Source organism: Corythoichthys intestinalis, chromosome 6 (assembly GCF_030265065.1).
Source record: "Corythoichthys intestinalis isolate RoL2023-P3 chromosome 6, ASM3026506v1, whole genome shotgun sequence".
Lineage (NCBI taxonomy): Eukaryota > Metazoa > Chordata > Actinopteri > Syngnathiformes > Syngnathidae > Corythoichthys > Corythoichthys intestinalis.
The window spans coordinates 34,129,903-34,201,991 of record NC_080400.1 but is presented as its reverse complement, the minus strand read 5'-3'; positions in this window follow the sequence as shown (position 1 = coordinate 34,201,991).

The following is a 72,089-nucleotide window of genomic DNA, read 5'->3' as shown; positions in this document are numbered from 1 at the left end:
GGCTCAGTCCTTGCTATACAACTAGCTAAACTCCCAAATGAAGATGCAGAAGATGTTGGTATAATTTGCTGACTTTATTCAACCATCACTTGAAGAGTGAAACTAAAAATAGAAATGAAAAAAATCAATTTTGCCCTCAATAACAAACAGGTTAGCATCAACGTAAATCAGCGATGATTAGCTGCTAATACAGTAATAACACAAACGGTTAGCATGCATTCGCTAGCATTAGCACAAAGTTCAAATCGTTACACAACTGGATTTAAGTGTTGGATCGCGAGTGGAAACACACAACAACAACACAAAAGATGATACATACAGACGTCGCCTCTGTAGATATTTTACAAACATTAACAAAGTAGGCTCGTAGCAGTGTTTCCCTCTCTCACTAACTCGCTCACTCACTTGGATGTAGCTGCACTTCTTCTTCGCCTGCAAGCGCGCTCTTCTTCACGTGAGCGCGTTCTTCTTCACGTGAGGAAGGGCTCAAGTGGGGGCGCAAGGGCGCCCCCACTTGAGCATGAAAGCACCATAAAAACTAAAAAGCATGCATTTCAATATAATGGTAAATAATACACTTTAACACATATTGCCAAAGGCAGAACAACAAACTATATGCCAGTATATACCAATATTTTTTATTTCTATTAGAAAAAAAAAATCAGTAAAATGGTACACATTCTTGTGTATTTGCCACTTTTTGCCACAGTTAACATTAAGGCTTTGGGCCTCTTTTGCTTTTGTGAGTTTGTAAGGTTGTTACTTCTGATTAAACAAACTCAATCAAAACGTTTGTTCTTCTTTTTCCCCAAATTATAATCGATAAGAGAATCGAATCGTTAAGCAATATCGATAATGGAATCAGAATCGTAATAATTGTATCAATTCCCATCCCTAAAATAAGTCACAAATGTGTAACCAGAATCACAAATGTGTACTTTGTGTGAATTGTCATTACAGTGCCTCTGGTTTATATGATTTTACATCTGGGTTTTGCTCCAGTCCTGCTGCAGCAGAGTTCCTAGAATTCCAAAATATGCGAAATAAACAAAAAAAAAAAATAAATAAATAAATTGTTGGCCCTAAAGCTATAATGTAGGAAAATTTGGCTTTTTGTACACAACTACAGAAATAAGTTTTCCATGAAATTCTTACTTTTTTTTAGGCTGGGTCCGTAATGTAGTAAAAATCATATACTTCATGTTGGTATTGACGGGGCGCGGGGGCAATTAATAGGGAGCCTCTCTCTGTCAAAGCTGACCGAGTGGAAACAGACAGGGCTTTTTACGTTGAAAATTCGTATGTATAAATGCTTAAAACCCTATTTTTTTATAGAAACGGACGTAAAATAGTCTCAATTCTTGGTTAAAAGCAACAACAAAAAATAATTAAAAAAAAACATGCAGGTAGAATTTATTTTAAGTAAATGTCGAATGTGCTGCTCGTCATCAAGACACACTGTGGCGCCACCCTACCACAACAAAGAGGTTTTTACGTTTAAATTCTTGTGAATAAATTCTTTAATCCCTCAATTCTTAATAGATATGGATGTAAAACAGTCTCGATTCTTGGTTAAAAGTAAAAAAATTAAAATAAAAAAAAAAAACGTGCAGGTAGCATTTATTTTATGTAAATATGTCGAAGGACGATGATAGTCCATGGCAGTTAATTTGTTCCATTGATTTTTTCACGTTTCAAAATGCATGCATGGTACGAAAAATATAATAATTACCTTGAATCCTCGAACAAATCACTCCTGAGACAGTCCTTCCTGTTGGTATGCGGTACAACTTTCTTACTTTTTCAACTAAATCCGGCGTTACATGTCCTGCGTGGGTGTGTTTGTGAATAGCTCCTCTTGATGTGGGCGGCCCCCTGCTTGGAGGGAGGTTGCCAATAATTCCATTATGAATTATATGGTAAAAATGTAAACAAAATATATAATACATATACTAAATGAAAATTGTAATCTTTAAAGTGCGTGCAACAGGGTAAAAAAAGTCTTAAATAGCATTATTATGTGAATGAGAATCATATTTTTAGACGATTCGACTATATACAACAATTTGGCAAAGCACAGAAGACGAGAAATTAGTCTTTTAATCCCCCGTTTAGCCACGCCTACCATTATAGGGCGATAGCGTCCCCAACAGATGGATGACATGGGCAGAGTCATGGTTTAGTCTGATTTAGAATTCAACTCAGTGAGGGGGAATTATTCAGAACGAGAAAAATGCTCTCTCGGTTGTCGGCCGAGTGGCATTTTCGGTGGACGATCAGCCACAAAATGCAAGCCACCTCCGTATTAAAACATGTGCCATGATCCCAGTATTTGACATATTACAAAATACAATGTTTATTCACTTTTTCTGAGTCCAATGGTCCCACAGTAGTAGGGCTTGTTTTGGCCAATATTCGCTATCAACGGGAACCTTTTGAGACCCGAAAAGGCGCACACGCCTCTTCCTCATAAAGTAAGATTTCTCTGCAGCCATTTGGCTAGCGTGAAGCGAAAAATAAACAAATTAATCCGCCAAATCAGCTGAATCCGCAGTTCATCTGCATGCTATAAAGCAATGCTGTATTGTGAGATGCTGACCCGGTTGACGTCACATTCGTCCTTAACCCAAGACTGAAGCCGAAAGTCAGTCATTTTCATGTCGCTGGATTCAAAAACTGAATAGATAAAACGATGCTTCCACACACATCCAAGCGGTCCATTTCATTCAGGAGCATAAAACACTGCGTGAAATATGAAATAAACATGCTTTTTGGTGTCATTCGCACTTTAAACACTGTACAGACACACACACATTCTTACTCTAAACCAATTTCATAATTTGAGAACCCCGCTTATAATGATCATTTCCACGCTTGATGGATGAACAGGTACCCAAAAGACCCAAATATTTTTATACAAAGATGTTAAAAAGTATTTTGTTCTCAATATGTCCCCTTTTAAGATTCTAATGTGAGGAGGATCTCTGTTTCGGTAGGACAAACAACATGGTTACAAAGGGCGGAGAGGGTGATAACGTGACACAGTTTGTTGCTTCCTGTTTTCCCATTTGTTTGTTCTATTTTCATGGCCTGGACATGGTTTTACAAATTTGGCTGGAATTATACAATTAATGTATAACTCAGGTAGCATCAGTTAGTCATAGAACTTTTTTTTTCAATCTATGCACATGTGCAAATTACACCACCGTAACCTGAGGATCGCTTGTATTTACACTAAATGAAATGCATAATTGCAAACGTTATTAACTTAATGAGTATTTATTTTAAAAGAACACAATAATTGGAAATTGGTGCTGGATTTGATTGAGAGGTGATAAAAGATATTCTCAGGAAAAGGGAAAAAAATAGCACTAACATCCACAGGCCTTTATCCATAACATGACATGCCTCTCCTTTGTGTGCTTTTTTTTTTTGGTCTGTCTAACCCTCATCCTCTGTTGCAGTTCAATCGCTCATTCCCCGACGGGTGCTGGGAGTAAATCACCACAGCTGGATCACAGGCATCAATCTCAGCCAGCCCCAGGATAGGCCACTTGTGAGCCTGCTGGGAGGCATTGCCACTCCCCACCAAATGAGGACTTAGGGTGGGGGTACAGTTGGTTGAGTGCAGTGGGAGAGGAGGTGGGTGGCTGTGGTGAAGAGAGTTAATATTGGGAAGGAGTAGAACTGACAGTGTGGAAAAGTGAGCTAGTGAAAAAGAACGGCACCTATACAGTCTTAACAGGCATTATTTCAAGTTATAAAAGACTTTAGAGCTTTTCAATTAAGTGAATTAACCTAAACATATTGTATTAAAAAGTCTGATTCAATTTTATGGCCTTGACATTTTTTAAAAAAGATAAAGTGAGAGTATTTGTGAGGGATGCAGCAATGAATGCAACAAAGGGTGGAAATCTAATGAAGAAGAGAGTCAGATCCAACAATTTCATCGCAGCAATGTGTAATGTCCCCAAAAATGTATGCCTTTCTTCTGTTAATTTCCTATACATTGTTAGCCAAATTGCATTATTGCCCAAGTCATAGTTTGCCGAAATAATTTGGCCCAAATTGTAGTAACTTTACTAACATTGCAGAATCATCCTGTCTTATTGTATCTGTCCCCAAACAGGCACACAATACATACCTGTGTATTTTACTTTTGCAGTATCAATAAAAAGAAATATATATATTTTTTAAAAACCCTGATGAAAATTTTGTTTTTTTCTTGCTTTCCGAAAATGTTCAAATATGACTTTGGCTGTTATGCACTTACACTAATGGAATGTATTTAATTTTTTACTTTGTGGTTTACAATTTGGTTTTCAAGATCAAATGTTTGCAGTATTGTGGTCTTTGAACCATGACATTCTGTAATTACACTTACCACATGTGATGTGGTATTGATTATCTGTATGTTTATACTTACAGTAGGACAAATAAGTATTTAGTCAACCACCAATTGTGCAAGTTCTCCAACTTGAAAAGATTAGAGAGGCCTGTAATTGTCAACATGGGTAAACCTCAACCATGAGAGACAGAATGTGGGGAAAAAAATGAGAAAATCACATTGTTTGATTTTTAAAGAATTTACTTCCAAATTAGTGTGGAAAACAAGTTTTTGGTCACCTACAAACAAGCAAGATTTCTGGCTGTCAAAGAGGTGTCACTTCTTCTCCTCGAGGCTCCACTCATTACCTGTATTAATGGCACCTATTTTAACTCATTATCGGTATAAAAGAAACCTGTCCACAACCTCAGTCAGTCACACTCCAAACTCCACTATGGCCAAGACCAAAGAGCTGTCAAAGGACATCTGAGACAAAATTGTAGACCTGCACCAGGCTAGGAAGACTGAATCTGGAATAGGTAAAACACTTGGTGTAAAGAGATCAACTGTGGGAGCAATTATTAGAAAATGGAAGACATACAAAACCATTGATAATCTCCCTCGATCTGGGGCTCCATGCAAGATCTCACCCGTGGCGTCAAAATGATAACAAGAACCGTGAGCAAAAATCCCAGAACCACACGGGGGGACCTACTGAATGACCTACAGAGAGCTGGGACCACAGTAACAAAGGCTACTATCAGTAACGCAATGCGGGGCCAGGGACTCAAATCCTGCACTGCATGACTTGCCCCCCTGCTGAAGAAAGTACACGTCCAGGCCCGTCTGCGGTTCACTAGAGAGCATTTGGATGATCCAGAAGAGGATTGGGAGAATGTGTTATGGTCAGATGAAACTAAAATAGACCTTTTTGGTAGAAACACAGGTTTTCGTGTTTGGAGGAGAAAAGAATACTGAATTGCATCCAAAGACCACCATACCCACTGTGAAGCATCATGCTTTGGGGCTGTTTTTCTGCAAAAGGAACCAGGACGACTGATCTGTGTAAAGGAAAGAATGAATGGGGCCATGTATCGAGAGATTTTGAGTGAAAATCTCCTTCCATCAGCAAGGGCATTGAAGATGAGACGTGGCTGGGTCTTTCAGCATCACAATGATCCCAAACACACAGCCAGGGCAACAAAGGAGTGGCTTCGCAAGAAGCTTTTCAAGGTCCTGGAGTGGCCTAGCCAGTCTCCAGATCTCAGCTCCATAGAAAATCTGTGGAGGGAGTTGAAAGTCCGTGTTGCCCAACGACAGCCCCAAAACATCACTGCTCTAGAGAAGATCTGCATGGAGGAATGGGCCAAAATACCAGCAACAGTGTGTAAAAAGTTTGTGAAGAGTTACAGAAAATGTTTGGCCTCCGTTATTGCCAACAAAGGGTACATAATAAAGTATTGAGATGAACTTTTGGTATTGACTAAATACTTATTTTCCACCATGATTTGCAAATAAATTCTTTTAAAAAATCAAACAATGTGATTGTCTTTTTTTCTACATTCTGTCTCTCATGGTTGAGGTTTCCCAATGTTGACAATTGCAGGCCTCTCTAATATTTCTAATATTTTCAAGTGGGAGAATTTGCAGTTAGTGGTTGACTAAATACTTATTTGCCCCGCTGTATATACAGTATCCTTCGTCTTGTGCTAGCTTTCTGTTACTTTCCCGGTGTTCGGGTCATTTTTGACCCGTGTTTTAAATCTGCCATAGAATACCATCAAAAAAACAAATATTTATGATCCAATGTGTTTCTTCTCTCTTGGTTACGTTGTTAGGATTCTTCATCTATCAAACAATGTATAAAATATTTTTTTCGTACCCACTGAGGGCTTTTCTTTTGACAGCATAATTGTTTTCAACATAAAAAAAAATGCTCCCCCAAAATCCCATGACAATTACATAAATGATTAAAAGGTTGTCATGCTACCAGACTATTCCTGAGGGAAAATATAAGACATCGGTTCATACAGGGTGACCCAAAAAAAAGTTTACACTGCCATAATACAACTTAAATGCCATGTTTATTCAGTTTAGAATTAGTATTTAATCACAAATTATACATTATTGTAAAGAACATGTATAGTACACTCTATTTTTCAATGTGTCCTCCCTTAAGTGTCACAACAGCCTCTAGGCGCCTGCGAAACGCTTGACAGGTCTTCTTTATGTAGGATGCTGTCATCTTTTCCCAAGATCTAACAATGGACCTCTCCAAGGCTGCCACAGAAGTTTGTGGCTTCTTACAGGCAATGTCCTCCACAGTTGCCCATATGCTATAATCCAGGGGATTGAGATCTGGACTCTGGGGTGGCCACATATCACCTTGTCAATCAACTTTTTGGTCTGCACAGATCGGGTTTTCCAGACCCAGGTTTTCGTGAGGCTGTTCCAGTATCTTTCAGTTTCTTTTTAACTTTGTAGACTGCACATCTGGATATTCTCAGATTTGCTGCAATCTCAGTAGGTGTCAGACCGGCACGCAGCAATTCAGGTACAGCTAAAGTTTTCTTCATTTTCAGCAGAAGCACAGGAATTGTAGAGACGAGAGATTACCAGCTGCATTGAGTGACCTTAATGCAGTACTTCTCAAATGGTGGGGCGCGCCCCCCCAGGGGGGCGCAGAGTGATGCCAGGGGGGGCGCGAGTGACCTCGGGGAACATGCTTTTTTTTTTTTTTTTTTTGCCGTACTAGAATAAAGTGTACTTGCACATCCACTCCGTGGGTGGCAGTGGCGCTCTCATTTTCAAAGTGCGTGCAGTATTTTTGAAGTAAGCAAGAGCACACGGAAGAGACTCATGCAGAGCTGGACTCACGCAGCGACCCACTGTCTTCTTCGGTTCTCACGTGTCCGGCCGAGAAGTGCCGTTTTCGGCTTGGGATCGTCACGACCACCGCCCTCACCTACGGTTCTCCCTCGGCCGCCGAGAATGCGCTTTTTTCGGGCCGTTTGCCTTTGACTTTTAATATAGTGGGAAATGAGGAAAGACCACTGTTTACTGAGTCTAAAAATGATTATAGCGGAGAAGCCAAATCAGTTAAGACGCCACTTAAAGACATTAGACCTCAATCTCATTGATAAGCCGCTTTTCAGCGAAAATGTGCCGAATATTGCCAATTGTCACAATCGTCCCGCTTTGTCAGTGTTATATCAGTAAACCAGTGAGCACTGTGGTGAATCAGCGAAAATAAAAACTTTCCTTCTGTCCAAAGACCCCCCCCCCCCCCACCCCCCTTCTATTCAGTTTTGGTTTTTTTCGGTCAAATTTTTTGGCATGTTGTCCTGAAGAGTAAATGTTTCTAATCAATTTGATTTTGTTATTATTTACTGATTTTATTACATTTTATTTTTCAGTATCAAATGGTCAAAAATGTACCTTGAGTGTATTTTTACAGTTTGGATGTGACTTTTTTTTTTTTTTTTTTTAAACTTCAGACAAATTGATGCGCGTTAAGTCTTTTCTGTTACAAGCAACACAATGTTAAAAAAGTTATACTTTATTATAAGTTGATCTATGTTACTTTTCTTTAATAGAAAAAAAAGGACACAATGTTAGGCTGAGGCGTACTTATAATAGTAATATTTATAGATATATAGAATTATACTATTTACAGTGGCGGCAGAGAGTTGGGGGGGGCGCGAAACATTTACGTCTTCCTTGGGGGGGCGTAACAGAAAATAATTGAGAAGCACTGCCTTAATGAATCACTTAAGCGTGACAACCTATTTAGATATGTTTCAATGGCTTTTAAACAAGCAGTCAACTGAGTGTAAACTTCTTTTTGGGTCACCCTGTAGTTAATGTTCAATGTTTATAGTTGTATATATTTTAATTATAATATTATTAAATATAGGAACATACAGTATATGATGTTATGGTCAATTTCGACCCGTATATTTTTATTTAGAAATAAAAGGGTGGGGGGGTGGGGTCTGGTAATTTCTCTGTGGGAGTTTTGGCTGATGTTGCGGTAGGGCTGGCAGATATCGCTGTGGACCTGGAAGGATTGCTTGTTGAGCTCTTCAGCTGTATGACCAAGGCAGCGGTGGCTGAGACTCGGATTACCTGTTCCTTTTTTTCAATGTATGGTTTGACAAGTAAATTTCCTTACTCATTGAGAAATATTATCTGCTTGTTTTTTGTATGTTTTTTTTTGTTGTTGTTGTTGAATTCCACTCTTGGTGAATGTGGGTACACAACACAAATGCATCGTATGCAGGACACATCGTGGATGTTGTAAAAAAAAAAAAAAAAAAACAGACATTGGCCATCTCTATTTCCTAGACTGGTGTAGGTGGCAGTCAGTTTCTCAAGGTTGTCTACTCCTTCTTTATCTTTATTGTAGTCAGGTTAGATTTAGGTTTTTTCCACTTCTTGATGACACAGCTGCACCTCTATGATGAGTGCTCATTAGTATGGCATTCCAGTGTTTTTTGGAACAGTATGGAGCAGCAAAAGCGGTGACTGTAAAAACAAACTTTGATGATAGTGGAGCTCTGACCATTTACCTGCAACAATTCAGTAGGGAGCTCAGGTTTATTTATTTTACTGAGCCCACCTTTGTTTGTTTCCTTCTGAGCAGTAATTATGCAAGGTCATAACAAAAAAATATGTCAAAAGAGATGTTTTCACGAAGTAATATGAAGAACAACGTATTTTCCGTGTTTTTTATTATTATTGTTATTATTATTATTTATTTATTTATTTTTTTTGGAGAATGCTTCTAGTAGATTTGACAGTGTATCCGCCAGTTTCTGCGTCACAGGCTGCCCATATTTTTATGCCATATTTTCCTGTCTTCCAGGGTATGTATTGCCAGAAGGGGCATCCTCTTTGGAAAGGGAGAAAATGTTCATCCACCTTCACCCCTCCTCATGAGTGACTTCCTTTTCAGATGATATGTGTGTCTTCCAATGGATACTCCACAATGTACTTCTCCTCAGAACTCTGTTCTTCGGTATCCCACTGCTGCTCTGAGTCCCCAGCTTCATCATCAGCAAAGATGTGATCATAAACTTGGCTTGCAGTAAAAGTTTGCCTCATTGTCACGCTATGTAATCTGAAATGCTTACTCTGTCAATCACAAACTACAAACTGACCTTGCCTGACATGTATAGGTAAGTATAAAAAAAGCTCTAGTGCAGGGGTTAGATGTTTCTTGTGGACTGTTGGCTCAAATGTAGCATATACCTATTATATATATATATATATATTTTTTTTTAGTCTTATATTTTAACCAGGTGAAAACTGACCCTAACACCACAAATGTCACCCAAGCATTTTAAAAAGGGAAAAAAATGAATTCCAAAATTTAAAAAATGTAATTGATGTTCCTGATTTAGTCATTGAGTCTCAATGAGATACAAAAAATATGAAATGCTCATAATTTTTCAAAACTGCAAACGGATCGGTATTGACCGCAACACCAGACAAAGGTTAAACAGTATGTTTATACATATACAATGAACCATTTTTCACGATAGGAGCATCGTCACGAAAGAAAATCAGATTCATCATGGGAGAAAATTTTCACCCTACAAAGTGCTAGAAAAGCCTCTCTCTCGCTTGAATTGTCCGACACACCACACAGAACAGGCAGAGAAAAAAAAAACTCCTGGGGGGAGACGATGGCTCCTTTGCTGGGCTGCGGGAGGAGGATGAGCTGCGTTGAACTTCCCCCCCGGCCCCCCGCCTCACCCCTGCCCTCCCACCCTGGGCTGGCTGGGTGGGGACCGTGGCCCTGGGTTGGCGCCCACGTGGTGTCCCCGCTCATCTGTGTGGCTGTCGCGCTCTTGGTCGGGCCTGCGTGCGGCAGGGTGTGATAGGGCGCGCTCGGGTAGCGGGTCCCGGTGCCGGGAGGGGCGTCGTAGGGTCGGTCACCAACGGGCTTACACTCACAAGGGATTCACACGATTACTGGGTTCCAGATCACAGAGCTGATTTGTGTACATTCTACCCCTTTCAACCACTTCGCTTATAGACTCTCCCACCCCTGTCCCCCTCTTTCCCTGGTCAACAGGCCCCCCACATGGTTTCAACCTGAAATACATCTAGCTGATGATAGCACAACACATTAGTAGTTAGTGTAGACATTCAATGTATTTCTTGTTGTTGTTTGTTTGTGTTTCTTTTTTTTTTTCTTTTCTTGTGTTTCTTTTCTTCTGTTCCCCCATAACCCCTTCCTGTCCGCTGCCTTGTCAAAATAATGAATAAATAACATTTTTAAAAAATAGGGAAAAAAAACTCAAACTGGAACAAATCAATGATCATGCTATGGTTGTGCTGCTTTTGGAATCAAAATTGTCGATCTTTTTAATTGTCTAAATTTGTCTGATAATTCAAGAATATGAACGACGGCAGGGGGAGGAAACCGAAAAAGGGTGAGCAGTAAAAAATGCCAGTGCCGATCAAGGCAAAGTGCTTTGTGTCCATTAAATCATGTGACTTATTAAGTACGACATATAGTACGACATGCTATATTTGCCATCTCCATTTAATAACATCATTGAGGAAAGATCGCCTCACTTCTTCAAACTTCTGCTTGATACTTCCCATTCATTTAGTCAATATCCTCGTCCTTCATGGATTTTCTGCTGGGAGTGTCTATCTTGTAAACAACAGTGAGGACCTAGAAAGTTGCAATTAGAGAAATGAGCTGAGCGCTACAACTACAGTAGTAGGTGCATGAAGAGGAAAGCAGCAATGAGGACTAAACAGAGGCTGGGGACCTAATTAGAGGAGGAGCAGCAGTAGCTCAGTCTGTAAGGACAACATATGAAACAATTGGGAGAATACACAGGCTGGAAAGAAGCTGATTGGCTAAAACAGGAGGTGCGACATGAGCAGCAGCGAAAAAAAAAAAATATATATATATATATATACATACAGTACATATAATATTTAATAGTGAACAAACACAGTAAGAGTAAACTTGAGTCTTGGCAGTAAGAATAGGCATGTTAATCAGATTTACTTTAAACATATCCATTGTGTTGACAACGTTGCAAATTCTTTCAGTCACAGTGATATAAAAATCTCTACTAAAATCTAGATGTGGAGTGAGCGCTATGGACAACATTTTCCTTTACCACTATTGCCAGCTCTTTTACAAGGGTTGGGGGAGAGTCTTGACCAGCTGTACAATGAAAACTATTATTATTATTTTGTTGTTGCAATAGCAATGCAATGTAAATCTGAAGGTTATAAACACCTCCCATTTCAATAAATAGAGATAGACCGAAATATTGGCCCTCTGATATGAAATGGTCTATTTAAAACTAGGGATAGGGACTAGAGATTGCGCCATTTTTCAGAGGATCGGAATCAGATGAAAAGGATCAGGTTTTAAATTAAAAGTATATATATTTATATTTTTTTGCTTCGTGCTCTTAAAGCCCAACTCTCCCTGTGTGCTGCCTGGTCAGCAGTGCAGTGCAGTGCAAGTTTTGCTTGTTAAAGTTGCTCGGTGGGACAGTAACATGTTTAAAACTTTTTTTTTTTTTTTTTTTTGGAAAACCTTTTTCACGGAGAACTATTTATTCAACCTTTTATTAAACTTTAGAAGAGATGCTGCTGAGTCTAGGAAATTTAGGCTCTTCTGGAGCTTTTTTTATTTTTTATTTGTTTCAATAAACATGTTTTGGCATTTCAATGAAGTTCGGTGTTTGCATTGTTAATTTTTTTACGCCAATTTTTACACTTTTACTGCAAATGAATATTGGCTCCAAAAAATTGGTTAGCGGCCCCTCTAACTACTAATAATCGGTAATCGGTCTATCTCTGGGATGTGTGAAAGTGTTTGTCATGGTAGCTTTAATCCTCATATTTTGTTTTATTTTCGTTGTTGTTATTTTATAGTATTTAACGCATTTCATGGCATTGTCTACAATATATGTCAATTATCTTTAAAATGAGAGGACTGGCTGTGAATGCTCATCTTTCATTGAATGATTGCTGCCATCCCTTCCATTCAAAATTGATTTGACATCTTGTGTTGTCAATGACAGCTAATGAGTTAAATGAGTTCAACAAAATATAGTAAAGATGATGGCAATCACTTAAATTCTGAAGTAGAAGGAATTAAATGGACAGATTACACCAACACATCATGGGCCACTCACTTCCAGTACCCAAATAGTGAAGGATCACCCAATTCTTCTCATGAGCAGTGTCAGATGTAAAAATGTTATAATGTTAAATGTTACTTGACAGGTGGTAAAAAAAAAAATTTAAAAAAAAAACAAAAAAAAACTAAAGGTAATTATGGCATTAAAAGTAAGTTTTGCCTGTTCTTGCTAATTAGTATTTTATCGAAAGAAAGATTTGCTCAGACATACTGTAGGTGTCACTAAAACAAAACAAAACAAAAAAATATTAGTGTTAAAACATATATGAGTTACAGTATATCACGTCAAGGTCACCCGGATCAAATAATGTACCATGCATTAACAGATTTAAAAAAAAAAAAAAATGAATTACACAAGCACAAACTAGGAAAACTACTAGTAGACATGGCCAAAAGTGAAGTACACATATCCCTTAGGTGGCCTGAAAAGAGGTTCTTTAGTTATGGGTCCATTGATAGCCACACATAAAACTCTCACTAACACCCCTCCGCTCCTACCCATTAATGGACTCCTTAAAGATAAAGTGGAAGCTGCTTAGCTGCTCTTTAATCTGCTCGTCCCGCCCAGAGTTTATGGTGTGAGGAAGATCAAATAAACAGATGGTAATCTCACTAAATTAGAGCACAAGCAAGTCTTCCAAAGACTAAAATTGTAAAAGGCTATATACATGTTTTAAAACTTGGTTTTAATTTTACTTTCTTTTTTTAATAACCTTGATGTATTTTAATGTCCTTTTTGTATGCTAAATTGAGGTAAATTGTATAGCTAGAGTGTAGCAATAAACTATTTCTCATCCCCTCCCAGCTGAGAGAAAGGTTGCGTTCCAATCACGGTTTGAGTTGCCCTCGCTCACTTGCTATGACGTCACACTGACGCCACTTGGAGGGTGGAGGGAAAGTGGGCGAAGGGGGAGCGAAAGACGTAAATGGAACACACCTGCCCTCGTTCACTCACAGGCAAGAAAATCATGGAACAACCACAAGGTGTTGGAGTAGCGCTATTTCAAATCAGTAGCGCCTTTAGAAACTTAAAACCTTGGGGTGGCACACCAAAAAATAAAAGCCATAATTTCAAGATTTTACTATGTTGTAGTAATAAACAGGTCAGTAGAAAATTGTCAGAAAGACTTCAAGACACACCTTCTGATATACTTTTGTTGATGGTGTTATATTGTTTATTGTATACTATTATATTATGTTAATGTACATCGTCCATAATAGTCCAGTCAAAATTTTGAGTTCCGCAGCTACTACAATCTGACATTATACTGGCGAGTGGGGTGACTAGTGGGGTAGGCAACACATTCATTGGGGGGAGCCGTGGCCAGGCCTCGCCACCCCCTGGTGGCACTATTATTCCACATCGCATAAAATATACTGTGACTTATGTCAATAAGCCGGAGAAGTATTCCGCGCTTGACGGCAGTACGTTGGTACCTGGGTATTACCAGAATTATTAGTTTTGGATCAAATTTTACTTGGGCATTTCATTATTTATTTATCTATTTGTCTATACCTTACAATCTGTAAACAGATTTGTGGTACAAATACATTTAACCTATTTGAAGTTTAAGTTCAGTCCCTTCCAACGCCATTTGATTGACTGACTATTCCTTTCGTTAAAAGCAAAATAGAAATAGAAACATCAATGACAAAAATTGTCATTGTTTTTTCCATTTTTACTGACATAAGTGAAAGTCAATAAAAAAGTAACTTTAGTCTTTATTCATTTATTTCTCTTTAGGTTTATTTATTAATTTTATTATTTTATTTTGGCACTCCTGTTATTCCATACGTCCTGCCATAACTGCCACATACAGTCTTTTTTTAATTTTATTTATTTATTAACAACAATCAATCAAATCAATCAATCAAATTTATTTATATAGCCCTTTACAAAACCCGAAAGGTCCCCAAAGTGCTTTACAACAAAGACAAACATGGCACATAGTAAATAAAAGGCAGGAAAGTATTATACAATGACATTAGGAAGAAAAGAAAAGAAAAAAGAAACGAAACAACGCATCACGATTAGTCAGACAGCAAACAAAACAATAAAACAGATAAAATCCGAAAACATTAAAAACCCTAAAGAAATAAAACCAGGCTAAACTAATCTTGGGGAAAGGCGAGTCTAAAAAGGTGTGTCTTTAAACGAGATTTAAAACAATGATAAATTTTACAATTCCAAAGGCAGTTTGGTATCACATTCAAACACCGTGCTGGCTCCTCCATTCATTTTCTTCTTCTTTGGTGGTAAATAGACAGCAGCCAAAGGTATTTGAGCTTCATTATCACCACCGCATGGACATATTTCCGTGTACCACTGCAATGCATTGTGGGATACAGGGAGCTCCGGAGTGACCATCATTTTTCACTCAATCACTGAGCCCTCTGAGGGTCCATCTCACCAAGTTCACTTCGCTGTTTTGGGAATTGGAACGGCCCTTAAGATGGCGGCGGGGATTCCCCCGGGGGGCGGTGGCTAGGGCAAGTGAGCGAGGGCTAATTTAAACCGCAATTGAAACGCAGCCAAAGTGTCCATTATTTACTAATTACTTACTAAAAACAAACAAACAATAATAATAAGTCATCTCGTTTCTTTAGCAAGAGTGGCAATGCACTTAAGGTTAGGTGTTTAAAATCTAGAACACTCTCTCTGGCCTACCCCCTACAAATTGATGAGTCTAAAAATGATGGCACTGCCCAGGGAGTTACGTAATAAAATCAAGGTTATCTACATCACTTAGCAAGTAGCACCACACTAAACAGTTCAATACCGGGGGCATGTGTCATTTGAGACACGTTTGACCCAGCAGTCTCTGGCACACACAATAAGGACTGATAGATTTGGTGTGGACAAAGTTTTGGGCCAAGGACACCACCTGTGCCCGGGACCCAGAAGTGTCTGCCAGCCCTTCCAAAGCACCCAAACCGACAGGCAAGAAGAGAAATCAGGAATCCCCCTGCTACCAATGAACCATGATTTCTGGGTGCCAGTACAATTTACTGTTGAGTATGCTTTGGACATAATTTATTTGTGAGCATAACTAGAACTACCAAGTGTGGATCAGTTGATACAAATCACTTTTGTATTCAGAGAAGGGTCATCTGACTCTAATCAGCATGTCTTTTGTGTGCACTGAGGTCCTCATTAGTCATTCCCATTCACACTCGCAAAACCACGGGGTTGGATTGCTCCAAAGAGCATCTTGAGTGTTTGCAGGGCAGGGCTGCCTATTTGCGGAGGACCGTCTGACATTACAGCATTGAGAAAGAACAGCTGTCTCAATCTCAGAATATTTAGTTGCACTGTTTCTTGTATGTATGGAGCTATAATTGTCATATCGCTGATGATGGATGGCTGATGATGCACAACAAAAGTCATTTTTTTGCACAAAAAAGCTTTTTATTCAATAAAGAAACACATGTGAAAAAGACAACAAAAGAAACTATATACAGTACAAGGGATGGTGTAATAAAAAAACTAAACATTTTTTATGTGGTGACATATGACACTTCGACCTATTGCCGGGGCTATGTGTTGGAGGTTGTTTCTGAAGCAATTTTTCCTTCTGCGCCTTCTTTGTGCCCACATGAGAGTGAGCCAATTCCTTTGCAAGCCCCACCAAGAAGTCCACCCATCTCTCAGTAGGCAGGGGACACCCTGAACTGGTTGCCAGCCAATCGCAGGGCACAAGGAGACATACAACCATTCACGCACACACTCATACCTACGGACAATTTAGAGTGTTAATCGGCCTACCATGCATAGGTGTGGGAGGAAACCGGAGTTCCCGGAGGAAACCCACGCAGGCACGGGGAGAACATGCAAACTCCAAGGATTGAAGCCTTGATCTCAGAACTGTGAGGCAGACGTGCTAACCACTCAGCCACCGTGCCGCCAAATGCAAATATTCAAGACGCTAATTGCAGCTATCCAGAGTGAAACCCCCCCTTCACACCTAGGACGCGACTCAACAAGAGTGTGTAAGGGGGATTGTCTGCTTGATTGCTTGTTTGAGTGGTCTATTGTTTGACAAAGCCTAGTAGTCAGTTTGATATCGGGGTCATTTGACGCCCGCCTTTATGGTCTTTCTGTATCACCCCCCCCCCAAAAAAAATTGGACTTCCTTAAAGGGCAACTGAAGAGCTTTTCGGATTTCGTTCTTGAGTGTTTTTCTCGTTTGAATTGTATTAAATGCATCATTCGCTGTCTCAAAAAGTCACATAAAAAAAAATAATAATAATTGACCGCATAGTTTTTTAGTTATGGCCATAGCAACACCTTAGGAACGAGGGACACGCCGCCCTGCCGACCGCTACCTGATGACGTAACTTCCAGGGAGCCTCGCCACCACACTGAACACGGAAATATAGCACCACACTATTCTCGCCATATATTTTCTGGGTTTTACTCGCGAGATTCGTCAAGCCATCTCGATGTGTAGCGATGAATTGCTCACAGGAAGACTCCAGACTCTATGAGTGGTCCAAAAAACGTCTCCTGCAAAGGTTTGGACTGTTTTTGTGAGCATGCATACATGTCCCCAATCGGCTCATTCTTTTCATCATTTCAGCGACGACAGCTTTGAAAACCTACATCAATGCAACCTTGGTTTTACGAAGACGTAAGTAGACCCTTACTAGCTTTTCTGATTCTAAAATTTGATGCACTTTGTTTGTTTCTGTTGATAAACGAGGGGAAATCCTACTGCCTGTTTGTTGAAGTGCGACATGCTGTTGGCCTGTCATAAGTAGATAGGTTTGCTGACAGGTCGTATACTCATGTGATTTTATTATGTTGCTATACAACCATGTAATTGCATTCTCTCAAATAGAAAAATCACGATGCTGGACATAGGCTTACGACTCTCCCGTTCGTGAAGTGTCAAGCTGTCAAATGGCGGCATTGCGACGTCTGCTGTGTCAAGTAAATCGGCGTCATCTGACGCCTCAGGTTCAAACATGTAGGGATTATTTGTAGATCATCTTTCCTTGTTGCTCTTATGCTAGCTGTTGATAGTCTTCTGTTGCCTACGTCACACTTCCGGATTTGGGAAGGGACCTTTAACGGAGTGCAAAAAAATAAAAAAACACAAATGATCCTTGCAATTACGAGTTAATAATGACATGGTTGTTTTAACGAACTCGTCCAAAGTTTATATTAGTAAAATTACACCAAAATCCGAAAAGCTCTTCAGCTGCCCTTTAATGTATCATTTCGAAGCTCTGTATTTACATTGATGAGCTACTTATACTTAATGGTGATTGAGGTTGAACTTTATATTCTGAACATCCACTACACAGTTATGTGTTGCTTTGTAGAAAATGTGTGATTCTGCTTATGCATTCACGTTGCATTAAATCATTGCTAATTTTAAAAAATTACACAGCTTAAATGGCCTTCTGACTGTTTATTTGAACATCTTGTGAGTTACTGCCATTATGCATGCCTGTTCTTAAGTGTGTTATACAGGTGGCTGATAAGGCCAGAACGGGTGGTGGGATTTGCTTAATTAGACAAGATAAACAACAAGTTATCCTGATAAAACCATAAAGGCATCGGACCCCAGATATTATCCAACTACATTGGCCATATTTTTTATTCTATTTCCCAAGTGACATAAATATCTTACCATTAAAATGGACAGATTGCAGCCTGCCATTTGGGAAGTCTTTCACATCTACTGTGTGCAAATGAACAAGGTCTGTGACCAAATAATTTTCTTGTAGTAGTGCAGCTAAGTTGATTTCCTGGTGTAAATTGTTTTGAGTTGATTCGTGTTTATTTGGGTGTTGTTTTAACACTAGCAATGTTTATATTGCTCTTGAAGGGATGTGAATTAAATTAGTGTACACAAACACCCCTGGCAGAATTTAATATATACCTTACAGAAGTATTGAGCCACACCCATTTTAAGTGGATGTGTCAGAAAACAACTGCTAAGGCCTCTGCTCCCTGAGCCCCTCTTCCTCTACTCCCAGTGTGTGTAGGTAAGTCAACATTCTGATTACAGGATTGGACAGATGAGTGAACCTGGGACTTGGTGGAGACAACCATCATCCACAGCATACTTAAACTAGTCCTTGGCCTTGCTTTATCACCAGTTAAATGACTCATCTCTACAAGTTTTTGAGTCCAGCCATATCATTTAACAACAAAAACTCTTCCCTCACTCACCCCCCATCTCCCCTTGGTTGGGTGGATGGCTTTACCAGAGGCCTGGGAGCTTGAGGCTGTTCCTAGGACTGCACTCTTTTGGACTGAGATTTTTTTATGTTTATCCAGGAACTATATCTGCAGGAGCCACTTCTCCATTGTGGGAGGTACGGCCCCCACTGCTCCTATGACCATGGGCCCCACTGTTGCGTTCATCTTCCAGGCTCTCGCCAGCTCTTCCTTGAGCTCTTGGTATTTTTCTAGTTTCTGTTTTTTCTTTTTCCTGATACTGTCATCGTTGGGGATGGCTACATCGATCACAATGGCTGTTCTCTGCTGCTTAGCCATGATCATGATGTCCAGTTGTTTGGCCACGACCATCTTATCAGTCTGTACCCGGAAGTTCCACAGGATCTTAGCCCTCTCATTTTCAACCACATTGGGAGACATTTCCCATTGCGATCTAGGGGTCTCCAGTCTACACTCTGCACAGATGTTGCTGTACACGATACAAGCTACTTGGTCATGGCGTCCCATGTATTCTTTTTAACTTTGCAGCTTTACACTTGTAAGGATGGATTAAACATCCAGTTCCCCCGAATAACCTAAAATAAAAGGGCGACACAGAGGAAGAGTGGTTAGCATGTCCACTCACAGTTTTATATACTTTAAATTTCTATATACATGTATACTTTAATGAACTATATCATTTGTTATCATTGACTTAATATTATTTATGAAATAAAATTGATGAGAAATGAGATAAAAATGATTGAACTCACCAAAACGCTTGTCTTATAAAGCATTGATAGAGTTAATATGTGCATTTTACAGGGGTTTTCACCAATCAACCTCAGCGTATCACATTTTGGGTTAAAATGTCAAAGTTATGTTTTGCTTGAGGATGATGATTTCACCCGGATCCTCCGTGTCCTCACGCCCGAAAATGATGAGCCACGGGCTGCTGCGAGAGGAACGCAAACTGCCTGGAGCCTCCATGATGGAAATTCTTGTAGTGTTCCAAAATGTTCACGTTCTTTCGTTCCACATGTTCATTCACAGTTTATCTGCGCATTGAAGCTCAAGAAATGACCACAAATTCCACAATCTGCAGAGGAGTGCCACACTTTTTTTTTCTTTTTTAGCAAAACCAAATGTAACCCCTGTAGAGTCAACAGGAATTTTTCCAATTGGGCACGTGCGCTTAGGTTCATCTCTTGAAGGAAAATTTTGGTGTAACAAGAAGAAATTTAGCACACAATAAATAACTGGAGCCACGAAAGGGTTAAAATTCAAAATTATAATTAAAAGAGAAAACTATGTACAAATATTTAAAATATATTCACAATGAATGCCTGTTAGAGCCGGCTCTCTAATGTATAACAGTTCAGATTGGTGGCAGAAAAAGATAATAAATTAAAGTGTCCCTTCAAAATAAGTGGAGCGTGTCCCAATTTATATGAAAATAAAAGTGCACTGTTCAATTTTTTATCCTATCCACTGCGGAAGCAGTTCGCAATCCTACCACACTGGAGAGGTAGGAAGTGAAGATTGCGCTCCTTGGGAAAAGGAAGCAGTCAGGTCCGTCAATAAAGGGTTAGCTCACCATCCCCCTCTTCAGGGAGAATCCAGAATCCAAATCCAGTGTAATTGAAAGGTCATCAAAAAACCTAGCCAAGATGCATTCAAAGAGCTTCACAAACTCCATGCTCAAGGAACTCCGGTTCCACTCCCTTCTCAAGGACGAGTAAACTGCACTTTTTCCTCACCCACACCGTCTCCAACTCAGCCCACGCTGATAAGGAAGTGCTACAAAAGTTTAACTTGCTTTTTGGAGGGATATTAACAGAAAAATGTCGAATAAATTCTCTCAGTGGCTCTTGTATGCAGCACCTCTCTGCTCAATTGAAAAAAGGGGGTTGGTCTCATCGCGTTGCTGGTGATTTTCCACTGGCCCTGTGCTACAGCAGAGGGGTGGAGACCTGTTTCATCTATAATTCACCTTTTGTGAATTAGATCATTTATAAACTAAAATAATTGAAATGCAAATATAAAATTAAAAATATTAAATTCCATCAAGTTATTCAATTGAAAATATTTACTCAATTATCCATTGGGTTACACAAATATCTATAGATCTTGAATGTTTAAATGGATTTGCACTAGGGCTGCAGCTATCGAATATTTTAGTAATCGAGTAATCGACTGAAAATCGATTAATCAAGTAATCGGATAAAACTTTTTTTTTTTTTTTTAAGGTAAAGAGCAATTATAAATATACATGAGACAAAAAAAGATATTTAATACAATATTGAACCATTTTCAGTCAATCAATGTCTTTATTTCCGATGTACATTGTTGAAAACAGCCAACAATTGCATCTCAGATGTGACTAGAATAAAAAAATCACCGCTTTCACTCAAAAAACTTAAAATCTTATAAAACAAAAAAAAACGTTTCTTAGCTAAAAATGTAATTACGCTTCATAACACACATCACTTGAAAGCAATGTTTCTTTCTATGTGTTTCAATTCAATTTTTCAATTTCCAAGCTAATTTTAAATTCTAGTTAAGTTTTAAATTGGTCTAAACTGTAAGTACTGATAGGATTTTGAGTTTTTGCAGTGTTCAAAATAAATGTATAATACCTGCTGTATTGGAACACATTTGGGACCAGTGCTACTTGGTGTTTTATTCAGCAATGACTACTGAGCTAAAACTGACAGTTAGCTTTTATATGTTTTAATTTTACACCCTCATCACTCTTCAGCGCTGTGTTTTTACAGATTAAATAAAGCCTGTATGTAAGACACGATAGCCACACATCGACAGTGGTCATAATCAATAGAAACCTAGCCCTCCGAAAAGCTAACGTTACGTGAGCGAGTGACAGCAATGTTATATTTATTAGCGCTGAGAAGTCTACTGCTTAAAGATGGCGGCTGTTTACTAACGCTGCCCAGACGCGGCCGAGTCTGTCATGTCTAGTTCTAAATGCATGCGATATCTGTGAGACACATCAGACACTACCTGCTACCACACTAGCATCATGCGGGCGTAATTTTTAGCAACGTCGGCGTAGTTTATAGCGGCTGTTGGCTGCAGTAAGGTTTTTCTTTTTTTTTTCTTTTTTTTTTTTTTTTTATTGCTTCTTCCTCTATGCATGTACGTCAGCGCGTTGTCCCTCGTTAAAAGTAGACCGGGCAAAACGTGATGCTTAGAGCTGGCAAAATTAAACGATTCTTCGAGGTGAATAATATTACTCGGATGTTTTTAAACTCGAGTTACTCGAGTTGCTCGAGTATTCGTTTCAGCTCTAATTTGTGCCTTCAAATTCAAATGTTTATTCCTTCCGTTTGTACATTTACAGACAAATGTCAAAGTTTGATTTGCTATTATAGATGATCTATAATTTGACATTATTGATCAAGGCAGCATCAGTAATGATGCTAATGACACAAATTCTGGAATTAAGGATGTTTTTTCTCAAGCGATGGAGCTTGGTGAAAAATATGACTATATGCTGAGTAAATGTCTTATTCAGGCACTAGACAAAGATTATGAAACTGAAACACACATTTATTTCTATTATATTGCTGTGATGAGAAAACTGTAGAAAATAAATTTTCCATGGTGAAAAGATTGTGAAAGAAAAAACAGTGAAAAGAAATTATTTCATATTGTACATGTAACAAAGTGACCTGGTCATAAAGTTAACACTGCCTACTTTCACTTGAAATCTGTACTTTCATTTTCCCTTTAGATTGGGATAAAATGATTTAATTTTTTTATGTCAATTGTTGCAATAAAGCAGAAACTTTACATTGCAAACAACCTTTAATTCAAAACAATAGATATGCTTTTGATGGGGTAATATCAGATATCACATCAAGTGCTCTTGGTGCAGTTTACCCTTCTCGGCCTCCCTTTCCATCCACGTATATCAGGACCACAGTGAATGTGCTCACTAGGCCGTGAAATGAAAATCATCAATGACTCACTCTAGGCATCAAGGAACAGTCCTTTGCGACCCATTCATCGGCATATTGAAAACCATAAAATATGACAATGCAGCTATTTCATTCAGAGGGGCTTGGGTTTGCCATAATTGCATTAAAAGCAATTGTGCTTTGTTCACTCAGTCCTTTCTCTACTCAACACTCCACCCCACTCCACACACATTGACATACACACACAAACCCCTAAGGTGTGCATTTCAGACGGTGATGCATTACTTCATATGATGCTCTTAATGAGAAAGCCTGGGTCTCAGCTGAGGTGACATAGTGACCCAAATTAACAGAAGTTGTGAGAGTTTATGGTGGGGCCTGTGTGTCTGTGAGAGGAAACAATGCAAGACTCAACAATTTCTTCCACAATTTCTATGACTATATTCCATTAAACTGGAGCAACAGTTTTATAGACACCATTCTCCCATTATATGCTAGAAATGCTGTCAACTTGGATTAAAAAAAAACACTAAGGGGAAAACGGTGGCATTTAAAAAAAAGATTTTAAAAAATCCATCCAATGTAATGTTCTCTAGCCAATGTGCACAATTAAATTATAATCACTTCTAATGTCGTATAATTAAGACATTTGATAATATTCTTTACAGTCTTCATCATACATTTTTTTCACATATTAACAACGTTAATAAAGAAATGTCTTCTTCAAACCATGTACTCAAAACACAATGCATTCTGGGTATAATCAAGTCAACATTGGCTTTAGTATATAGCGCAAAACAAAAACAAAAAAACAAAAAAATGAAACAGATGTTAAGATGTTAGGGTACTTGTAGGAAACCTAGAAGCAGAAGTTCTTTATTCATAAAAAGAAAACAATTTTACACAAGTATTATAGCAGGCTGTGATTACCAACAATACATTGTGTGGACCAGTCTTATTTATACAGTCAGACAATGACAAGCTAAATGTCAACAGTAAGATGCAGTATTTAGAGTGCTGGGGAGGAGCTGACATACGTAACATAGACATTAACCCCCCCCCAATAACCTACTCCCCCTAAAATATCCCTTCCCTAATGGATGCCAAGTAAACATACTAAGAAAGTATAGGGAAATACAGTGGTACCTCAACACACGATCATTTCGACATGCGACGTAAAATTTGACTTACCATTTGTTTCTACATCCGACGACATGCTCGAAATACGACGATTTATGACAGCGAGGCAGTTTCTTTGTTTTCCTGCAAGACGGGCCCACTGCCGATTTTCTTGTGAGAGAAATCAACATGGTTTCGAAGAATGTTAGCGCAGGTGGTGGAAAAAAAAAGGGAAATAGATGAAGCTTACCATCGAAATGAAAATGATAGAAAAATATGAGCATGGTGTACATGTCCATGAACTGGCTGGTTGCAACAACCATTCTGTCACGGAACCAGGTCGGACGAGCGGTGCAGACCCAAAAACAGGGAAACAAATGCAAGGCAAGGAAGGGAGACAAGGTCGGGTAGCAGTAAACTCAAAATTGGTTTAATGATAATTAACAAAAGCACAAAGTACCAACAAAAGGCTAGGGGCTCAAATAAAAGGCATCAAAATTTACTCAACCTGGGATTACAGGAACGTGAGGGCTTCAGAAGTAGATATCGACCACACTGGGATTGACATTAACAATGACGCAACAAGGAGTGAAAAGAAACTGGGAGCTTATATATACACACAGACAAGGGGTAACGAGACAATGAGGAACAGGTGGGTGACACAGGATGCAGGTTGGAGGATACCCTAGGTGCAGGTACAACAGGTGAAATCAATTGGCAATCACAGGTACAAGTCACACTAAGATGAAACAAAAACACAAATCATTGTTTTCTTTTATATATATCTAATTTCTATAAGAATTATTATATTTGGAATACCTAAAAAAACATTTATCAAAATATACATATGCATGTTTTTTTTTTTTTTTTGGTCTGTTTGTGTGTTTTTAATAATTTTGGGGAAAAAAGTTGAAAAAATATGTTTATCTTTTTCCAGCTGTGACGGCCCCTGGCTGTTTAACAGTTAACTTCTGAGATTTTTCCAGTCAGCTGATTGTCGCCTCCACCAGCTGGCTGCTTCCCCTCCCACTGTGACGACAGCTGATCGACGCAGGACGGACCGACGACGTCACCACCGCTGATTGGCCACCGGAAAAGGCGCCAAGCTTCATAAACCTGCTGCTGTCAACGTTCTATGAGGCCACAATTTGGCAGCATTCTGTCGCGTTCCTCCTCGCTAGCTATTTGCTCGCCATTCACGCTCGTTTGCATTTTGATCGCTAGTTTGATACACTCCCGCTTTTTCGGTGAGGTCTTTTGTGTTTATTCGTTATTGGATCGTTTTTGTTCACCACTGTAAATAAGAGCACTGAAGCAAGTAAGGGTAAGTCGCCATTTCTGTTGAACCCGTTTTCTCCTGTTTTGTATAGAGTAGGAAGTTAGGTTAGAAGCTGTCTTTTCTTTGTTCCTTTTACATGATCAGGGCTTAGTTAGCGGGTGGGGTTTAAGTGTAGTTGCTTTTGTTTGTTGTTTTGGCCTGGGCTTACCCTGAAGTCACGCTTCCTCGGCATTTTGTACATATTCATTGCGAGTTTGATTATTGTGTAAATAAATTTGTGTCCACTTGTCCATTTGTGTGGATTGTTTTATGTTACGCCTTTCGCGAGCCATCTTTGGCACGTAACACCAGCGCTGTTAAACCTGAATTAATATATTGAACACAACAAACACATTTTTTTTTTTTTTTTTTTTTTTTTTTATGTAAATAAGCTCCGCCTCTACTTCGAGGGATCACTGTATATGGTATAATTGTTGTGTTCATTGCATTAATATTTAAGTTCTCAGCAGGACAACTGATCTAATTTCTGTTCAAATTGTTCAGTGTGTATTGTGTCTGCAGACGTGTGTTGGAGATATGAGTTTTGTTTTGTTTTTGGCACAGCACGGATTGTGGCGTCGTTTCAGAGAAATGTGGTGCTAGCTGATAAGTGTGGTGAAATCCAGGTTGTGCTCTGACTTTCTGGTCAGGCTGTGAGATTTGTTAGGATTAGAAGGGAGGAGGCGCTGCTTGTGGGGACAGCGGCTGGAGAGCAGGGCATGTGGGCCTTGTAAAACATGCAAGCAAGAGTTTCATATAGATTAGACATACATGACTACTGTCTACACTGCCAAAGCATTTATGGACATCACTAAAGAAGATTAGAACAGGAATCCAGCTGCTCAGTTTGTGGCGATGTGTTTCTCAGGAAAATTACTTTTTATCAATTTTCTACTGCACATTAATATTTGGGGAACAAAGGACTTATAAACAGGCTTATAAAAAGCTTGGACTTTCCTGTTGTTTTATCCATGGAATTTAATTCAAGCTATAGGAGGTTTAAAGCTCCAAATACATTACCCCTATATTCAGTTGCAGAGACCAACAACATTTTTACACAATTTGTGTGAGACAATTATCATTTTTATTTTTTTCACGGGCTGTAGTTTACCTTCTGTTTTTCCAAATCACCACTAATAGTCCATACTTCTCCCGCTAGCCACTTTGTCCAAGTTTTAGGAGGCACTCAGAGGCCAACCGGCCCAACCTAACCCATCTCGCTTCTTTTAATGAGAAAAAAGCAGCTCTACTGTAAACCCTCTAGCAGGACTCAGAATTTACCCCAGAACTTACACATCACAATAATGGTTTGGAAAAGATGGGAAAGTTAAAATGCAAACCTGATAATTAAAGGAGCCTAATATGCAAGCAGGCCTGTCAACACTCAAATCAGTACGATAAACCATATTGTCTATAAAACTATAATGAACTCTTATCAAACGGAGCTCAATACTTTAGATATATGGAGGGATAAAATGCATTTTAGCCGTAACATATCAGCGTTAGAGAAGGTAAAAGTTTTAGTTGATCCACCAAACTTTTACATTCAAATAAAGATGAGGGGCAAAATAACGATTAAAAAAAAAAAAAAATTAAAATAATAATAATGTGTAGTCTACACGCAGCAACTCAAAACCACGATCGGGGTGTTTTATTTATTTATTCATTTTCTTTTCAAGGATCATGAAAAACTTCCAAAATGTAATTTCCGAATTTATTTTTGTCGTCTCTCTCGCTAAAATGTCCGGCGCAGCTTTGCCTTTAAAAAAACAAAACTCTGCCGCTAGCAGCCCCCCTCCCCCAAAACTGCATGAAAGGTGGGAGCTGTGGCGCACGAGGATCATTGCTCGTAAGGAAAGACAGAAACTTAAGGAGGCGGCTTGCCAGCTTCAATATCGTGAATGAATGGAAGTTAAGCAGGCCAATTCAATCCATACCAGTGACTATAAATAATGCTGCAAATATTGTTAATTCAGTACGTAACACAGATGGACTCGGACCAAAAATAGGACGTTTTTCTTATGTGGTAAAAATACTTGCTAAGAGAGTAATAGCAATCAACAGTGTGCCCCGCCTCACTTTACAAACAGTGAAGATTGTTCTCAGCACTTTTACACAAAATTTCTTCAGATCAGTAAGAAGTAAGCACATAAATATTACGCACTGTAAAGCATGTTTATATGATGGCATTGTTAGTTTTGCTTGTTAGCAAAATAAAAAAATCATTAAAAAAAAAAAAAAAAATTGCATTTTTTTGTTTTAGAGTATTAAATTTATCGAATCAAATCGAAAATCGTGTCCCTCGTATCTAACTGTGACTTAACTGTATCGTTGCATCCCTAGAAAATAAGAAATCTGGAAGAAATTTGAACAGGAATTCACTTAGATGTTAGTTTGTTCGGTTTTGAATTCGTAATAAAATAGCTTTATTATGAAATTCCGAAGGGTTCGGGAAATGCACCTGTGAAACGTGTGTTGTTCGGTCCTTTTAGCAAGGTTAAGAACCACTGCTTTAACCTACTAGATGGCCATATTAGGCCAAAAATGGTGGTGCCTCTACTTACAACATTAATTGGTTCTGGAAGTAGTCTCTTAACCCGAAAATTTTACTTGTAAATGCCTTAATCCGTTCCAAGCACTACTGACCTGCTACATTAAATTTAATAATTCTGGTAAAACCGGAATGAAACAACAGCCAAACACATTTGAATCATTCCATATACCTAATCTAACCGTTAATACCTGTAATGAAGTACATAATAGAACATAATGCAAAGAAAAAAAGAAAATAACATATCTTACCTTTCGAGTGAGCCGATGTCCCCTTTCACCAGATTGATGGTGCTTATCGCTCATTTGTGTCGACCTACTATATAAATAATAACACCGTAGCACCTGGGCATGTCATCATACTGCGACACCCAAATTAAAATTTTATCAACAATAGGCCAATAAGAGAGCATAATTCCATTACGGAGGCATGATGGGAAATATTCTGACAAATAAGGCAGCAGGATCTTATGGTGCAACATTTAATATAAAAAATCAGGAAAAATGTACGCATTTTTTTACAGTATTGTATTGTATTTTTGCCTCTCTGAAATTTCTTTTCTAACAAGAGGGAATATTTTCCCCGTTTAAACGTGCTGTAACCTGAAAACTACATTTGTAGAGACGTTCGTAAATAGAGGTACCACTGTACCAGAATCATCGAACTCCGACAGAAAAAATAGAAATGAAAATCACCTGTCCCACAAGCATGAATGTCCTCTCGTGGATAAATACATTTGACATTTTCCACAAAGAAACTAAAACTCTCTGCCTTTCCGTGGTCTACTGGTACCACATAAAAACTAGTTTGAAATCCTTTTATTTTTGACGGCAGAGCTCCATCTGAAATATTTAATTTGTGGAAAGGCGCTATACAAGTGTAACACCATTTACCATTTACAGGACTTTAAATACGCCACTTTTATAATATTAGAATACGGGCATGAGCATAAGACTCGACTTCAAGCTTATATGTCGTGATGTAACTGTAACTTTTTACGACTAATTGGTAAAATGGAGTCATGTGATTATTGTTGTTGCGTGTGATTGGTGAGACTGGGTGAGCCACTGTGCTGGCAAAAAAGTCAAGAGAGGGAAAAAAAGTAGCGACTGTAGTGCAGCCCAAAAAAGCGGAGTAAGAGAAGTGTTTCTTCTTCAAAAATTTACTCAAGTAAAAAGTATGGTAAAAGTATGGTAAAAATAAAGCTACTCTTAGAAGTACATTTTTCTCAAAATCTTAATTGAGTAAATGTAACGCATTACTACCCATAACGCATTACTACCCACCTGTTGTTAAAGTAATTAGTGTTCTTTTTACATTCTATGAATCTTTTATAGTATATTTCACATTGTTTTCTTTTTGTTAGATTGCCAAAGCATAGCATTGATAGGACAAATTGCATACTGTGATGTTGTAAATTAGGCAAGGTGAGGGATGGCACTTTTCAACACTGTAAATATACTGTAGCAGGTTGTTTGAAAGTAGTACAAAAATCTCTGGCATACAGCACATAAACGCAGATATACTCGAAACAGGTAGCTAACTTTGAATGATTAATCTTGTGACATAATAATTATGTAGCTCACTAAACATGAGTTACAATCACAAATAATTCTAAACTTTCTTAGAGTGGCGTATTTAACTCACTATATTCAACACAGTAAATGTAAAGTTGCAAAAGTTTCATGTAAACAATCTTTCAAGTAGCATTTGTCTGAGGTTGCAAGTCAAACAGAGGATGATTATATTTAACAATGCAAAAAGTTTGTCTGTGGAAAACAGTCACTGATTCTTTGCACTCCCATTTGAAATTGTTCCCTCTTGCTGCATGTGTTTTATAGCACCTGTCATCCACTACCTCACAGAACCAGGACTTCACATACCTGCAACTCACTGTTTGTTCCTTGTCAGAGCCGAGAAACTGGAAGGAAACAAATATGCATGAGTGCAATGGGAGGTAATTGATATGCAGCTTTGAGTGCTGCTGACTGCCGTTCAGGACGTTAAAGAGGAACAAATGCAACTACACATTAACAAATAGGCTACCAAAATAGAATCAAAAATGTGTTGCTTCCATTCAACCTGACTTGTTTGTGTCAAAAATTTTTTGATGATTGTCGATAAGGACTATCATTGCCTTTATCATTGCGCATTGGTGAGCTGTACATTGTGTACATACGCCTTCACTGAATAACCCAACTCCTTTCTATAAGAATATATATTTGGATTTTTATAGAGGAATGACTCATTCAAGAGTCAACGATGTAATTGAAGGATGTATACAATATATAGATTATCCACTGATTGTACAGTTCAAAGCTATATTTAGGAGCTTTGCTCATAGGCAAAACTAATAATAAATTAAAAATAAATAAAACAAAAAAATGTCAAATAGGATGGGGAAACTCTTTGACATATGCCATATTTGTTTTTTTGCTTTTTTTTGCAGTGGGGAAAGGCTAACAAATACAGCCAGGTTTGTTTTATTTCAAATACTAGTTGAATGCAAAACTGTCGTTTTCTTCAAAGCCCAATTCATTGGAAACAATTGTACAGTATGCTGTACTGAGAGCACACAATGTCGCTGCTTGGCCTAATAGTCACATCTGCTAAACCACAACGTCAGGAATGCCATCTTGCTGCTATTTAACTAATACTTTTTAAAGTTTTTATCAACCAATATATTGCTATGCGCTGGGTAGCAACATTCACATATTTAACTATCATGTTGAATCAGATTTAATTTGCAAAAAATGTGCAAATTCATTACAGTCATTGATTAGAATATTACTGGTATGTCGCCACACTATCAAAGTTTGCGCTCACACCGAACCCCCTAGCCTTATAAACCTCCTGTAAACTTCAATGAGCAAAGTGTACAGAGCGTGAGTGATGTCCCAGAGGCTACGTTCATACTACAGGTCTTAATGCATGAACCCGATTTTTTCGTGTTTTTCCGACTCGAGTGAGGCATTAACTTGACGGTCCGAACGTGACAAGTCGCATAGAACTGGACCATTTCAAATCTGATTTGGGTCACTTTCATATGTGAATGAAATCCGATCTGGGCCACATTTTTCCAGAATGTAGCGGCGGTCTGTACTGTCAAGTCTCCCAAATCAGAATTCATGCAGCAATTACATCATCAAAGAGCGAGAGAGACGCTACAGTAGCGGTGCAGCTCTGTGCTATTTGGGCCTAGCTTGCCTTGAACATGGCTTTTGGGGAAGGGCCGAGCTTGACAAAAATCATGAAAAAATAAAAATGGGTTGAGGATAAGCCTGAGAATGATCGGTTTTCTCTCTGCTCTATATGAGCAATATTTCAACATTGCTTACACGGCTGAGAGTCGGGGCAAACTGCCCGTATGTGCGTGTGACATGCACGGACAGTGCGTGCATGCTATCGATCCATATAAACTTTGAATATAAGCCTAAACGGGCATTATTTATGTCTGTTATTTGTGTCCTCTTTTTGAAAAGCAAAACATGATAATAACGGATGACAGCCAGCATGTGTGGTCATTTGTTTTGATGCTTATGCGCATGCGGGTCTTCTTGCTCAATGCGTGTCGGACTGCGAATTAGTGCGCATGTCTAACACTTGAATGGTCTCAATTGACAAAGGCAGTCTGAACGGGCACGCCAAAAAAACAGATATGACAAAAAATCAGATTTGTGCATTAAGACCTGTAGTATGAACCTAGCCTAAGATTGATGGACAAAATGTGGTAGTTTGGTGCCTAACACTTCCTCCTCTTCATTCGTGTCTGGCACTTTATGCATTGTTCCAATGCTGCATGCACATATTTCGATTGCCCCTTCCTTGCTCATGTTGGGCGGCTTCTTCTGCAGAGTGCACAAGGCAGAGAAATGTAGCACTGATGGTTCAAATCTGAACCATTTCGGGAGAACCAAAATGTTAGTCCCTGTTCTACTCTGTTCATGATTCTCAGTGCCTTACACTAATGATTAAGTTGTTTATTCATCGATATTGCCATCTTCTGAGGGATTACCTAGGAATAGGCATATCGTTTTCAATGGAAACTGATAGCTTTCTTTTAACTGCTCCCATCCCGCTCCTTCAGGGCTCTCTCTTGTTTGGAAGCTTGAGAAAAGTAGATGGCTTGGCATCACCCTGAGACCCGTGTCAGTTTGCAGCTTTGGATTGATATTCGATCCAAGTTTAACTGTTAGTCCCAAATAAAAACAGAATGCGGCGCAGCCGAATTAGACATGAACAATCCGAGGGCACAACAAAATTGAGATATGAAAAGCTACCAAGATTCAATCAGGATTCGGGAAGCAGGCTGGCACAGCAAGGAAGTTACCCTTGAGGGTTGGAAACCATTAAAATGAGATAGCAAAAACAAATACATTTTCTTTGCACAGTTGGTCTGAAATGTCTTATTTAAGATCAGATCTAGGTGGGCTCAGTATGTGTGGGATTTGTTCTGTGAACATTTCAATTTTTATTTTCAGAGTATGCATGCACAAAAGCTATTGGCTTTTGATAAGCTTACAAGTGCAGAGAGCAGACCACCGCATCTACCAACAGTTTGAATAAAAACAAACTCAAACGGTTTTTCCTGAAGGCATTGTTGGATGCACCCATGTCCTTCAGCTTGGGTAAAATTTCTTGAGGCACTGAAAGACCAAGTTATGTTGTAGAATATGATGCAAGGACACAAAGTATCCATTTATTTCTTGTCCCTTGAAACACAGTTAGGAGGGTCAAACGTGACAGATTGCACAGGCTGACATGCTACCCAAACATCCATCCATCAGCAAAAAATATGTACTGTATATTGAACATACTCCTGTGCCATACTGAAGCCATATTAAAAAAGGCACATAAAAAAAGGCACTGATATCACTAATTACTTCAAAATATTTCCAAATCTGCTGTATGTTAATCTGATTTGCATGCTTGATTAATGGTCTTCAGATGCCCCTTGATTAAAAGTGCCCTCGAGCTAATATTGTGTCTCATATAACCTTGCTTTAAATACCATAAAAGTAATTTTAAAAAATTAAAAAATTTAAAAAACAATTTTATATTTAATATACGCTGGATAGTTTTGTTCCAAGGCATGATTGCAGCGCTCACTGATAAATGATCACCAGGTTATTAAGCCTGAGCCTTCGACCTAGAAATATTTGATGGTACAAAAGTGAAAACTGAGCATTACTTTAAAAAAAAAAAATGTGCAAGTAATAATCTGTGAATGTGATTAATGCTGAAAGTGAGGTGTATGGGTGATTAAAGAACAGCGGGACAAAGCAATAGTGGGAGGTCTTTAGTGGCATCATATTAGCGAATTAGAGTGTATCAGAGAGCTTCTGCGGAATGAGGTGCCCCGCTATAGGTTTGCTCTAGGCAATAAAGTTTAAAAGTAAAGATAAAAAGAAGACGCAACACTAGTCAATTATCACAGTGCATGATTAACCTAAACTAATTAAGACCTCTGGGTAGTGCACAGAAAGGAAATGTTAATCATACATTTTCTTTTACAGTATGAACACTGAATATGCGTTTGCTGGCCAGTTATTCACAAGGTCTATAAATACTGCCTACCGGGGCCCCCCACATCCCAATGGAATGACTGCCATTACTCTCTTCCTCTCCCTCTCGTGTGTAATTTTCTTCCAAGTTCCCCACCTATGATCAATTCCCTTTAGATGAGTGTCATAGTACGTGAGGTTGCATAGTATGTGAACAGTTTGCTAAATGCAAATGTTTCATCTGGTTGCAGGTTATTCTGCAGGGCAACATATTAGGAAACAAAAACAATAATAAAGAACTAATGCATATTAGGATGAGTGGTGTAGTATGTTGCTTGAATTACATATTTTTCAAAACATTTAAAATGTGCATAACTCCACATTAAACTGACATAAAAGACAACTATCAATTGTCTTTTTATACACTGTAGAAAAGAACATGCACTACTTTGAGAAGTCATCTACCTCAGTCCTTGACTGAATCTTAAAGTGATCCTCTACCTAAAATACATGTAGGCTCTAATAAACCACAATTATTCTCTTGTACTAAAATATGTTGTTAGGAACACATAAAATGCTAACTCACTGGCAATATTTTATAATATTTACGACATATTTTGACCGTTAGTTGGCGCCATGGTTTGCGGGCTCGCAGTGATGACGTCATTGGGATCTTTCCAAATGTGTCGCGTGTTCAACAATTGCTTATTGCTGCCTAAACTCGCGAAGTAAAATGCCACGATGTGCTGCTTTTGGATGCAATTTCCAGTCAAATGGAAACAAGGGGAGTGAAGTGAGTGGTCAAGGTGGAATTATTATTTTTAGTGAATAAATGTGCATAAGTGGAAGCTTCTCCCCCTTTTTGGTCCCTGTATGCACGTATCGTACCCACCACGCGTTACAACTGGCGCCCGAACGTTTTTCCTGGATCCTCAGTCAAGTAAGGGATCCGTCTAGTTTCTGGATCCGACGGTCCCACCGCGTCTGCAATATTGGTTTCGGATCTGTCTATTTTTTTTATTCGTCGGTCCCCCAGCGACTTTCCAGATCAGTCTGTTTTGTGGAATCGACGGCCTGATCGCGGCTGCAACATTGCCATGGGATCGGTCTAATTCCCGGATCTTCGAGTGAGTAAAAAACAAGGATTTGGATTACTATTGCTATCTTTTTTGTTGACTATTCTTCGTGAAAGTTTTCCCCAAATCATACCAAATAATCAAAGCACTATGGCACGCTACAGTGACAACAGTGACTCTGACATGGACCTTACAACAATGTTGGAGTTTGTCAGGGAACGCGTGTTTGTGTACTGCTGAGCTCCTGATTGAAGAGTGGTCAAGGTGGAAATATTATTTTTTTGAATAAAATTTGCATAGGTGGAAGCTTCTCCCCTTTTTGGTACTTTTATACACGTATCCTACCTACCACGCGTTACAATGTACAAGACATGGATTTCCCAAGGTGTGCTCTTTGGCCTGTACTGTACAGTATGTAAAGCACACGACAGCTCTGGATGCTAACAATCTACATAATTATATTGGGATAAGTTTGAAAACGCAATATGCTTACCTTGAATATCTGCTAATAAAACCAGAGTTCCCAACAGCATACACTCTCTCGCTCTGTTGTCATTGAGACTTTTGCCCGACTTTTGTCTTATCAGGTATTTGCTGCACGCATTTTATCCCTGAAGCTCATCTTGTGAACGACCAACAGTGCTGTCCTGCTCCTCACTTTTCAGATCTGGTTCAAATAGGAAGGGTAGAACCGACGACATGTTGGGAAAGCTAACGAGTGACACGCTGGAATTTCGGCAACGGGCCCGGTGACGTCACGCACTGCGACGTAACAAGAATGGCGACCTATCACTTAAAATAATTTTACAAACTTTATTAAAACAAAAAAATTAAGAGGGGTTTTTATATCAAACTAGGCCGTCAAGCAGGACTGAACAGGGCCTCGCAATTTGGCGCAACTCGGACAGTGCGCAGGTCAGGGTGGTGGCAGATCGTCCTCTCTAATCATCTCATGAGAACCTAACATGCTCGAAAGTCGCCTTTTTACATTCACACACCTAAGAGATAAAAACCCCTATTGGAGAGAGTGTTACAAAAAAGGAGGCGCTACTGAGCTGTGCAGCCAAACCCTTTTTCAAAACCAAAATTAATCTTCTAACTGGGCCAATTCGACCAAGTGTGCCAAATTCTGTGGCTCTATAAGCTGCCTGAGTCTCTGAAAAAAAAAAAAAAATCCTTTTAATGGCAAACAAAGGGTCGTCACGGCAACAGACAGAGACATGTGGACATGGGCTGTAAAATAAGTATTACAAAAAGTCTTGAAACTACAATGCCCAACCTGAAAAAAACTGGACATGTATTAGAAAAATGAGTGACTTTCTATTGCCACTAGTTGGCGCTGTAGGGTTGATGCAAATGACCCCTACAGGACCCTTTGGAGTATGACTCTCAACAAGCACGAGAAGTTTGGCGCAGATATGTTGTATATCTACCAAGTTATAACTGTTCAAAACTTGTGGAGAGACAAAATGTCAACAGTCATTTTCACTTTCCTGTCTGGACGCCTCTACTTCAAACAAACCTCAATATTTTCATCAGGCACCTGAACACATGTCTTAAGGCTCCCCTGATGCAGGTTTGAGGTCAATAGATTTGTTTCCTTTGGAAGAGGAGCCTGTTTCATATAAAAAGGCATTTCCTGTTCCCACTAGGGGGCGCTAGGCCTAATTGATAATATTTTAATGCACTCGTATTAAGGGTGGGATACCGCACATACACACCATATATGAAAAAGATTGAACGTTGTGTCAAGGAGCTATTAGTCATTTACTGAATTTGTCATTTTGCCGAAAAAATGGCCGACTTTGGCACCCCGCCCAGGTAAGATCAATGAATGAAAACGCACCATTTTGAAAATTTAAGATCTCCTATGTCACCTGAATAGTCTCACCAATTTTGAAAATGATCCAACTAACTCCCTCTGTGACAAGGTCTCAAATGTGCACCCTGTTAATCGATAAAAATGTCACATTCGATCGAAAATACCCGATTTCCTGTTGGGTTTGGAATATGGGTGCAAAAGACTTTTTGGAGCAGTTTTCCACAAGGTATCGACTCCCCAAATTTCATTGCTCTACGTTAAAAAAACCTAGTAGCAAACACCTTTTTGAAAAATTCAAGGGGGCGCCACTGAGCCAATTTGTTACATTTTTTTGTAAAGTTGCAAGATTATCGAAATTTACGCAAAGCCGCATGAGTGTGCAAAATTTGGTGAGTTTTTGTGCATGTTCAGGCCTCCAAATGTAAACTGTACTATAAATCGATAAAAATTTCACATTCGATCGAAAATACCCGATTTTCTGTTGGGTATGGAAAATGGGGGCAAAATAATTTTTGGAGCAGTTTTGCATGAGGTATGGACTCCCCAAAATTCATTGCTCTACGTTGGAAAATCCCAATAGGAAAGGCCTTTTTTAAAACTTTCTCTCGCCAATAGTTGGCACTGTAGGGTTGATGCGAATGACCCCTCCAAGACCCTTCAGGGTATGACTCTCAACAAGCATGGGAAGTTTGGCGCAGATATGTTGTATATCTGCCGAGTTATGACGGTTCAAAGATTTTGGCGAGACAAATTGTTGACGGTCATTTTCACTTTCCTGTTTGGACCTCTCCGCTTCAACAGAACTTCAATATTTTGGATCAGGCACCTGAACACATGTCTTAATGCTCTCCTGATGCAGGTTTTAGGTCATTACATTTTTTTCGTATGTTGTATATCTACCAAGTTATAACTGTTCAAAACTTGTGGAGAGACAAAATGTCAACAGTCATTTTCACTTTCCTGTCTGGACGCCTCTACTTCAAACAAACCTCAATATTTTCATCAGGCACCTGAACACATGTCTTAAGGCTCCCCTGATGCAGGTTTGAGGTCAATAGATTTGTTTCCTTTGGAGGAGGAGACTGTCTCGTAAAAAAAGGCATTTCCTGTTTCCACTAGGGGGCGCTAGGCCTAATGGGTAATGTTTCAATGCACTCGTGTTAAGGACGATATACCGCACATACATGCCAGATATGAAAAATATTGAACGTTGTGTCAAGGAGCTATTAGTCATTTACTGAATTTGTCATTTTGCCGGAAAAATGGCCGACTTTGGCAGGTCAGACCCATGAATGAAAACGCATCATTTTTAAAACTTAAGATTTCATCTCTCTCCTGAAAAGTCTCACCAGTTTTGAAGACGATCCAACTAACTCCCTCGGCGAAAAGGTCTCAAATGTGCATCCTGTAAATCGATAAAAAATTCACATTCGATCCAAAATAACCGATTTCCTGTTGGGTTTGGAATATGGGTGCCAATGCTTTTTAGAGCAGTTTTGGACAAGGTATAGACTGCCCAAATTTCATCGCTCTACGCTGACAAACCCTAATGTTATAGGCCAATTTTAAAATTTCAAGGGAGCGCCACTGAGCCATTTTTTTGCAGCGTTGCAAAATTATCGAAATTTACAATTTTCCGCACATATGTGCAAATTTTGGTGACTTTTCGTGCATGTTCAGGCCTCCAAATTTTTCATTTGCCCTGAAAAAAAAATAATAATAATAATAATAATAATCCTTTGCTAAACAATAGGGCCTTCGCATGCTTAGTGCTCGGGCCCTAAATATTATAACTCATACTTACATTTATCTTTTAAGAATTACTTTTCTTAAAAATAGAGGATCCCTTTAAATACTGTGATAATAATAATCGACGGCTCACTGATAGTTTATTTAGAGGTACATTCACTTTCGTAATCCAGCGCAGAAATCTTTTGATAAGCTCCCACTTCATGACCTTCTGTATATATGAGTGGCTAGTTATGTGTCTTCATGAGCCCTGCAACCAGTTTTATGCTTGTTTCCTTGAAAAAGTAACTTAGGCTGCGATACATCCACACTGCAGGGCGTTTTTTTGTTGTTGTTGTTTTTTTTCAATAATTCACTTTCTTTTGTGACCGTTCATAGTGCAAAGACATGAACCCGATTCCAACCGAGCGCTCAGATGCGTGTTTGGTAAAAAAATATACCATTTGGGAGTGTTTCCACTGTCAAATTGTGGCTAGAATGCTTGGACACGTGACCATTTTCCATCTCCCTTTTGTCGAGGTTTCATGCGGAGCCAAACACAACAACTCAGAATCATTATCACCTTCGGTTGATTGGCCAAAACAGAATTGTCATTCTTATGCGGCACGACCCGCAAGTTTTTTTTTTTTTTTTTTTTTTTTTTACCAATGAAGATGTACAGCTATTTCTCTGGATAATCAGAGAGGATCACCCTGGAACTAAAAGGTTTTCGAGGTTGTTTCGCATTACACCACGGCTTACTTTTCACTTAAGTGCAGTGCAGATATTATGTGTCGCATAAGAGCAAAGAAATCAGAATTTACCATAAGTGTGATGTTACTTAGTTACTTGACTGGTTACTTAGTTTTATACGTTAGATCACAAGTTATTTTATTCATTACATTCAGCAGCTTTAGAAAACAATGCCTCAAAACAGAACTGACAACTGGTTTTGACAAAAGTTTACTGGAAGTTTATAGTTGTGTTTTTAGACATCCGCTAAAGTTACTTCTTGACTCACTGTGAAAAATAGCTTCATATTGTGTTTGTTGCTGGACTTTGACTTCAGGGTACTATTAGCGAAACCTAGCTGCTTCACTACGCCACAATGGGAAAGAGGGGAGGAGGCATGGTTCTACTTAGACACCAACAACATGCTTTGGATTGATACAGTACTTTTCCAGACTCCAAAAAAAGCTTTACATTGAACTGCATATTTCACTCACACGCAAACATTCATAAACCACTGGGGAGTTCGAGACATGCAACATGCTGTCATTCCAGTGGAACCAAATTAGGGTACAGTGTCTTACTCAATGACACGCAGTGGGCAGTCGTAGCAAAGAATCAAACCGCTGACCCTTCGCTACAAGGAAAACTCGCGCAACAAACTGCATCACAGGTGATCAGCTGTGCATGAAATTTGGCTATTGGTTCTCAGTTGAACAGCTGCAAACAAATACAGGCAACAGATGCAGATATGACATGTTCCACGCTCATCATTTTCCACGCCTACTCCTTTTTCAGTGTTGTAGCGCTTGAGGTGCTCACAGACAGTGGGTCAGACTGTCTTTTTTTTCATCAAAAACAGCCACCAATACTTTCACTTTCCTACAGTGTGTGACGTAGTATGCAATGGAATATTTCAATGTTGCATACTTGTCATCGACGCTCCCCAGACAGAGCCGCCCTGTTAAATATACCATATTTTCTGCACTATAAGGCACACCTAAAAGAAAATAGTCGTCGTCGTCTTCTGCCGCTTATCAGAGTCTGGGTCACGGGGGCAGTAGCCTCAGCAAAGAGGCCCAGACAGCCCTCTCCCCAGCCACTTCCACCAGCTCGTCTGGGAGAATCCCGAGGCGTTCCCAGACCAGACGAGAGATATTATCTCTCCAGCGTGTTCTGGGTCAGCTCCGGGGTCTCTTCCCATTTGGACTTGGCTGGCGACATGTTTGAAACACCTCCCGAGGGAGGCGTCCAGGTGGCATCCTAACCAGATGCCTAAAGCATCTCAACTGGCTCCTCTCGACATGGAGGAGCAGCGGCTCTATCCCGAGTCCCTCTCGGATGACCGAGCTCCTCACCCTATCTCTAAGGCTGAGCCCGGCCACTCTGCGAAGGAAACTCATTTCAGCCGCTTGTATCTGCGGTCTTGTTCTTTCAGTCATTACCCAAAGTTCATGGCCATAGGTGAGGGTAGGAACATAGATTGACTGGTAAATTTGTCTTCACCACGACACACCGCCTAAGTGCCCCCAACACTGCAGACACTGCCCCAATCCGGATGTCGATCTCATGCTCCGACCTACCCTCACTCTTGAACAAGATCCCGAGATACTTGAACTCCTCTACCTGGGTCAGGCACTCACCCTTGACCTGGAGCGAGCAATCCAATCTTTGCCGGCCGAGAACCATTGCCTCTGACTTGGAGATGATGATTCTTATCCCAACCGTTTCACACTCGGCTGCGAACTGCCTCAGCGAGAGCTGCAGGTCGCTGTGCGATGGAGCCAGGAGGACCACATCATCTTCTGCAAAAAGAAGAGATGAGATCCTCCCACCACCTAACTCAACCCCTTCCACCACCCAGCTGCACCTAGAAATTCTGTCCATGAAACAAAATCCGATAGTGTGCCTTATGTATGGATCAATATTATATTAATCATGGCATTACATTTTCTTTAACTCTTTAAAATCGGATGTGTAAGCGGCGACACGTGCACACTTGCGTCGACGCGTCATGTGTGCATATCATCTTTGAATCCTCGTCACGCTGTAATTACGTCACCCACGTGCCGCTGGTTAGTCTCGTTTGAGAGTGCGGAGGTCGAGGTCCGCCAGTTTTTACTTAAAGTCAATCGACCAAGTAAAACGGGAGATAATGTCATTTGAGTTTTATACTTCTATTGCCCTCAAACGTAAGCATTAAAACGCTGTATGGACCATGTGTTTAAGTCCACGTTTCCATCATTTCTAGTCCTTTTTCAAAACGGAAAGCACAAACAAAAAACTATATACAGTACATACTACATATCCCAGAAGCCATTGTGAGGTCACAACTAAAGGATGTCATACGAAAACCTTTAATACTGTATATTGCCGAGCGAGGCGCCATCTAACGAGGCGAGGTAGGGAGTGACTGCCGGTTGGATTGAGGGAAAGAATTTCGTGAAAGGTGCGGAATGAATCGAAAACTAAATTTAGCGCAAGGAATAGCGTTATTGATCTGATCTTTGTCAACATCATGCGGCTGAAAAAACAGTGTCTGCTTTAACTAAAACCACCCAAATATTTATACGTTTTTAATTAGGACAGTATGCAAAGAATGCCAGAAAGAGGAAAAATAAGTAAGTGAACCATCACATTTACTATTTTGTGCCCACCACCCTGGCAGCAATAACTTCAACCAGATGCTTCTTGTAGCTGCAGATCAGTCTGGCACATCAATCAGGACTAGTCTTGGCCCATTCTTTTCTACAAAACTGCTGTAGTTCAGTCAGATTCCTGGTATGTCTGGCATGAATCGCTGTCTTTTGGTCATGCCACCGCATCTCTAATAGGGGTTCAAGTCTGGACTTTGACTTGGCCACTCCAGAATGTGTATTTTGTTCTTCCGAAACCATTCTGATGTTGATTTACTGCTGTGTTTTGGATCGTTGTCTTGTTGCAGCATCCATCCTCCTTTTAGCTTCTACTGTCTGACAGACGGCCTCAGGTTTTCCTGCAAAACATCCTGATAAACTTTTGAATTCATTCTTCCATTAATTATTACAAGTTGTCCGGGCCCTGAGGAAGCAGATCATGATGCTCCCTTCACCATCCTTCACGGTGGGGATGAGATGTTGATGTTGGTGAGCTTTTCCATTTTTCCTCCACACGCTGTGTGTTACTGCCAAACATTTCAACTTTGGTTTCATCAGTCCACAAAATATTTTGCCATAGCTTCTGGGGAGTGTCTAAATGCCTTTTTGCAAACATTAAACACTGGACGTCCTGTTTTTTTTTTTTTTGCCATAAAGACTTGACGACTTGGCTTTGTCAAACAATTTACCACTCAAACAAGCAATCCAGCAGACAACCCCCCTACACACTCCGGTGGAGTCGCTGCCTAGGTGTGAAGGGGGGTCGGGGGGGTCAATCTGGTTAGCTGCAATTAGCATTTTGAATATAAGAGAGACGGTTGGACTTCTTGATGGGTCTCGCAAAGGAATTGTCTCACTCTCATGTGGGCGCAAAGAAGGCGCAGAAGGAAAAAATGCATCGGCAACAGCCTCCAACACCTAGCCCCGGGAAAAGGGCGAAGTCTCATATGTCACCACATAAAAAAATGTTTTGTTTTTTATTACACCATCCCCTGTTGTTAGGCAAACTGCAGCTTTTGTAATATGTAAAACGGTCATAGACCAAATTTCCTGCCTTAGCGGTCCACTGTCCAATAAAGCTAAGGCAGCCCTACCCTGCAAGCACTCAAGATGCTAATTGGAACAATCCAACCCTGTTGTTTTGTGAGTGTGAATGGGAATGACTTATAAGGACCTTAATGCTCACAAAAGATATGATGATTCGGATCAGATGACCCTTCTCTGGATACAAGGGGATTTGTATCAACTGATCCACCCTTGGTAGTTGTAGTTTAAACGTGCAACAATGTTTTTATTAGACAGCAGAGGCTTCCTCCGTGGAGTCCTCCCACGAAATACTGTTGGCCATAGTTTTACATATAGTTGATGTGTACACAGAGATATTGGACTGTGCCAGTGATTTCTGTAAGTCTTTAGCAGACACTCCAGGGTTCTGTTTTTTACCTCTCTAAGTATTCTGCGCTGAACTCTTGGTGTCATCTTTAGTGGAAGACCACTCCTTGGGAGAGAAGCAACAGTGCCAAACTCTCTCCATTTGTAGACAACTTCTCTGACTGTCGATTAATGAACATCCAGACTTTTAGAGATGGTTTTGTATCGTTTCCCGGCTTTATACAAATCAACAATCCTTGATCGCAGGTGTCCAGACAGCTCTTTTGACTGAGTCATGATGCACATCAGACAATGATTCTCAAAACAATTCTTACCAGGTGTTTTATATTAGGCAGGGCAGCTTTAAAGTGCCTGTGACACCAAAAACCATGTTTACTTCATATTAAACGCCGTATTTTATGCTACTGAATGGAATGGACCACTTGGATGTGTGCAGAAGCGATCTACACATTTATTCAATTTTTTGAATGCCGCGCTACGAAAATGCCAGACTTCCGGCTCCGGTCTCGGATTGAGGAAGAAGGCGGATGTGTCGTCACTGGAGTCAGCCATCTTTGCTATCCAGCCGTGCCGTTGTATTGAAAAGGACTGCGGATTCATCTGTTTTGGCGGACTATTTCGTTTGTTTTTCGCACCATGCCGAGACGATGCGTTGCAGGTTTTTGTCCCAACGTCCCGGGGAGTGGTGTGAGCATTTTTCGGTTCCCAAAAGATCCCGTTCGTCGGGACGAATGGGTAAAACAAATACAACGAACTAGAGACAAATGGTCACCATCCGAATCCTCAGTGTTGTGTTCGGATCACTTCACTGAAGACTGTTTCGACCCTGTTCCTCTGCGGAAAGTTGAGATGGGACTTGCACTGCAGCACACCGGAACCCTACTTGACACAGCTGTACCAACGATTTTCCACCGTCCTCGACATGGAGTCAGTGCCAGTGGACTAAGTGGTGACAACCCTCTGAAAAGAAAGTCCGCTGCCATTGAAAAGCGAATGAGAAAGGCTGCAGTGCAAGTAAGTAAGCATAATGTTTTATCTATTGTCAAATACCATAAACCCATTTCAGTGCACTGCCAATAAATTAGCTTTAATTAAAAACAAAAACAAAAAATCACACATTTGTTGCTGCCGTAATTATTTGCTGAATTGTTCGCACTTTACTATCAAATAATTCGTCTTGTTGACCTCAGAGCCCAGTGGTTATGGTATTTCAAGCTATAAATTATTTCTCTCATCACGTTTTGGGAATTTGTGGGGAGATGGATAAAATTTGTGTGCCGAGCAAGTAAATGTGAGCGTGAAAACACGTGGAATTCGATCCGTTTTTTCCACATGCACGTGTAACTGGTGAACATGTGTGCGTTGCACGCCGTGGAAATAGAATAGAAAGCCTATATTGTAATCATGCACAGTACAACGATAAGAAGGAAAAAGAAGGAAGTAAACGTAACTCCCGATTGATGTTTTCAAGAGAGGACGCTAGCTGCACGTGCACCTGGTGAACATGAGTGCGTTGCACGCCGTGGAAATAGAATACAAAGTCTTTATTGCCATTATGCACAATACAATAATATTTAAAAAGAAGGAAAGAAACACAACTCCGGATCGATGCTTTCTAAAAAGGACGCTAACTGCGTGCTAGCGCTAGCTGCGTGCTGCTAGTGCAAGCTAGCACTGCCTGCCAGTCCGAGCGAGCCTGGCTGCTTTACTGCAGTTCTAATCGCGTGGCGTTTATTCGAGTGATTGAATTGTCTCCTTTTCTTTTCAGTCGATGATACAAGAATACCAGGCCCATTCAAAGACACAGTGCGTAAGTGTTGATCCAGACACGGATGGAGGCAGACGGACATCCGGGCATTTAATGACGTCACCAGCTACAATAAAGCGTCGCCATATTGACAATGGGGTAAAAGACCAGTCACTTATAATAGAAACGCATTGAACTTTCGTCTTATTTGCCGTCTTTTTTCCGTCGGAATGGCTAAAAGTTGCTGTGTTGCGGGTTGTCACAAAAGGAAGAGTTCGGAGCCGCATTTGAAGTTCTTCATTCTTCCACGTGAGAAAAAAAAGAGTAACAAATGGCTGAGCGCAATTAATAGAGGAACAGTCAAAGAAGACGGTTCCGTGGACTATTTTCGCCTGTGGGAACCTAAATCCAAGCACATTTACTGTACGTTTGCAGGCGACATTTTATTACTGGTGAGTTTAATCGATTATATTTTGCCCCAATTAGCTGCTACGATTCGATAGACTAGGCAGTGGTTATTTTTACCTTAACCGGCAAATTGCAAAGTGTTTTTTTTCTTTTGCCGTGAACTGCTCTGATTAGTCAATCGGTATATTATTGGCCTGGTGGGAATTGTTTCTTTTGCCGTGACGTGTTGACGGCTAAATAAAGCTTGGAGGCGAATGACCGGTAACGGCAGAAATAATCACTTCGTATATACTACCAATTTTCTCAGTTCCACACAGTACATATTCCACGTAAATGATAAAGGTCAACTTACTGGGTGACTTTATGAGGTAGTTGTAGATGTTTCCGAACTCCACTGCAGGCCATTCCTTTGTTTAACCAGCTATCAGCTACGACTTTGTATCGGCAGCTTTGTACGCCAATAAACGCTAATTTTAAATTGCATCGCCTCCTCGCGTCTGTCGGCAGTGACTCGTGATAATAGTAAGCCACGTTTAAGACGTTCTTAGGAAAAAAGACACAAAACACACCTGAAATATATGAATTTCAGACGTCTGTCTATGGAATGTTAAGCTGTGCGTGCTCTCTTCACAAAATGGCGACACGTTGCCAAGCGAGGTGACATCATCGTGACATCACGCCGACTTCCTCCATAATCCTGAGTTGGAGGAACTTGCAGCTGGGTCAGCTCCTAGCCTCCTAAATCGGTACGTGTAATATGTTTTATAAAATTAGTTTAAAAAAAATTTCCACTCAAAATATGACTTTTGACACCTGGTGTATGTGTCATTTGGCTCAGGGGAGAAATCTTATTTTGCCATCTAGTTATCAAAATATGATTACATAGTCAATACATTACAGGCTATATATATATATATATATATATATATATATATATATATATATAATATATATATATATATATATATATATAATATGCAACCTCACAGACAACATAAAGGTAATTTGAAGTACATTTTCAGTTGCTTCTAATTTATTTAAGACATTTCCTATCGTTGCTATTAACACACTTTCAAAACATTCATTTTACTGTTGTGCTTGTTGAAATAATCGAATACAAATTCAAGAAACACATTTTTGTAAAACACTGAGCAAGGGAATAAAGGGTTTACTATCATTATAATATATTAATGATTAACTTATATTATTATATATATATATACTGAATATTATAAGATTGGAACTTATCCTATGTAAGTTGTGCATTGTCATAGCTGTCTTCCAAAATACAGTACAGGCCAAAAGTTTGGACACACCTTCTCATTAATGTGTTTTCTTCATTTTCATGACTATTTACATTGTGAATTCTCATTAAAGGTAATAAAACTATGAACACACACATGTGCAATTATGTACTCTGCCAAAAATGTGAACTATAACTAAAAACATAAAATATTCTAGGATCTTCAAAGTAGCCACCCTTTGCTCTGATTATTATTTTTTGCCTTTTTCCAGGGTTGATTAGTGGAATTTATATCAAAGGGGTTGGGACATTCATTTGTGTTGCATTGAATGAGGTATGTCCAAACCTTTGGCCTGTGTTGTCGGTTAGCATGTTTCCTTTTGAATTTTTGTGAGATTGAATTCAGTCAATTTGCATAATTTTTCAAGTCTGTTTTTTAATTTAAATGTTTGACATGCCATGTAGACATGCTTACATAAAATCTTAACTCTACAATTACTGCGGTTCAAATGATAATTTTAATTGGGTTTCTCACACAATCATGAACATGGTACAGGAATAGCAGAAGATTGTGATATTTTGAAATGCATTGAGAAATTTACTCAATCAGTTGTGGTGTGTATGTCTTAGGTGTCCAGACAACATCCAGGTCCCTCAGTAAGGTGCGTTGATTTGAAGCCCTAAAACCCTGGATTGGCAGCATCATCAACCATTTGTATTGGTCTGTGGCGTCGACGCGACCTCGGAACCCTGGGCTCGTCCTCGACAAGTGGCAGTCAGTTCTGAGCCATGTCCAGAATGATCACTCGGGCTTCAAAGGCAGTTTCCCCAGGTGCAGCCATGGTCCTTTGGAAGGTCGGGAACGGAAAAAACTTTGGCTCACGCCTCGAAAGTTTACATTCCATTACAATAAGCACAATTCTACTATTTCGCAAAAAATTATTCTCTGTTTAAGTACAAGTTTGATTCTGTCTGGTATTTTGCAGACACGAAGTTGACCCATGAGCTGGAGAAGCTGATCTGTGGCTCCAAACTGTTGGCCGACGTCCGCCGGCGGTCTCCGGCCTGCCAGACTTCCCACCTGGAAGCCTTCACAGTCTGGTGAACCATTTTATACCCCAAATGTTCGCCTTTTCTTACGAGGAGATAGATACTCAGCAGGTAATATTGTGACCAGTATCCTCTGATTTATCCAGTATGTTATCTTGTGTCTTTGTTTTTTGTGGTCCCAATAAAAACCAGATAGATTAAAAGACATTTTCAACATGAATATTAATATGGAAATACTATTCCACCCATGTTTTTTAGGACAATTGTGGCTGTTCTTCTCTTCAATGAAAACGCCCATCGAGCCCACAGCTTAGCCCGAGATGGAGTGGGGGTTTATAGCATCCACTTCCCAAAGTCAAAACAAGGCAGCCATGTTGTGCGCAAAGTTTTGGAGAACCCCACATTTGGTATATATATATATATACGTTTTACTAATCTTGTCAATTGAACTCATTGGTGTAATTTTGGAGAACCCCACATTTGGTATATATATATATACGTATTACTAATCTTGTCAATTGAACTCATTGGTGTAATTTTTTGTGTGTCATCGTAATGTATGAACCTTTGGATACTTTATTACAGGATACAGTGTCAACTGTTCATTTTGTTTTTAAAATTTTTCCCATTTGTGCTTAATTGATATTTGCAAGATAGAATGGATTTCATGTGGAATTATCTCTGTGCATTTGGTACGCAGTTGGTGAATTGTTTAGTAATGTTTGCTTCCCCGTTATCAGATTATATTGGCGAGCTGATGTCGGCGGTGGAGAGGCTGGTGCAGGACATCAGTGACGTAGAGCCGGATGAATGGGAGGCGATACCGGTTGTGCCCGACGCTAGGAGGTTACCCATCAGCAGCAGCTGTCATCGACCTGACAAAGAACAGGCGGTCCGGCACCATGTCACATGTTTTAATGTGCTACGAATGAGCTTGTTCAAGAACCTTTAATTTTGTATAGTTGTGTTCGCCGGTTCTTATGTTGTCATCTTTCCAAAAATGAGTATGTGAGCTACTTTTTTTTTTTTTTTTTTTTAAAGGGTATATTGGGTTCGAACCCTTTGTAAGTATGTTAGTATTAATACAATATAATGGTAAAGTTGAATTCTTGTGAGTAAAAACATATTGTGTATGTTGCTACATCTTTGTCTTGAACTTGATACAGTAGCAATTCAGTTTTTTACTTGTATTAGCTTGTCAACAATGAGTATCTTATAATGTCCTTGCATTTGTCATATTTCCATATTCCATTCAGCACAATACTTATGTCATGGAAATATCATTTGTATGGCAGTTAGGAAATAATATGTAATAAGACTTAAACTGCACCAACCACTGAGGCTGTTATCAATACTTATACAAAGAAAATCTTGCAAAAATACTGTATAAGGAAACAACTAAAATATTTTATTAAACTGTTGCAGTGTTAGGGAGGATTTGAAGGTTGGAATCCAACAAAGTCTGGTGATGGGAAGGTTGTCCTGTGCTTATTAACCACACAGGCTGGTAGAGGAACCCTGATCCTCCGCCCCAGGAACTCGTACTCCCAGCGCACGAACTGACCATAAGCTGTGTACCGGTTCCAGCTGAAAGAAGAATAGAATGGGGTCATTCATTTCCCTTTCCAACAGAAAACCAGCACAGTAATGCAAACCGTTATTTTACAATGTAATTTGTGAGACAATCCTCGTTCGTAGCCTAAGTGACTGGCAATCACAAATAAGGTTGGTTTATGACACTGATTGGTGTATATATATATCAGGGGTCGCGTTAACCGAATATTTTCCGTCGTTGACCGGTTTTTTAAAACGGTGACGGAAAAAACTGAAGTCCGTCCGTCATTTTGACAGGTTGCAATTCACACCCCAGACCACAGGCTGGTGAGCGAGCATATTAATTAGCTATTGTCTCTCTTAATGCATGACGTCGTTGGCTATTCTGTCAGAATATTGTAGCGTCACCGGGGTCTGGCGGCAGCACCGTGATTGACACATCAACGCGAGGTTCTTGTTGGTGCACCCGGTGTGCCAGCGCGTCATCCAATTGGTGGACTAGATTGCCGCCTGTGTATAGACAAGTTTCCGAGGTACTTCCGGTTTACTTCCTTATGTCTTCCTTCCCCTTCCGTTTCCGCCTGTTTACCATTGAAGTCAATGGCGGTGGAATCGAAGTTGGAAGGTCTTTATACAAGATCCCGGGAATGTTATTTTGATGTAGGCGGGTGGAGAACCAAGCCAAGGCCTCCATGCTTCGTACCATGTCGATTTCCAAACCATGGGTGCTCGTACTCGTCATACAGGAGGGAGGGACGGAGATGTACAAAACTGACAGCTCCTGCAGTCATGCCCCCGCTGTTATGGAAGGTAATGTGCTCTAAAAATACGAAACCTAAAATCTGGCGCATGAAACGACTTGTTGCCTTTGCTATTGATATTACGATGATGATTGTAATTACGAAGTTTAATCATTTTTACAACAACTAGCTTCTGCTACTGCTGCTAGCCGCCTGTTGCTAATCGTGTTTGAATGCACCGCGTAAATCCAAGTGTTGCAAGTTTTTATTCGTTTGTTGACAGCTGGGAAACGCTGTTATAAAAGGGAAGACAACTTGGCTTGTACGTTGATGGACATATATCGAACATATATCGTTTGCGTTCCACAATAATGATGACAGCTCGACTCCCGGGAGAGGCCGAGAGAGAGGCAGGAATTGTGACAGACGGTGGTTCGCCGAGATCGCCGTGATCCAACTACGAACTTGTGAACGGTAGCATCTTTAAATATATGCTATTGGAGCTGGAATTACCGAGGACGGGAAAAAAGCACATCTAAATGCCGCCGAGGGCCTCCGTGATGTCGCTATTTGTTCACGAGGCTCCGAAGCTCTACGGTCTGATATCACATTCTCATATGCTATTTTTGCAATACTTTTATAAATGTGATTTATTGACCTGTTTTGGAGTGCACCAATCGTTTTAAATAAAACAAGAAATGGAATTATGTCTGAATGTTTTATTGCGATCAATGCCTGCAATAAAAAAAAGTGACATACTATTTGTGTTTACATCATATGTACATAACCTTGTAGCATTTCCTTGTAACAAAACAATCCATGTCAGCCCTTCTGCAGTCGGCAAATGTAATATAACTTGTAATTTCACCACATTTTGGTCACTAATGGCCGTAGTATCAACCCATTCCTCACGTTAACACAGGCTGACCGTTGTTAATAATTTTGTCCACGAATGATCAACGAAGTGACACGAACTGCCATCCAATCTCACCTACGTGTTATCTAGGTCGTGCTGAATCAATTTTTGAAGATTCCATGGGTTGCTCTGGCTTGATTTCGTAGTTTTATCATCGTCAATACACTGATACTCAACCGGACCGGAAGTGCGAAGCCCATATTTCGCTCAGGAAACTTGTCTATAGACCCCAATCACATGACGTCACAACTCCGCCCCCTGACTGGAGCAGCCATATTGTCCGTCAGCTCGTCGTGTTTACACATTACCGCTACGTACATGCTTCCTATTACGGCGCGTTTTTCTGCTCGTTAACATTAATAATTAAAATGGCGAAGGCGTGTGTGGCGGTTGGTTGCAGTAACAGAGAAGATAGACGGAGAGACTTGAAGTTCTACCGTATTCTGAGAGACCCGAAGAGGAGAGCGAGATGGACTGCTGTAATTCGACAAGAAATCTGGGCACCAAATGATCACCACAGACTATGTAGTAGTCATTTTATATCTGGTAAGATGCATTTAATATATATTTAGAAGATTTTGGGCTGACAACCACAATTAAGATCATTGTGTGACGTTGGTGATTGGGGTCTATATAGTTGCCTCTTTTTCTTTGGGAGTGGAGTTGTTTTGTTGGTGTTGTTGGCGGTAAGCAGAGTAAAAAGAGGGAGAAAAATACAACTTCCGTGTCTAATTTTTCGCCGCCAAGCAAGCGTTACAATATTAATTAAAAATGAATGAAAACTAAATACTATTGAATATGTCATCATTATCATTTTAAAAATTTAAGTGACTGGTAAAAATAGATTATGACCGGATTTTTATGACCCTGTCAGTCAAAATGACAGACAACGAAAATGTCTAGCGCAACCTCTGATATATATATATATATATATATATATATATATATATATATATATATATATATATATATATATTATACACATTATATACTTGTTTCCTGATTGGTCCTCATAGTTTTGCCTGTAGGCATAGTAGGCTGTCTGAAGAACGTCTGTTCAAGCAGACGGGCTGAAATCCAGGGTGCTGGGTGATACACTGGACCCCAGCCCCCTCCATCTTTTCTCTCTCCTGTTCACCACAGCATACACACTCATCCACGGTAGGCATCACTGCACAGTATTCACATGAACACATTCAGAAAAATAAGAAAAAAATATTTAAATGCGGAAAATGCCGTGAGTAGTGAAAGACTTCTTGTAAGAAAAATGTAGGAAAATAATGTTCCCAAGTGTACACAAATAAAAAAAAAAAAACAATGAAAATGTCTTACTATATTAAATGAACAGATATATGTGCATAAAACACAATATACCTAAACAGTTTTAATTTTCGGCTACTCACCATGCAGTGTTGCCCAGTATGCTCTGATCATCCTGGGAGTTGGCCTCAGTGTCATCTCTGTTGCTGTTTTCTGATTCAAAATGGTCTTCTTCTTCCAAATATGGCTCAAACCTATATGGCTGTACGTCACATATTTCCTCTGGATCAACAATAATGTTTGGAAAATCCACACTTGAACCAGAATCGCTGGAAAATGTTTCCTCCTCCATTGGGCTCAATGCTAGAGCTGCCTGAAAGCCTGACTCCGCTGACGTCATCAACAAAATGGCGGTGCCAGAGGGCTATAATGGGAGGAGTGGCCGAACGGCAGATTCAAAGACGCATTTCTCGTCATCTGCGCTTCTCCAAATTGTCATATATAGTCGAATCATCTCAAAATATGATTTTAATTCCAATAATAATGCTATTTAAGATTTTTTTTTGGGTGTCACAGGCACTTTAAACCACTCATCAGTGACTGGGCACACACCAGACTTAATTTTTTTGGTAAAAATGGTTTCAATTGTTCTTTAGGTCTCCTTAGGCAGAGGGTTCACTTACTTGTTTTTCCCCCTTCTATCATTGTTTGCATGCTATCGTCATAAAAATGTTTGGCTGGTTTTAGTTAAAGCAGACACTATTTTTACATGTGTGATTTTGACAAAGATCAGATCACACTTGATGGTGATTTTATGCAGAAATGTGAGAAATTCCAAAAGGTTCAAATACTTTTTGAATACCACTGCATGTAAATTGCGGCAGAGGTTCAGCACCTTGGACAGCGACCTCACCGTGGACGCCACAAAAAGTACAATCAAAAGCATGCTGGAAAGTGACTCTCCAGAGAGGTGAGCACCACACATGCAACCAATGGCGTACCGTACGCATGTTATTTTTAGAGCGTGACGTCGCATCGTAAAGCGGAAGTAAAGTAGAAGTGGGACATTTTAGACCCGCCCTCGCATAGAAGCAATGTTAATTCTGCTACTTTTCTCCGGTAATCGTTCAAAAACGAAAATTATGATCACGCATTGCTTTTTTGGAACTTGTAGAAAAGACTCTAGACATTAAGGATGTTTTCTTCATACGTTTCCCGAAACCAAAAACTCGGAGGAAAAAATGTGAAGAATGAATCAACTTGCATGGACGTTTTAACGCCAGCAAGGTGAAGCCATTCACATTTCATATGCAGTAAACATTTTGTTGGGTTGGCTTGCTCCTTCAAAGGACAAAGAGGTGAGCCATTTTGATATTTTTAACTTATTTTTTAGCGTGATGTTGTGGCGTGCTGCTTCTGTCTGACAATGAATGACCTGAAAATAATTAAAATGGTATTTTACTGCCAGTTACCTTGTCTGTTGTAAAGAAAAAACAACAACTTTAATAAGGGGTAAGTGTAAATAAATTATAGAATTAAGATTTGTCATCAATGAAAAAATTAAAAGTGTTCATTGGCTGTCACTGAGCAGCTTTTGCGATCGCTATACAAAACTAACTAAATTACCCCCAAGAACGGTCAGAGACGTAGGACAACAAGAGGATATAATATATAAGAAAGACAGGGCTGGTGGTAAAGGATAGCTTGTTGAAACAGGAGAATATCATTGTCAGGCGCGTCGATAAAAAAGCTAAGGCTATGCTTAGGTCGGCTCGTTTTTTCGTCTTTTTCAGCGGTCGACACTAAAGCCATCTCTTTAACTGAACATTTTTATGTTCTTCCACATCTTTGCCAGTGAATTTGGCACCAGGGACATCATTTTCGGAGAGAATTGGTAGGTTTAGCTCTGTAAACATCTCCTCCGTACACGATTTCCATTCATTTCCTGTCAGGGACAAACGGTGACGTGTCACCCCTTAGCAACAGTAGCAATGTCATGAATATTAATGAGCGGAAGTGACGTGTTGCTTTCGGTACGCCATTGCCTGATTAGGCAACAACTGGTCTTTTGTCACCAGTCAAGGGGTTTCCTCAGTGCATAAAAGTAGGGAGAAAATCACAACAAGGTGTTCGTGAGATGTGAGTAGGCGGGAGCTTTTGATGGTGGCTAGAGTGTGTTTCACTTGTTATTTCATAACTCTGATCGGGAACCTTAACTAATATTTATGTTTTTTTCTTCTATTTCCAGGAATAAGGAGCAACCCCGAGAGTGGCATTCCACGGCGCGGCCGTGATCCCCAGCAACCAAAGTTTTTTTGTTTTGCTTGTTCTTTCCTAATTTTCATTGATTAAATAAAAGCGGGCTAAAACTGCCCAACCTATCTGCAACCCCTCCTGCCTGTCCTCCTTCTACCACTCGAGATTTACAATATATATACAGTGGGGAGAACAAGTATTTGATACACTGCCAATGGGAAAACCCATTGGTAGTGTATCAAATATATATATATATATATATATATATATATATATATATATATATATATATATATATATATATACATAATTTGTATTCAATATTTTACACTCTTAGTCAATTGTATATAACCTGTTTTGACCATAGTATGTAAAAAGGACAAAAACACCTATGACCATAACTCCTGTTTCTGTTATCAAATATAAAACTATTCAGTCTAATTATTTTTCTGTTGAATGTTTATCCTAATAAGCTGAATAAACATAATCAAGCTTCAAAACTGTTCGTTAAGCATGTTTGGTTGTCAATGGGACATCAGATTTTGACCAAAAATATTTGTATTTATTTATTAATTAATTCGTGTTTCTGGGTGCAAAATGTTGATTATAATTGGTCAGTGAAGAAAACAACAGTTCGGACATGAAGGTTATGGTATCTTGAAAAAGGGACCCAACCGGACCATTATGAACATTTTTTTTTTTGTTTGTTTGAAATATAAAGGCAACATCAAAGGCATGCAAAATCAGACAAAATAGGCCCAGGCCTTAAAGGGTTTCATCTAGTAGGTGCCTAATGAAACCTCAAAAACTACTACTCCTGCACCTCATAATGCAGGGCGCCCTATATATGAAAACAGTTTTCAAATAGGCCGTTCATTGAAAGTGCACCTTATATTCCGATGTGCCTTATAGTGCGGAAAATACGGTATATCTTTGTGATCCTTACATTCTTGTATGCATTTAAAATGTTAAAATGCAGGATGAGATTTTGATTGTAGTATGTGTTTTGTGTTGTCTTTAAAGGGTCAACTTGTTCTCAAATCGTCACAAGGCAATTGTTGATTTTCTGCCGGAAGTAGCACTTGAAAATTGTTACATAACACACTAAAATCACACCTTTAAGACTTTTTTGAACCCTGCTTCCTCAAACTTTTATTGACTAAAGCCTGGAGGATTATAGCTGTGGCATCAACCAATAACCTCTAATGTTTGAAGAAAATTGTACTGTAATAAAGCCTGAAATTCCAGTGGTGGGTTTAAAAATATAACATCCTAGACACACAGTTGTCATATTGCATTGCACTGTCAAGGAAAATGAACATATTTGCTTCCATTTCTGGTGCAAGGTTATACAAAACAGACAGTCATGTTGTGTTTACTGTAAACTTGATTGTTGGCGGGCGAGACAGATGAAAGAAGAACCTCCACTTAAAACTCCGGTCAAACTTCCACTGAGTACTCTATAAAGCCACAGTATGAAGCTTGCTGTCATCCTAATTGCGATGTTGTTAGTTCACCGTGACGACAACTCACCCCTGCTGTGTTTGAGTCAAAACCTGTCATAAGTTCAAGCACGAAGAGTAGAGAAGTGTAGAGAGGATTTTCAGGAAGCTTGATGAGATGAATGAAGAGACATACAGAGGCAGATAAGTAAACAGACACTTTTTTTTTTTTCAAAATGTGTGCTGTGTAGTTCTCCAGCAATTCAAAAATACCTATTAAGTGTATCAAAAATAATTTAAAAAAAGAATAATGTTTAGGAATTTCTTAGTTAAGTCAATTGTGTTGTACACGTAGTTGTACATTAACTTGACTAACTTGTAAATTTTTAGTTCATTTTCCAAAGTGAGACTGAATAGTTGTGTGCACTGTCACCACTTAACGAATAGGTATATTTTTTTTCCGGGTTTTCTATATGGAACTTGGCCTTTCCCCTCGTGCTTGCATGTGTTTAACTCATTGCCTCTCATTGACAAACACATCCAATTTCTTTCAAACTGGGAGGATGGCTGCCAATGCTGATTTTTCAGTACCATTGACGGCGCTCGACGTCTAATTCATTTTAACCGGAAGGACTGGCAGTGATTTGCTATATTTTATTTTGATGAAATCAAGGGTATTTAGAGAAAAATGTAAATGTGATAATTATAATCAACAATATTATGGAAAATATGCATTAATGATAAAGAATTTAAAATAATAATCGTCAACATCAGGTTTCCCATTAGAAATTCCACAGTCACGTATACAAAACCAGAAATTAGCTTAGCAAACTTGCTATGTGTGCTCTTGATTGTTCAAGTGCCATATTAAAATGTTAAACAGTTAGCAATGTTTAAGGTACTATGGAACATTCAAATTCAAACTAGCTGAGAGTCACAAAGTTTTGAATTTTGAGAACAATTTTGACAAAAATTTAGAGAGAAATGTGTACCGGTATGCTCTAAAATCTGGCTGTCTCCATTGTGAAACACAAAGATCACTTGTCTTAGAGCAACTGAATGCTGTTGTCCGTGAAACTGAAATAAGGCTTTGTGACTTTGTTGGAAGAAAATAACCTTACTAATGAAACCATATTGTTGTTAAATAGTGTAAAGGTCATATATTGCCCAAAAATGTATTTTTAATTTTTAATGAACATGTTTTCTACTTTTATATAAAGAGGGAGTGAGTCAGTGGCTGGAAGTGAATCAAGTCAGGTTCATCTTTAATCACAACTCATTAATACACGCAGCAGGCTGGCTGGCAGGTGACCTGGATCCATGGAAGCTTTGAAGTTGTCAGTGATCCTCACTAGTCATCACTTTGCAAGGGCTCAACATTTCCAAAATTCCCTGTGCTCCATCTTTTTCATCCAGGGAATTGAATTTCCCCCTATCTCGGCTTTCGGTATGCGTGGCGTTGTTTAAAACCCTGCAGCATGTAAAATGCTGACATCAGACAAACACTATGGATTTCTGATTTCTTAACACATTAGACCAATATAGAGCAGATTTTTCATACCCTCAAAATGATCCCTAATTAATGTTGCCTACTGGGTGTTGTTACTGTCAGAATAAAATTCAGTGATTGAAGTGTGATATACAGTACTCAACAGTTTAATTGAATTTGTTATCGAAAACTATTTTTACAATGGAGTGAAGTTACAATTAGCCACTTAACACACCTTTTGACATCCACAAAACGCCACTCAAACAGTGGCGGGAGAGAAATTCTCTGACAGAAAATCATCACTATGCCACTAATGATTGGATTTTTTGACATTACATGATGAGACGATATCAGTACCCCACAGCTTTTTCTAATTAACTCATTTCCTATTCAGGTAGAGTAATCTTCAAATGCCATCTTTTTTCTCTCATCTAATGTCAAATTTGCATGATTGAACATGGCTGTTTTTTGACTTTATACATGGTCACTGTCTGTGAAAGCCCATTAAATTGTGTGACATGCTGCAGTTGTATTGTCATGGACTGACAAGCATTAGCCTTGAGTTGAAATTTTTAAAAGGTTGGCATTGCCTTATTTTTCCAGCATGGTATAATTCTACAGCACATTCAAGTAACAATTTTACCTTGAGTTGATTTGTGAAAGCTATATATTTCATACACGACTTAATATAAACTTATTTTTGCGTCATGGCAGTCTCAAACTGCTGGAAATTGACAATTTGGAGGACTTAACACACTCAAAAACTCACCAAAATTTGCAGGTACATGCGGCTTGGCGTAAATTTCCATAACTTTGTGACCTTGCGAAAAACTAACAACAAAAATTATTCGCTTACAAAAGCGGCTGTGTGCGCTTTTCCTCCTACTTGGTTTCTGCCAAAGTGCAAAGTGATAGCTAAACTGTAGCATCAAATACATACTCGTCTTGAGGGGTAGGGGAAGCTAGGCACAGGTGAGGGGAGTCGTACCAATCACGCCTTGGTGGAGGTAAGAGTATGAAGAGGGGCTGCTGTTGTGCTGAAGCCACGAATAAACCGCTTGTAAAATTTTGTGAACCCGAGGAATTGGTGCCCTTCTTGTGACTGTCCAGCGTTGGCTAATTGGCCACCGTGCTCACATTAGCTGGGTCCATACTCCATTAGGAGCCCCCCCCAAGGGCTACAATAAAGCCCAGGAAGGAGATTGAGTAAAAATGAAACTCGCTTCTCTCGGCTTTAACATAATAGTAATTGGCGAGAAGGCATTTCAAAACCGATTATACGTGTTGCTTGTGGGTGCCTAGGTCCAGGAAGTAAATGAGCATGTCGTCCAGATAAACAAAAATGAAATGGTCGTGGTGTTGATTAACGCCTGAAAGAATCCAATTGCTTACTTTGTAATTTATTCATTTCAAAAGTAATTTAGTTAATTTGCAATCCAAAATTAGATTACTATATAAATATAAAAGTACCTGCGGCAACACAAAATAAGTTAACGTTGTCTATTCCAGACATCTGCTGCTCTTGTTTGTATGCTCACATGAAGTCTTACCTTAGCTAGTTACCAACCAGGCTTTAAGTATAAAGATGATTTCGGGCCAGCTGGAGCAGCAGCACCACTCTGTCGAAAAGGGCTTTCAATATGTATTAAAAATAACCCAACATTCTCTTTCTATCTCTTTGTTTGAGCCCACACATCTCATCTACTGGCCCAGAATTTGGTGCTACGCTGCAGTCTACACCACCACTCTACAGGCAATGTCTAGTGAAACAGTGCTTATCTGTTTTTACGCTCGTGTAAAGTTAGAATATAGTGCCAGTTTCTCTCTGTGACAACCCCTGATGGGGCCAAGCCAAAAGTGTAAGAGGAGTGGGGTATTTTTCATTTTTATTTTATATTTTTGATCATACAAATATAATGAATTCTCAAACATAAAGGTAATAAAGGTAAATAAATAAATAAATAAGCACAGAGTTTGGGCTGATGCTTTTCCCCAAAGTTCTAGGTAGGGGTTGTAAAAACCTGAAGCTTTTGTTCTGATTAATTACTGTACGCATAAACTACACAAGGTGTGTGAGCAGCCATTGTCAGGCAAAATAACAATAGAAAACATAGCCTTAAACATTTGTGTAGAGGGGGAATCACATTCTTGTGTACAGGAGCCATTCTAGAATGAATTCAATGAATATTTTACAAGACCGTAATTATGGGTGCATGTAATTACTTCCTTTCCCATAATGCTTGACTAAGCCTCAATGAGTTGAAATAAAGTGGCAAGCACGGAGGGTTTGAATTTGTTTTTCCTCTCAAGAAAACAAACAACTTTAATGGTTTCGAAGTCATTCAAGGGCTTTGATTGGTACATGATGTAACCACTTATTGTGGTTTTCCTTCATATGAATTCAAGTCAAGTCAAGCAGCATTTCTGGCTATCAAGAGGATGTCACATTTGTTGGTTCTATTTGCCTAAAAACCTGATAGTTTACATGTTAAATGAATACACAGAAATTGTAGGGGCATATTGGTGGACAACTGGTTAGAATGTTGGTGTTACAGTTCTCATGGTTGATTCTAATCCCGGCTAAGGGCTTGCTTTGTGGAGGGATGGATGAGCTTGTAATGTATACATTTTCATTTGAAGGAGACATTTGTACTGTTGTGGTTGACATACAGTAGCTAATGTTTTTTTTTTTTTTTTTTTTTTTTCAATCAATCAATAAATCAACTCTTGTGGTAGGGGCAGCATCCCGTCCCTGCCCGTTGAGCCTACCAGATAAAATATTTTTTTTTTTCCACTGCTGCTTGAGCCAGGAGTTCTGCATTCTCCAGAGTAACTCCATGGTGTTGAAGGTCATCCGCGATGACATCGAGCCATCGAACGCGAGGCTTGCCTCGTGGTCGTTTCCAGCCAGCGACCTTTGGGTCAAATTGCATAATGGGCTTTGTGGTATGGTCAGGCGGAAGGCGGAGGACACGACCAAACCGGCAGATGCGGCGCTGTGCAGCTAGGCATGATGCTCTCGGTTGGCTGGTAAGGGCTCCAAGCGCTTTGTTGGAAATGTTTTCGATGGTCCTGAGGGCACTGCCATCAAAGCCATCTTGTCTATCAGCCAGAGTCTTATTTAAGGGGGTTGTTTCCGAGCAATATAGCAGAATAGAAAGTATGGCAGAGTTGTAAATCCTGAGCTTCGTCTTACGGGAGATGGTTGGATGCCACCAGAGTGGTTTCCAGAGATGCTCCATAGCTGATAATCTCTGGGTTTTTGACGTTACTACTGTTCGACAAAATGAAACAAAAAACGTTGGTTCCTGTAGCATTAAATACTCAAAAATGTTGTAACTAAAGCACAACAGTTGAGATGGCGCTGATGTGTTAAAAGTGCACACGCGTCACTGACTCATTCCCACATAGGAAGTGGTATACGTATTTGCAATATGAAAGGCTATACAAAAAAAAAAAATAAAACTTAAAATTGGGCATCACGCCTGCTTTTTGAAAATAGGCTACACTGTAAAAAAATTCAATGTAAAATAACGGTAAAGAGCTGGCAGCAGGGTTGCCATTTATAAACTGTTATTTTACAGTCTTGGGAATGTAAAAATGTTTCACACTAATAGTCCGTAATACAGAAAAACTGTTGATTCCTGTATTTTTAGAAAATACAGTATAAGTCTGTCAGCAGGATTGCCATTACCAAACTGTTATTTTACAGTCTTGGTAAAAATGTTTCACAGTAGTAGTCTGTAATCCAGAAAAACTGTTCTGTTCTTGTGTTCTGCATTTCTAGAATTTACAGTAAAAAGCTGGCAACTGAGGAGCTGCAGTATGCTGTGTTTTTAACGATACACTGTTTAAACGGTATTATTTGGGGAAATTACTTTACAGTCTATGAATGCATATATTTCCGTCTAGTACAGAAAAAAATGCTGAGCAAGTTGATCGAGCTGGAGATCTGGCGTAGTCGGGTCAAGCAGGACAGGTTGAGCTGACAGAGTCAGAAGTGGTGGTCGGCAATCACGGACGACAAGCATGAGTGTACTGAATCGTTGAAGAACTGATACTGACTGTCGGAAGGCCGTGCCTTAAATGCACAGCTGGTAACAAGTTGCAGTTAGTGGTAATTAGGAGTGATTGGCAGATGAACTCCCTGATAGGTGGAGTGGCAGCAGGCTAAAGGTTGAATTATGCTTCTATGTTCCGGTGACACCCAAGTTTGCTCTGTAATTCACCGCCCTGCCGCTAGATGGGTGTGGCTTTGTCTTTGTATGGTTTTAGGGGACTCTTGTTGAATTCATTTAATTTCCCTCCAGTCACTGACAGCCATTGCAATGGAAATGGGACATGTGTATTTGCAGCTGCAGCTAATAAATATGGAATGACAAATATTGTTTATACAAATACTGACGTGTAGGCGACACAGAAGGTGTTTGCGAATGTTCGAAAACGGTGTTGTTGTGCGTAACCGGAAATAACGTTTTAAGCGGACCAATCACAGTGTTTCGACGTTCATGTTACGCGTGTTGACATGATGTGCAGTCAGCATTTTTTGGAGGTACACGTCAGGCTACAGCGTAGGGTCATAATTCGGGTCTGCGTTAACGGCGTAGGTCCGCCATCACCACTACGTAGAAGCATAAATCAGCCTTTATGGTGACGGAATACTGTTACAATTAGTGGAGAAGGGCCATTTTAGATCAGAGTGGGGATACAACAAGATACATATAACATATGAATAGAATAGAATAGAATACAGGCGACCTCAAATAATGTAATAATATAGCCTAGTCCAACAAAACATCCAGTCTGTTGTTTGCATCAATGTGTGGGTGTTGTAGTCTGACGCTCAGCTACAGCTAATGCTAAAATCCAAATTTAAAACTACTAATAAACTTGACAAATTTAATAAATAAATAATAATATAGATTTAAAAATACATTTGATCATATTATTCTACTGTTGGATACATGAGACACTCAGATTTAGCCTGTTGAACTGGTCAATGGCAAACTCCTTTTATTTACTTCCCCAAATCATTAACTCAGCAGCATCTTTTGCAAAACAGTAGAAAACTGCCCTCTACAGATACTCCAGAGGAATAGAAACCATTATTACATCGCTAGCCAGCAATCCCCTGAACATTAGTTTGATATCAAATATTTTAGGTAATATAAATAAGACTTAATTAACTTACCGTTTATAAATTGGTAGACATAAATCCCAATGTAAGTTGAAGAACAAGCACTGAAAAGCAGCATCTGTCATCTAAAGTCATCCTCTGAAGAGTCTCCAAGATCCAAATTATGGGAAATTAGGTCCTCAAGGATTTGATGGCTAACTATTTGCGGTGTCTAGTTACTTTAATTGAAAATGGCAAAAAAACATAGTCTATAAACCCACAATATAAAAGATGTCAGATTTCTGACCATGCTCCAATTTTCTAATCAAAACTCAGTTTTTAAAAAATTAATGTTCTGTCATGTAATTGAAACATTAACATACTGTTTGCAGCATTTGTCTTGTTGCTTCAATGTTGGTAACCCAGAATGCAGTGCTAACTACCCACAATGCATTGCTAACTACAGAAATAACCTGTTTAACACAAAAACGGTATTTGAGTGTTCAAAATTGGCCGTAAATTCACAGCAATTTTTTTACAATGTAGGACTGTGAAAATTGGTATTTTAAAAGGCTGTGACGAATAATCTACAAGTAGAACGTTTATTGGAGAAACATGCTGTGTGTCTCAAGCAAGCAGGGCTTGATGGGTTCACACAACTGGTAAATCGATGGATGGTAAATGGAGTTATACTTGTATATAGCCTTTCCACCTTCAAGGCCCTCAAAGCGCTTCACACTACATCCCCATCCACCTACTGGTGACCCAACACCAGAAGCAACGTGGGGTTCAGTATCTTGTTCAAGGATACTGAGATGAGTTCATCAGGGCGGAGAGTCGAATCCACAACCTATAAGTTGGGGAATGACTACTCCACCACTGAGCCAAGCCGCCCCACTGATCAATAAATGAACCAAACCTGGAATCATTATTTGACATGCAGTGGCACATTAAATAATTATAGATTATATTGAGTCATCAGTTGTGCTGTGCAACAACTATGATGAACTCTCTCTCCTTCTCTTTCTCTCTTTCACACATGCACATGGAAACCCATACACACTTTTGCAGGCATGAAACGTAACCCCAAGTTTTGTGTGGCGCTTATCTAAGTTTGACAGTTTTAATTACAACTCAGGCATGGGAATCAATTGATTTCATGATAAATGTTATCACACCTGTGCACGGAATCCATATCTTTATCTTAATGGCCCTGGGAAAATGCTTCATTAGACCTCATTAGTATAATGTGAAGCAATAAGCTTTAATTAGATCCCCATTGTGTATTGGCAAATTTGCTTTCATTTACACACACATACACAAACCCCTCCGCTACACCTCCCCACACACACTCTGACTCTCAAACGGGACTACAGTCACAAACAACACATTTTATCATGGTCATTGATATTATGTGTAGTTAATGTATTAATAATATAACAATACAGCATTTCCAACAAAAAACAAAAAACACAATTTTAGTCATGTTTTTTGCAAAATAAAAATTCAGCAACTGAATTTCCGGCCAAGCTCTACATACTGCATTGCTTCATTTACCACTGAGTGTTTCTACATGTAATTGGTTAATAATGTCTTTTTTGTCTGGTGAAGCAGCATGAGGCTCATTTACAACCGCCTGCAACTGTACCAAAAAATTATATTAATGAGAACAATTGAGTTTATATTTAGTGTAACTGCAATGACGTGTTAGTCAGGAGATTTTGTATCCTGCACTCAGTGAGGTTTGAACTATGCAAGCAGCAGATTCAAGGTGGCTCGAGGAGTGACTATTATGGAGCTGAGTTATTTTGAGAGAGGCAGGTAATGATCGACTCTTGCCAGGAGTCATTTTCTTGGGAAAGAAAAGAATACAATCAATAGGAATTGACTTGAATTTACATTGCCTTCATGAGATGTTTTACTGTTTCAGCATCATGCTGTCATTATATGGAATTTTGTGAACAAAACCATGTAACCTAAAACCTTTAAAATGATAATGTATCCGCAGTTATGAGAAGCCACCCCTGACCCAAACTGAGTGGCTGCAGAATATTCTAGTCTTTTTAAACCTATTTTTTGATGAGATGAAAATAGGAAAAAAATATATCTGACACAGTCCGACCTCATTATACATTGAAATAATATGTAATGAAATGGAGGTAAAAGTCTGTTGCTGAGAAGCAGGAAGGTCAAAGTCCAACCATAACAACTGGATGAAAGTGTAATAGTCATAATGGAGGCAGTTTCAGTATGTAAACTCCAGCTGTGCCCTCATCTCAAATAGTTCAACTGGCTGCACACAACATCTTGATGTAATATTAATGAAGAGGGAGCTTTGCACAACTGTGAGAAGCAAGACTAATTATGGATAGTTTTCGGCTTTGCAGCTCGGATTTTTCTGGTGCAGCTATTGTTTGTAACAATCATACTCATATTGAGAAAAATGTTAGCGTATAAAAAAAATGTCACACAATGTTTGCTTAGATACTTTACATTTCAAACATGCAATGAAACTGGAAGACTATAAATATATTCTGTAAGGGAATATGACGGTGGGGGGGCTTCTTAATTTTCAAAGGAAAAGTAATGATAGGATTGAAAAACAGTTCCATCATTAAAAACACATACACTAATGCCTGACCCAGACTACACATATTTTTGGGTCATTCCAGACGATTGCAGTGTCAATTACATGACATTGTGTCATGATGTCACAGTGTTCTTTGGAACTGAGGAGTTGTCGTACGAGTAACCTGGTCCTTCCAGATTATCACATATTGCCGTGAAGAATGCGGTCCAGAAGCAACCGTCGTTGGGAGGCAGGACAAGCTGCTCTCAATCAGTAATGGACAGAGACACTTCGCAAGATAATATTGATGGTCTTCAGCTCTGCTCAAGTCAACACATTTGCTATAAACAAGATGGCAAAATGTAATTGACTATTTATTTTATCTGTGTGGGGTGGAGGAACATTTGTAGCTGTCACACACTGCCATTTCCGCACTAAGAGGAAATATATGTATATATATATTTATAAATGACAACTACAGCGGTCGCAAGAAAAAGCACACGCCAGTCATGAATCTACACTATTGATCAATTCTAATTAACAAATAGTAGGAACATGTAGGAGGTGTCACACTATGTGGTACAACAAGAAGAAATTCTAATACGCCAGTCTTCCTACGATGTTGTAGTGAGGTGCCGCAACACCAGATTGGCGGTCAGTGTATATGTCACACGAGGTGTCGTGAGCCCCCCACTTCTAAATGTCGATCACACACATACGCACAGATTAATGGGGGCCCAGCCCCGTGACCCTCCCCAATGGCCTAAAATGAAATTAATGAATGAAATGAAAAAAAATGTGTTTATAATTGGTCAAAATTATTTTTCATCTGACAGATCATGTGACTAGCACCTTACAGACGGTAATTTACTTTGCTTAGCCCCAAAATAAAACACCTGAGGACCAGGGCTGTTAAAAACAACGTGAGTAATCTAATGAATAACTTTTCTCAACTTGGCAACGCCGTTACCGTTACTGATGATGTAAAGGCCTGTGTTACCAGGGCAGTCAACAGAATTGCAGGGGCCCGGGGACAAGAGACCATTAAAGGGCCCCCCCACCCCACCCCTGCCACCGGCTTGTCACAACAACATACGCAGTACTTGAATGCTTTGCAAACAATGACAGTGTCAATTTTTAAATTATTTAATTTGAGATGGACAGTCACATTTAACAGACCGTAATGTGATCTGACACAATATAAACAATTTTCATCTATTGTCCCTCTGGTCCTCTGCCTAATTTGGTCAATGATGAGATGTACTCTAGGTTCTCATCATTTAACTGCTGGTTGTCTAGATGGTGCCCAGAAAAAGACATAGTCTTTATCGATAACTGGCACGCGTTCTGGGGGAAGCCCGGCCTCGTTCCCGGAGACGGCATTCATCCGACTTGGGACGGTGCTGCTCTTTTAACTCGAAACATGGCCGCCAAACTTAGTCTCCCAAAGTGACACTCCAGAGTGGGGGGCCGGGCGCAGTGTTGTAGTGTAAAACACAATTCTGTTATAGTAGTGATCACTCTCCTCTTTCTGAGCTGTCACAAATCCAACATTCAGGACAGAAGATAGAGACTGTGTCCGTGCCTCGTAAAGTGAACAGTAGAAAACACAGTACGATAGGAACGAGACCAAAGAATTTAATACATATAGCCCCTGATAGCAGTGAAAATAAAATAACTCTTAATAAATATATAAAATGCGGCTTATTAAACATCAGGTCAATCTCGCCCAAATCTGTTAGTTAATGACTTAATTGGGGATTATAATATTCATATTTTGGCCCTGACTGAAATTTGGCTTCAACAGGGTGACTTTGTTAGACTTAATGAAGCCACACCCCCAAGTCACGTGAATGTTCACACAGCTAGAAACATGGGCCGCGGAGGGGGGGTGGCAGTAATATTACACTCTTGTCTAGGTATGAGCCCAAAAAGTAAAGCTAATTACATTTATAACTCCTTTGAAAGTCTAGTACTATCAATTATAGATGCTAACTGGAAGAACCAAAAACCAGTTCTTTTCACAGTGGTTTACCGTCCCCCTGGTCCCTACTCACAGTTTTTGTTAGACTTCTCTAACATTTTATCCAGTATTTTGCTAAGCTGGGATAGAATTATAATTGTAGGGGATTTTAATATACATGTTGATGATGACGGTGACTCTCTTGGTAAGGCTTTTAATGACCTACTAGATGAGACTGGCTTCATTCAAAATATAAATAAACCAACTCATAGTCACAAGCACACCCGTGACCTGATTTTAACCTACGGTACGGAGATTAGTAATCTTAGTGTCCATCCCCACAACCCCGTACTGTCTGATCATTTTCTAATTACCTTTCAGTTTGTGCTTTAAGATAATCCGTCACTAGTGACTAGAACTCAGATGAAAAGGACATTATGTGATCGCTCTGTTTCAGAGTATAAACAGATAATCCAGCCAATATTTGCCTCCATGTCATCTGATTATGAAGGAATAACGTCCGGCCCTGCTGTTAATGACGAGTTTGTTGATAGTGTTATGTTTAATCTTCGTACTACACTGGATGTTGTCGCTCCCCCCAAATTAAAGTTTGTCAAGCCGAGACAAGCCTCTCCCTGGTACAATGCTGAAACACGCTCTCTTAAACAATCGGCACGTAAATTAGAAAGACTTTGGCGCTGTTCCAACACAGAGCACACTCTCTCTGCCTGGAAACACAGTTTAGTGACCTATAAACAAGCCTTTTGTACGACTAAAACCAGATATTACTCATCCTTAATAGATGAAAACATAAATATTCCTAGGTTTCTGTTCAGCACTGTAGCAAGGCTGACAAACAGTCACAGCTCAATAGAACCTTATATCCCAACCACCCTTAGCTGTGATGACTTCCTAAAATTTTTTAACAATAAAATCGCAACTATTAGAAATAAAATAAATTAATTACTTCCAACTATTAGGTCTGATAAAGTGCAGACTAAAAATTCAGAATCTCCTTTAAACCCCTCTAAAATATTAAATAACTTTACCACTGTAGACCAAATTGATGTAATTTCAATTATAATGTCCTCCAAACCATCAACGTGCCTCCTAGACCCGATCCCAACCAAACTTTTTAAAGAGACCCTGCCTCTAACTATTGATATTATCTTAAATATAATAAATACCTCATTAGTTACTGGCCACGTGCCGCAGTCCTTTAAATGTGCAGTTATTAAACCGCTTTTGAAAAAACCTACTCTTGATCCTGATATTTTGGCCAATTATAGACCTACAGTATCTCTAATTTACCATTTCTCTCCAAAGTCCTTGAAAGAGTGGTAATTAAACAGCTCTGTCATCACCTACAGGACAATAGTTTATTTGAACATTTCCAGTCTGGCTTTCGAGCTCATCATAGCACTGAAACTGCATTAGTCAAAGTAACTAATGACTTGTTACTAGACGCTGACGTTGCATTAAGGCTGAGTTATACTCCCGCGTTGCGGTGATGGCGCAGCGACTACGACGTCATTCGACATTCGATAGTTCTGCGGTGAGGGAACATGTTGCTCTGTAATTCACCGCCAAGCCACTAGAGGGATGTGGCGTTATGTTCGTACGGTTTTGGGGGATGCTTGTTGACTTCCGCTAGCCGGAGAAAAAAATAAACAATGCAAGATGGAACTCTTGAAAGTAAATATTCTGCTCATCAACACTGAATAAATATTGAACATATAAATGTTGAGGGGCAGGCGACGCAGAAGACGGTTTCGAGGCGACTTTTGATGCCGCACAGAGAGTTTTAGACTCGGGTGGAGAGAGCTAGCTGTGGCGGCTAGCTTCAAACTGGCGTCGAGCACTGCGTTCAAGGTCTGCAAAGCCCTCCAGCCCGATTTGTTTGCCGTGTCCTACAACCAGCCAGTCGGAAGCCATAGCAGATTTCTGGGGTCTATGGAACTTCCCAAACTGCGTTGGGAGCCTTGATTTTAACGTTATCATAAAAAGCACCGAGGCACTCTCAATTAGTGATGATGTATCGTGTGTGTGAACTGTCTGTTATTGAAAATTAAAGATCAAAACAACTCTTTTGACACCAAATCTATGCTTTATTCTTCATATACTTGAAGTGTGACACATAAATAAGTCACAGACTCAGAGCAAACATATGTACACAATAAATGATGAAGTGCACCAACCAAAAATACGACATAAAGTGATAAAAAGTTGGCAGTTTTTGGCGGACTGGGTCATCACTTCGTGTGGACACTCGGTTCCGAACACACATTCTTCCATTTATTTATTGATTTTTATCAATCGCCGACCTTGCCATTTGGCAATCACAATAATGTCTTGACGAGACTTGCTCTTCGATGATACTCCCGTCGGCCTGGTCCATTTTTGCTTGTAGAAAATAATGTTTGATTCTATTCTACAATGGCGGTGATTTCGCGCTAAACCGGAAACAACAGTCTGAGCGGACCAATCACAGTCCGTTTTTGCCACGTCATACACGTCTACGTGACACGAAGGTTAGAAAATTCGAGAGGCGCGCGTCAGGCTACGGCGTGGGGTCGTAACTCGGTTCTTCCTTGACGGCGTAGGTCTGACGCGGAAGTATAACTCGGCCTTTAGTCTCAATCCTGGTTCTGTTGGACCTGAGTGCAGCCTTTGACACAATCGAACATAATATCTTATTGCAGAGACTAGAATGTGACATAGGCATTAGAGGAGCAGCCCTCTGCTGGCTTAAATCATATTTATCTAATAGGTACCAGTTTGTCAATGTAAACCAGCAATCATCACCGTACTCTAGCATTAGTTATGGTGTGCCGCAAGGATCTGTCCTCGGGCCCATCTTGTTTACGCTGTATACGCTTCCTCTAGGTAATATCATCAGAAAACATACCATTAACTTTCATTGTTACGCTGACGACACACAACTGTATTTATCAATTAAACCTGAGCAGATCAGGCAAGTGGACAAACTAAGCACCTCCGAGATATAAATACCTGGATGAGCACAAACTATCTTCTAAAGACAGAAGTCCTTATAATAGGCCCGAAAAGTGTGAAAGACTCTTTAGCTGCCCAGATAGTCACTCACTTGGACAATGTAAGTGTAGCCTCCAGCACTACAGTTAAAAACCTAGGAGTTTTATTCGACCCTGACTTATCGTTTAAAGCTCACATTAAACAAACCTGCAGAACAGCCTTCTTTCACCTGCGCAACATAGCCAAAATTAGAAATATTTTATCTAAAAGTGATGCAGAAAAATTAATTTACGCAATCGTTACATCGAGATTGGATTACTGTAACTCCCTACTTGCAGCTTGTCCTAAAAGTTCTCTAAAAGGTCTTCAGCTTGTCCAAAACGCAGCAGCAAGACTTTTAACAACCAATAGAAGAGAGCACATCACCCCTGTGCCCCAGGCCCTTCACTGGCTTCCAGTCAAGTTTAGAATTAAATTTAAAATCCTCCTTCTTACATTTAAGACCATTAATGGGTTGGGGCCATCTTATCTCACCGATGCTCTGGTTCCATACCACCCCAACAGAACACTCCGCTCTCAAAATGCAGGTCTACTGGTAGTTCCCAGGGTTTCTAAAAGTACTGTCGGAGCTAGAGCCTTTAGCCACCAAGCCCCTGTTTCATGGAATCAGCTTCCAGCTAATACTGAAGAAGCCGAGACAGTCTGCACATTTAAGATTAGATTAAAAACGTTCCTATTCGACAAAGCTTATGGTCAGGCTAGTTGAAGTCGGAATAGACTCAAAGTTTAGTCTAAGCTGCACTAGAAGCTATAAAGCTGGGGGAAGTACAGCCACTGAGTTCTATCTCCTTTTTCTCACTGTACCTACCACTTATCTTACTTTATTTCTAATTTCCAATGTTAATATCTAGTTGTCTAGTCTCTTCATCAATAGTCACCCGGTGTCCCCTTTCCCCCCTCCCCTCTGGGGAGGGGCTATTTTTTAGCTGCAGCCTCTTGACTGTCCGGACCCCTGGCTGGATGGAGGTCCTCGTTGCTACCCCTGTCTCATCTGGCTAGATGGACCTCTTCTTATTCCTTTACTCCAGTGCACCTTTACGGACTGTAACTTCGCCTGCTAATTCCCATTAGCGGTCCTGGGGCTTCCTGTCTATCCATCCTGGAAGTGTATCTCTCCTGACTGTGGTACTCCCCAAGGTTTCTCATTTTCTCCCAAAGACTCTGGAGTTTTTGGAGTTTTTCCTTACCGACATGGAGGGTCTAAGGATGGGGGATACCCAGGACTTCAATTTATTTATTCATCTTTGTTGCTTCATTTGCTGTTTCTGATTGTGTATCATATTGCCTCTGCAAACCCTTTGAGACAACGTTGTTGTGATCCAGGGCTATACAAATAAAATTGAATTGAATTGAATTGTATTGTCCCATGTAGGCTACAATACAATACAATTGAGAGTCCTATGCCTGCCTGCTAAGCAACAGAACAGTATAACTAAACATCCTGTGCCTGCCCCATCCATATCTCTGGGGTTGTCAAGCCCTCAAACATTGATGCGCCTCACGCTCAATGGAGAGCATGGTGTTACCGGCATCCCCAAGGGGCCGCTGTCCCCTACAAAATGACCTGCTTTACCAATTTGGCGCAAACGAAGAGGTGGTCGAGCGTAAGGTGGTGAGATTGGAGTTGTTGAGAGCTGTTGCACGGTAGTGCTGAGTTGAGTGGCTGTGAGTGCCCCATTGTTAATAAAAGCTATAAAAGCAAAAAGCTATCTGACGTGTCTCTGCGTTTTTATGCACATCGCCACCTTCCTGAAGGAAGACCCGGACAAACTGATGACAAAAGAACCGTCCACCTGTCCACTCCACACTACGGTGCAGAATTGAGAGCACCGCAACTTACCATAAAGTGCAGTTTGCTAACAATGGCTAGGTTGTTAAGCCTGCCCTGTGATACGGTGGAGCGTAGGTAGTTTTTTTTTTTTTTTTTTCATTTTACTGAAGGCTCGCTCTCCTCCAGCTACAGTCAATTGCAAAGAGAAGAAAATGCGTAGCACTTGAGTGCGCCTGAGCGGGGTCAAACCATTCTCTGCTAAGACAAAGATAGTGGGGGTGCAGGTGTTCGTTGTGCAAAAAAAGAAAAAAATATATATTTGAAATATTTAATATGTTAAAGTTTTTAAGTATATATCGAGTAGAACATAATATTTAATCAGACAATGATTTAAATTGAAAAAAAAAAGTGAATGTAAAGTAAAATAAATTAAGGGTCATTCAGGGGCCTCTATGGTCCTGAGGCCCGGGACAACATACCCGGTTGCCCCCCTCCGTCTATCGTCTCCTATGCGTTACTACGTTGGTTGAATGACGCGAGAAAAACTCCACCTATGATCACGACAGCCAACGATTTTCCACGACGTGTCTGTCGGACAACGAAATCAGGCCTGCTGTTGACCTCTCTAGCTTGAATGTTTGAAGCCCTGGTCAAGCATTCCACCAAGTATGGCAGCACTTCAATTCATGGCGCGCCACCAACACCTTTCTGAAATGGTGGTAGGATAGGGATCCGCCAATTCGTCAGGCACACAAGCTTTCATTTGTTCCAGGAATCCACAATGCACCCAGCTGGAAGACTGCTGCTAGGGCAAGCAGGTTCTCCTTTACCTGCTTGTGGTGTTGAGGAAATTTGATAAATCCATAATTTCCAGTTCGAAGACAGAGCAAATTGTAGCTCAGGCATAGACAAAAAGAGGCAGCACAAAGAGAAAGTGCAGGGGGGCAGGAGAGGGTAACAGGTTCGGGAAGAAGAGAGAGCAAAAGTGAGCAGAATATGTGTGCCAGC